At 38.7% G+C, this 72089-nt stretch overlaps 1 pseudogene; it reads right to left on the bottom strand.

The window, feature by feature from the left end:
* Positions 1 to 34064: 34064 nt before the first annotated feature.
* On the bottom strand, positions 34065 to 34793 carry LOC137202719 (small ribosomal subunit protein mS25 pseudogene; annotated as a pseudogene).
* Positions 34794 to 72089: the final 37296 nt, after the last annotated feature.

Below are 72089 nucleotides of genomic sequence, written 5' to 3'. Positions count from 1 at the left end.
GTAGTGGTTTGAAGGCAGAGAGCCAAATTCATCAAAAGGATAATGGCTAAATATATTTTGTTTTGTTTTCTGAATTTTAATGACTGAATGGAAGACTTATTCATTATTTATCTATTTTTGAATTTTATCAAATAGTTCTAGTGGTAATTACCCTATCTCTGTATTTATAGAAAAGTGGCACATTATCAAGATAATAGCCTGATTCCATATTTATGAAGTATCTGTTAAAATTATAAATATAGATACATGGAACTATGTGATTAATGCCAAAGAAAGCCACTTACAGGTTAAAAATGGGGGGAAAACTACAACTAGCTAGTACCTTTGATGAAATTAGTATTCTGTAGTCGAGTTCCATGTGGAAAAAATTATTTTTCTCCTTTAAAGTGTAATTTATTTTAAAGGGAAATGTTCACTTATCCTTATTAATCAATAATATAAAATTAAAAAAATAAAACAGGTATTTCATTTACTCTATATTGAAGATTAAATAACATTGGACCTCATATTTTTTTTTCTTTTGGTGTAAAAAACAATAAATTAAACTGTGGGTGTGGATGTCAGTGACTTCATATATCTAAACGTTTAGTTATCATATTCCTGAAAACTCATATTGATATTTATCCCTTTAAAGAGAAACACCAAAAGAACCCTATTTTTATTGAGAAGGAATTTGAAAATAAAAAAGAAATGAAGGCACATCAGCTTAAAGGAAATGTTTAAAAATAGGGAATAAAGAATAATAAATTTCTAAGGCATTTGAATTTTCTACATTGAAATAAAATTGTATAAAATTACTTTAAATTTGTAAATATTGGTAAATTGAAAATTGAGAAATTTCTATTGACATTTTTTAACTGAAATTTGACAGACTTTGGTAACTCAAGAATCTCTCAACTCTATTTTTCTTCTAAATATAGATAGTATGCATATATAAGTGAGTGCATTGTGATTTTTCCACTGATTAAAAGTAGACTGAATTAGAAGTTAGCTGATTTTTCTCCCAAAATGGATTGCACTTCACTTAAAATCCTAGAGTTTGCCACATAGGCTTTGTAAATGAGGCAGACGGGGCTTCCATCAAAATCAATGGCTCAAACCCCTGACAATAGTTTTCCCTATTCAGAGATCACCCTGTGAAGGCGTGTTTTACCTGTTGTTAACCATAAGAGCAAGGACCACTGAATCCCTGCAATTTGACATCTTCTAAACACAAGACTTCAAACTTTCACCAAAAGGATAAATTGAGAAGAATGAACTTCACTATTACATAAATTTGGAAGTTTATTTAACTGTATTTTCATAGTAACTTATACAGTAACTATAAATCCCTATCCATTAAGGTGTTAGAGAAACCCTCAGTTCTGAGTGCTGCTGGGATTCTGATGTAGGCCCTTTTCCTTTCTTTGCTTTGTTTATCCTCATTCTCTGATATGTTTCTGTGTCCTATGATACGGACATCCTAATCTAATGATAACCCTGTGTCAGATCTGACACAATTTACAAATTAGCAAATTGCAGAGGTGATTGTAATAAAAGATTTACTTTAAAATATATATATATATTTATAAATAAATATATATATATATATATATTTTTTTTTTTTTGCGGTACGCGGGCCTCTCACTGTTGTGGCCTCTCCCGTTGCGGAGCACAGGCTCCGGACGCACAGGCTCAGCGGCCATGGCTCACGGGGGCAGCCGCTCCGCGGCATGTGGGATCTTCCCGCACCGGGGCATGAACCCGCGTCCCCTGCATCGGCAGGCGGACTCTCAACCACTGTGCCACCAGGGAAGCCCTAGTTTAAAATATTTTATTGAATTTTGAAAGGCTCTCAAACTTACAAAAAGTTTCAAATATAGTGCAAAGATCATCTTTTTTTCCCAAAACCACTGAAGAGTAAGTTGTTGACCTAAGCCTCGTTTCTTTTAAATGCTTTAGTGTGTTATTTCCCCCCAAATAAGGGCATTCTCCTAAATAACCACAATACAACCATCAAAATCAGGAAGTTAACACTGATGCACTGTTGCCGTTTAATCCTCAGACCTCATTCAAGATTTGTCAGTTATCCCAATAACATATTTATAATGAAAGATTCAATCCAGAATCTCGGGTTGCATTTATTTGTCATTAGCTCCTTCATTCTGGCAGTTTCTTAGTCTTAACTTTAATGCCCTTGATACTTTAGAAGATAAAAGGCCAGATAGAATATCTCTTAAATTGAGTTTGTCTGATGTTCCTCATGATTAGAAATGGATTATGTATTTTTGACAAGAAAAATCACAAAAACGGTGCTATGTTTTTACTGCATCTTATAAAGTAGCACATAAATCTGATGGGTCCACTATTGATGTTGTTCATTTAGGCCACTTGTTTAAGGCAGTGCCTGCCCAGGTTTCTCTACCTTAAAGTTACTTGTTCCTTTTCTACTTAATAAGTACTTCTGTGGGTAGGTACTTGGAAGCTGTGCAAATAGCTTATTTTTCACTGAACTTTAAATTTATTCATTTATATCATTTTAATTTATCCACTCTTTTATACCTGCTTGGATTCATGATTTCCAATTTTATTCAATGAACTATGATTATTTACAAACATTACTTTTTTATAAATTTATTTATTTATTTATTTTTGGCTGCATTGGGTCTTCGTTGCTGCGCACAGCCTTTCTCTAGTTGCAGTGAGCAGGGGCTACTCTTTGTCGCAGTGCACAGGCTTCTCATTGCCGTGGCTTCTCTTGTGCAGCATGGGCTCTAGGCACGTGAGCTTCAGCAGGTGTGACTCGCGGGCTCTAGAGCACAGGCTCAGTAGTTGTGGCACACGAGCTTAGTTGCTCCGTGGCATGTGGAATCTTCCCGGACAAGGGATCGAACCTGTGTTCCCTGCATTGGCAGGTGGATTCTCAACCACTGTGCCACCAGGGAAGTCCCTACAAGCATTATTTATTTTGATGACAAACTGTCCCAGATTTGATCAATAGCAGCCCTTCAAGCTGTGCTCCATGTCCTTTTAACAGGTCTCAAAGAATGATGGAGACCTGTACTTCTTTGATTTCTGGTACAACAAGGTATTCCAGACTTATCTTGTGTTTCTTTTACCACAGCCCTGGAATAAACCATTTCTCCAAAGATCCTTTGTCCTTTTAGTGGAGAATGGTTTTTAGAAGCCAAGATCTGGGATATAAGTGTGTTTTCTGCTATTGAGATGTGCTGCTCCCAGATCCTCTCAGCAGAAAAACCTAGAGAATATATGTGAGTATATGTTTTTGTGGGTATACATACACTTTATCTATCTATCTATCTATCTATCTATCTATCTATCTATCTATCTATCTATTTATCTATCTATCTATCATCTCTATCCATCTATCTCCCCATCCTATATATTCACACAGATACTTCCAATTATAATCCCAACTACAAGGTTTATTGTAGTATTTTACTTTCAATACTTGTAACATCTTTTTTCAACAAAGAGAAACTTAATTCCATTGCCATTTACATCTTTTTTTTTTTTTTTTTGGTCAAGTCCCTGTAGGTAACCAATCTTTCTTCTCTGCCGCTAGTCCGCATCCAGCATGCATGCCCTCCTTATCCTGTGCCAAACCAGGGTGTGTGGACACCCTCCTCGTCTTACTTGGTCTCTGGAATACCATGCTAGGCCACTCCCAGGCATAAATGTTTCTTTGTGCTCAGTCCACTTTCCACTGCATGGAAGCCCTCTTCACTTCATTTGAGCTCCAACATTCCACTTTGGGCTACCATGGCTGCACACCTCTATTAACCCAGGTCATCTACCTTGTTCTGATACACCCAGTGGCTTTAGAGTTGACCAGTTCAGGAAGGAAAGAAAACATGAAGAGATATAATGAAAAACTAAACGCAGAGACCCTCTGCCTTGTATCATATAAACTTCAACATTATTTCGAACTTAAATAGGTTTTATTTGAGCCTGAACAAAGCAGTGTGGAGAAAGGCATTTTCTCCGATCTGAGTATGATCACCAAACAGCCTTTGTAAAATAGTTGGCTATTAAATACCTGCAAATTCCCTACAAGAATGAAGTAGAAGTTCTGTTGAGAAAGGACTCACTTCATATGAGAAATGCATAGCTTATGGCCTGAGGGCTGCCTAGAAAACTGCCCTCAATTATTCAAAAGTATTCCTTTTTAGATTGTTTCTTTTTTTAAAAAAAATTAATTTTTAGCTGTGCTGGGTCTTTGTTGCTGTGCATGGGCTTTCTCTAGTTGCAGCGAGCGGGGACTACTCTTTGTTGAGGTGCACGGGCTTCTTATTGTGGTGGCTTCTCTTATTGTGGAGCACGGGTTCTAGGGGCATGGGCTTCAGTAGTTGTGGCACGTGGGCTCAGTAGTTGTGGCTCGCAGGCTCTAGAGCACAGGCTCAGTAGTTGTTGTGCATGGGCTTAGTTGCTCCGCGGCATGTGGGGTCTTCCCAGACCAGGGCTCGAACTTGTTTCCCCTGCACTGGCAGGCAGATTCTTAACCACTGCACCACCAGGGAAGTCCCTAGATTGTTTCACATCTTTGCCTGTAGAAAGGCACCCTGGTTCAGCAGCTAAGCTTTAAAAAATGTGTGGTTTTACTGGATTTTCATAGTATTAAAGAGAGTTGGTTCTGTCAGAAAGACACTTGTATCCTTTCCTGTCTCTACCTCTTACTAGCTATGTGAACTTCCATGGTTTAATCTTTCCATAGCTCAGTTTACTTACTCATAAGATGGGGATGATCATATCCACCTTATAGGATTAAATGAGGTAATGCTTGCAAATTATTTAATGCCTTAAGAGTAAGGAACAAACAATGTTATTTATTATCAACATTAATATGGTAACTGTCACAATTCAAGTATTGATTAATCAACTTTTACCCTCTAATTAAGCAGGAACTAAGCATAATGAGTTCTCCCTTTTTGAACAAAGCTTGATTTATCTTAATGAAGAATTTCTCTTGATCATTCTATCACTGAACTGGAGCCACTCAGTTAGTTTCAAGGAGGGTGATTATTTGATGTGTATTACACCCAAAAGTTTAGAAATAGTAATAAAGAAGATTGCTCACAGTTAGAATAGAAATTCAAAAAAGCATTTAGATATGTTCTATGTCAAAGACTCACATTGGCCCAAGAGATTTCAGTTAGATTTACCCGAACAGTTACCCAAGGAGAATATCATCAACTCACTTCAGCCCACATCAGGGGTTCAGCATTTCTTGGAATGGAGTCCATATCGGGCAAGGTGATATTCAGCCCTTAGGTAAAGTAAGTGACTCTAGGAATTTAATTCACACGTGGACACATCAGTTGTGGCATCTTTAATTTCACATAGGCTAAAAGCAACTTAAAAATTGCTCATGTTCTCACTACTTTCTTTTACAACATACCCACTCAGTGGGCAAGCTGTAATAGTTGTATTCTAGAGAAACTTTAAAAAATTTTATTTACATAAAAGTATGGAACAATTCATTACAGGAAAAGAAATCCACTTTTAACACAAAGTCCATCTTATGCCCATATGGTTTTCCTTTTCTTTGAGTTTGAGGATTCCACCCACCAGTAGTCTTTGGAAGAAGGAAAGCATATATGTCATTTGTTACTTACTTTCTCTGAGGCATGTGAAAGTTACAGGGTAAATTTAGATAGTCATTTTGCCCACCTTGCAGTCTGTAAGCAAATCTGATTGTGAGCAATTCCAATGAAAGTATAGCATGCCCCTTGAGAAGAGGAGGGATTGTCTTTGGCTTTCAGAGATCCTGGACACTGCTTCAACTCCAAGAACAAAATTGGGGAAATAAAATAGATTGTAATTCACATGATGCCCACTCTCTTCTCAAGTTCCTGACCTTGGCTGACAAGGATAATATACTGGAGAATTGAAATAAATACCAGTAATACCAATATTATTATTTAGAAACTTTTTTAATGATTAAAATCAAATATAATCTCTAAGACAATAACAGAAACAAGAAAGAAAAATGGAAACTCTACTGAACAAAATAAAGAAATGTGCAGCAGTAATTGCATTCATCAAACACATTTTGAGAAATAATCAGTAACTCCTATGCTGAGGTAATAGGGCTTACTTTCCCAGTCTGCCTCCAATGGAGGGATTTTCCAGGATGTGGGACTTTCAGTGGTAAAACTAGGATGTGTTGATAGGTTAGGCAAACCAGGTTGGTTAATAGAGATAACATAGAGAACTTTGCTTAGTGTGGGATATGGATGGGTAAGATGCTGTCACACGCTCCTTCACCCCAATCACCCAACCTCTAAAGTATAACCTATTGGACAATCCAGGGCCCCTAGCACAGACTTGTTTGCTAGAATGAGTGGGCAAGAGTGAAATTAATCAACAGCTATCACATTAACTACAAGTACTATAGTTTCTTAATACACAAGTTGGAATATTAATTAATCAACTTCATTTTATGATCCCTAGAGTTTAAGGCACCATGCTCAGGCTACCCCCACCCCCCAGGTTGTCTCTGCAAAGGCAACTTTTTTTTTTTTTTTTTTTTGTGGTACGCGGGCCTCTCACTGTTGTGGCCTCTCCCGTTGTGGAACACAGGCTCCGGATGCGCAAGCTCAGCGGCCATGGCTCACGGGCCCAGCCGCTCCGCGGCATGTGGGATCTTCCCGGACCGGGGCACGAACCCGTGTCCCCTGCATCGGCAGGCGGACTCCCAACCACTGCGCCACCAGGGAAGCCCTGCAAAGGCAACTTTGTTTTGGAGACCTTTTACTCCCTCAGACAATCGCCGTGATCTCCACTGACCAGCTGGGTCCATATCTTCTTCTGGAAGACACATCCTTTTTTTCTAGTCATCCTTTGGCATCCCTGACTTTAGAAGAGAAAAATCTCAGAAATTTGTTTTTATTCACTCACTCGTTCATTCATCCATCTATTTAACAAATACTCATTAAGCATCTACTCTGTGCTGGTGATGTGCAAGGTGCTAAAGATACAATCATGGATGGTCTACATCATCTCTTGGTCATTGAGTTTTCCATCTAGTGAAGGATATAAACAATAAATAGGCTTAACCTGAATGACCCCAGATAACATCAGCCTGTGAGCACAAGTATGACTGTCTTAGCATTTAGAAATCAGATTTCCCATTGTCCCTGCTGACCCACTCTCCTTCCTCATCCGCCCTGCTCTCTGCCCTTGAGGTTGACCTTGGTGGAATAAATCCACAGTTTCCATGCCCTCTGCCTTCTGCTTCTCCTACACACACACCTCTGTAAATACTACCTCTGTGAATAAACACTCCATGCCCTCTCCTATTGAGTGTGCCATCTGTTTCCTGTTGGGACCTTGATGATCACACAAAGTAACACTTTTCTATTTCTGGGGCTCATAAAAGACAATGTCACAAGCCTTCAAGAACATATTCATGCCCTTTGGGTTACTGTTGTCCTAACAGGCTCCCTTTCCAATCACTAGTGTCCACTGTATTTGGAACATCTGCTTTCTCCCATAGATGTCCCACCATTTCTGTAACCACCCCTTCATCTGAGGCATTTGAGAGCTGCAGAACACTCTAGATGCCACACCAGCATTGCATGACCTTCAGTCAGGGCTGACTCATCAAGAAGGCACAGCACATAGGGCCTACAACATTTTCAAGGTCCATGAAAATTCTTTAATTTCTTTTAAAATCAGAAAAAAAGAACTATCAGGTTGAGGAAATGCTTTATTATGTAATATTAATATATTCATCTTTATGCCAACTTATTCAAATGTATTTCTGTGTGTGTGTGTGTGTGTGTGTGTGTGTGTGTGTGTGTGTGTGAAGGGGCCCATGAAGACAAAAGTGCCTAGAGCCCACAAAAGTCATAATGCAACCCTGCCTCAGAACTTATGCATGAATCCCATAGGGAACTGGATGCTATAATACACCTTCCTCTTAATATCCTGCTTTTATTCAAGCATTCACGCATCCTTCTTCTCTCATTCTTCAGCAGAAAATCACTCATGCTCAACTCATGCATAAATATGTCTTACAGGGCTACCAATGATATTACTTCATCTGATTTACCCAATTAAATCAAGTCAAGACTACGTTTACCACGTAGCAACTGCTACGTGGTAAAGGTATAGTGTGAAAGAAGCTGTATTGTTGAAAGTGTGAAAGAAGCTGTATTGTTGAAAAAGTTGATAGGCGTTTTGACATCACCTAACCCAAAGTCTGGGGGATGGGGAAGGGCTGGCAGAGGTAGGTGGCTTCTAAATTAAGACCTGTGATATGGGTAATAGGTCAGGGAAGAGAGCCCAGGTGGAGGGAAGGGTGTTTTAAAATCCCCACCATGAATTAGAGAAGGGCAGTAGAAGGGAGTGGGGTTGAATGGATATGGTCAACTCATTAAAGGTCTCAGAATTACTTTGGACTTTAACCTGAGTGCAAATTGAGGAACCAGTTAGTTTTGCAATTTAGGAAGATAACTCCAGCTACATTATAGGGAACTAGAGAACCAATAAGAATGAAGTTAAGAGTGGGGATGGGGAGAGTTGATTGCATGTTGCTGCAAGTAAAGGTAAGTTGGTTATCTGAACTCAGCCGTGGCAGAAGAATTACCTTATATTTGGTAGAGGAAATCAGTAGAAATTGTTAATGGATTAAAAGGAAGTTGGTGGAGCAAAAGGGGAAGGAGGATCACTTCAGTTCATCCAGACAACAGATTTCATACCCTGGGGCATGAACTCCCTCATTCAATAGGTATTTTTGAGTACCTACCTCTGGCATCCAGGATATAATAAAGAGTTAAGGCAGATAAGATTCCTTGCTCTTTGGAGCTTACAGTAGAGCAGGAGAGAGAAGCCTTAATCAAATGTAAAACATCCTCTGTTGTAAAAGCTGCACAAGATGTGTACGTGGCTCCATGACAATGTATTACAGGGGATTTGCAATAGCTAAGGCGGTGAGGGTAGCTTCCTTTAGTAAAGTGATGGTCGAGCTGACCTATGAAGAACACATATGTATTAGCAGGGCAAAGAGTAGATAAGTCTTTTCAAACCAGTGGAGCCTTACATGTAGACCATGATGTCCTCATGAAACTGAATGGCAGCCAGGGTGGCAGGCTTACGGAGGCTAGGGGAAACATGACACAGGATTCAGCTAGAGAAGTATACAGAAGCAAGCACAGGCAGAATCCAGACCAGTTAATTGAGGCATCCAAAGTCACAGTAAGGAGTTTTGTTCTCCCAAATTTTCCTTAAACACTGACAGTGGTGGAGGTATGCCAGTTTGTATTTTTAAAGCTCTCTCTGAGTGTTGGCTAAAGAATAAGCTTGAGGGCTGAAGAACTGACAGGGAATATCCATTAGTAGGCTATTACGGAGGTCCAGGCAAGAGATGATAATAGCTCGAACTGTGTGAGGCAGTGGAGATGGAGGAATTTTGACAGATTTGAGAAATGTTTAGGAAGCAAAATAAGCAGGGCTTGGAGATGGACTGGTTCTGGGTGGTGGGGGAGAGGAAGGTGTCAGTGCTGATATATGGGATTGATGGGAGGGCCAGGCATTGAGATAAGAACCTTATTGAGGTAAGGACCATGGGTACGTACGGGCCAGGTGGACATAGGTGGTGATGGGAGGATGGGAAACTGGGATGGGTAGGTTTGATTTTAGGCAGGTTGAGTTTGAGTTGAGGTTTAGAATCCAAGGGAAGGTGTATAGTTTGCTGCTAATTATGTACTTTTTATACAGCAATTGTAGCCTGGTCCTTCATCAGAGCATTACTCCTTTGAGGACATATTCCATGATTTTCTCAGTCATGAGGGAGTGATCTCATAACTTTTCAAACAGTTTAAACTATAGTTCTTGGCGACAAATAGAGTCAGTTTGCCCTGAAGAGACCTGCCAATAATTCTACTCTAAAAGGGTGAGTGACACACTCTTCCCTCCTCTGGGCTCTCCATCCCAGTGTTAGCTAAATTCATCTCTCATCCTGGATCCCCGAGGAAGAAAGCCTCTTGTTACTCCAAAGGTAATGTGCCGTCTGTTCCTGAAACTTACTTTCAACATTATTAAGTCTTCAATAGCTTCCCAATGCACTTCCAATAAAACTCAAACTCATTGTCTGCCCCTCAGTCCCTCTCTACATTCTAGTCCCCTTGCTCTGTTTTAGCAGTACGGCCCTATTTCAAAGTCCTTTCACAAGCTCATTGCCACTTTAAGATCTTCACTCATTCTTTTTCTCACTCTTTTCCTGGCTACTTCGTACCCATCCTTCAGATCCCTACTTAAATGTCACATGCTCAGAGATTTCTTCCCCATCCTTCCCCTCATCTAAATTAGCTCTTCCATCCCTTCCTTATTCTCTTTCTTGTCCTTTGTTCTTCTCTATCAAAGCACATACCACAGATAAGACTTGTATATTCATTTGTGTGTTTGTCTAGTGTCTCTCTCCCTGACTAAACTATAATCTATGATAGCAGGGACCATGTTTAATATGTTTTTCAATATTAAACCATCAATAACACCATGTTCATTCGACAAATGAATGAATAATGACTGAAGTGCTTTCTCTGTGCTAGGCACAATAGACAGAATGATGTATGAGCTATGACTTCCATGCTCGGTGCCTAGTGGTGAGGGAGAACTGCAGTGTGGTGTTTGCTCTAGTAGATATCTGGACAGGGTGGTACTGAAGCTTGCAGCAGCTATATACCAACTCTTTCTGTGAGTACTGGGAAAGGCTCCCAGGGAGGTAGCATTTAATTTGGGTCTTTAAAGACAAGCAGGAGGTCACTGGGAGGAGAAGGGGAGGAAGGTCATATAGACAGAGTAGAGTTTGTGTAGAGGTTGAGGTGTGAAAGAGTGTGATGCTTTTGGGGCAACAGTGAAATGTCTGGTCTGTGAGAAGGAGACAGAAAGGAAGGGATAGAGATAAGACTGGTGAGGGGTGCTGGAACAGACGGGAAAGCCCATGTTTTTTGTTTATAGACTTCATCCAACAGGGAATGGCAAATCTTTGCAGATTTCTAAGCCAGGGAATAAGTTGGTCAGGCTTATGTCTCAGTAAGATTACTTTGACAGCAGACGTGTATGTGTGTGCGTGTGTGTGTGTGTGTGTGTTTGTGTGATGCCTGGAAGTGGGCTAGGAATTGGTAGCCCACGTGGAAGATAAAACCACAGACACAGAGGTAGTGGCTGTGAAGAAAGACAGCAGAGGATGGATTTTGAGGTATCTGGAGGAGGAAGAATCATTAGAACTTGGACTGTATACTCTCTGAAGTCATTTTCAGCCTTGAAGTTCTATGACCAATATATTAACTCCTATTTGGGTCTCAGAATGTGGGTGAACTATGTTTCTGCTTTCCCAAAAATAAACTCAGGGAACTTACATCTCTTAGATGAAAACACAACTGAACTATGCATTATACAAAAGTATGGTTTCCCTGGGATGGAGTCAGAGATGTCATGAGAAAAGTGCTCTGACTGGGTCACCTTGCATGGGGTAGCAAAGTGGACAAGTTGTGTAGACCTGAGGCCAAAGCATCCTAATAAACCTTTGCTGCTCTCTCCTCGTGACATGGCCCTAGATGACTACACTGCAAGTTTAAAAAATGGTCCACACTTAATTTGGGGCAGTGGGAGGAACTGAGGTTTCCATATCCCTCCTTTTTCATGGTTACTAATGTGTATTTTTGACATATCAATTTTTAGGAGTTTAATAGCAATCAATAAATGAATTTTGATGTAGTAGACCTATGAATTGCCAGAAGGCTAGGATGGAGTAGGGGGTAACATAAACCAAATGGTAGTTGATATTAAGCCCGGATGAAATTGAGAACCACAGAAAGAGGGCAGATTTGAGGAACAGTAATCAAATTAACCCATCCTTGAGTGAAATGAGCACACGTGAACTTGAGGAAACTGTTCAGATCTGTGTATATGAGGTCTGTGTAAATTCCTTTCTTAATTGTCTTTAATGTATGCCATCAGGAAACACCGAAGACGGAAGAAATTCCTTGCCAGTCCCAAGGGATGATCCCTCCGTGTTACTGTCAAACAGCAGCCAGAAGACAAGAAGGGAGAGAGTGTGACCAGCCAAACTGTAACTATTCAGTGGCTTCAAAGAAAATTTCCTTATCCTTGCCAATGTGGTATTTTTCTTTCTGCAATGAAAATTAGTGGAAAAAAAATATCCAAAGCCATAGCAAGTCATTTGAAAAGCCTGAGGGAAGGGAATTATTCACATGCTTTAAATAGCAATTTGTTGATTTATTTCACTCTCAGGAGAAGAAACAGTTCCATGGATAGTTGTCCTTATTTCCAGAAAAGACTTTATATATACTTCAAGTGTCTGAAGGATCTTATCTTGTACCCCCAACACAAACATTGCATTAAAAATAGTTTCAAAACTATTTAGTTACTTCAAGTTTGTAGCACATGATCCTTCCCCAACATTTCTCATTTCTCTGCAGAGGTTTTAACTAAAATAGTTACAAAGTAACAGATTAATTCTGTTACTGAGAGTCTGACCTCAGAATGATGGCCTTCTGAATAATTTTAACCTGTGCCATATGTCCAGTTCCTTCAGCTAATTAATTATTAGCTACTTATTGCTAGCAGTTTCTACACTTGATTCAAGCACCAGCTCCCCTGAGTTGAGTCATTTTATATGAAGGTCTTAGTCTTCCTCACCCATAAAACAGAATTTGTTACAGCATCCATATAATTTGTTTTGTAAGAGTTAACTAAAAATAAAAATTATTTTTATTTTGTTTTCCAATGTGTGTGTGTGTGTGTGTGTGTGTTTGTGTGTCTGTGTGTGTGTGAGATAACAGTGCTGCAAATTATTTTTAAGATGGCCAACTTACCTTTTCCCTAAGCCATCCTTCCAGAGGAACACTACTACTGAAAAATTTGCTGATTTACAAATTATCTATCACTCAAACAGTTCAAGGGTGTATATTGTACTTTCAAAAAACCTTCAAGTTTTTGTAATCATTGCCTAACTTCAGATCTTTACATACTGTGGAAGCCAGGGGTCTTTATTCCTAGTATACTGTCACAGTTAAGACTTCTCCACTTACTAGTTCTGCATATGTCCTAGCAGGTTATAACCTAGTTGTGTCTTATTTTTCTCCTCTGAAAAATGGGGATAATCATAGTATATTTATCATAGCATTGTTATGACTCACTGATTGGTAGACATTATTGACAAGAAGTTTCAAGAATGATTTCCAGATTTCTGACAAGGATAACTGGGAGTACAGAGTGCCATCATTTGCAATATGGACTCTAGGGATAGGGGAACATATAAAAGGAAAGTCATGATTATGACATACTCAGTTTGAGCTGCCTGCCAAATCTGTTAGACATGAAAAAGGGTCAGTGTGGCTTTGAAAATAAGCCTAAGATTGTATGGGTTTTGGAGTCCATTTTCCTGAAATAGTATACTGTACTGTATTGAATGGCTCAGGGAACTTTGGACTATTAAAGGTACACTTGAATCTAGTGCAACCTCTTCATCTGACAGTTGAGGAAACAATTCTTTAGGTCACACTACTTGTGATAAAGTAGCTTGTTATATTGGTGGTCCCTCATGAACCACACCTCTTGATAGTCACACACTTGTGCTGTTCCCTCCTCTTGAAGCTACGATTCCCTATAATGAATAGAATTCAACAAAAGTGATACTGTGCTACTTTCAAGTCTAAGGTTTAAGATGACTTGGGCACTTCTGCTTCCGTGCTCTTGGAATCCCTAAGTTCCACTGAGAAGTCCGGCTATTCTGTAGGAGCGGTGACATGGAGAGTGAGATGACCTAAGACATCGGGGAGAGAGAAAGTCCAGCTGACCCAGTGTCCCAATCCCGGGTGACCTCCCCCTCTCCCCAACCCCAGCTGAATGCAGCAATGGGTGATCACCCTCAAGACTCAAGACTGTGTTTTACTGAGTCCAGAAAACCCATAGAATCATAAGAGAGATAATTGTTTAAGTCACTAAGTTTTAGGGTGATATATTACATATCAATAGCTAATCAAAAAAACTACAGAAGGACGACAAGAATCTAGGTCTTCAGAGTTCTAGAACTAAGGTCATCTAGGGCAAGAAATTCATGCTATTAGATTTTCTAACTTTCCCAAAAGCTTAATAAAGAATGCAGGGTGAATAACTCTACTTCTTTGTGCCCAGTTTGCTCAAGCACAAAATGTGTATAATAATGAACTTCTTGACTAAAACATACTATATATCCTGAGATTACTGAAAGTTACCTGTTATTTAACCATGAGATGGATCTATCTTGCCATCAGTCCTTTTGTCCATCTGTCCATCCACCCATTCATCAATTTATTCTTGATTAATCTATATCAGAGAACTAGAACTATATCAAACATTTATTTTACTCTGTGGCTTTCTGAGCCACCAGGAAATACAGGAGAGGTGGAATGAAAATGGCAAAATTTGGTCTTTCTGGTCACCTCAATTTTAAGTCTTTGTAATTCTCATTAGGAGGATATCAATGGCAGCAGTTTTGACTTTGACTGTTGAATGTTTAAAACTTTTATTGAATTTTAACTCTTCATAAAATATGGTTGATTAAGAAAAATCATCAGAACTTCAAGACAATAGTCACAATCTTCTGAAAATAAACTGCTCTCCAAGTAAGTGACGTTTAGAAGATGATAATGTCATCTCTCAAGGAGGCAACATAATCTGGCATGCATCTTTAAAGGAAAGGAAATCACTTTCTCCTTTTTACTTTTATTTTTTTAGCATGCAGTCCTGTAGTTTGTGGGTTCAATATTAGATAACACAGTGGAACAGCAGGAATCCTATTCGTTTCTATATTAGAATTATATTTGTTTGGGAACTGCTCAGAAGTCTGTCTCACAGCATCTGACAGCTTGACAAGGCTTGTTGCCATGGAAAACGTTTGTGATGTTATATAAATATATTCCTAGGTCATGAGTTGCCATGTATTTTTTGGACACTGATGCTAAGAGGGAAATGACTGAACATCTTTTTTAGAAAGGAAGAATAACATAGTAAACAAACAATAACAGCAAGTAATAAATATGTGTATCTAGTAAACTGGGCTTCTATTTTCTTAAGAATTAGAGCTACGTTCTCACAAGCATTTTAGCTATAAAAGTTCATTTATAGCCAAATCTTTCCCCCCTTAAAATATTCTTATTACCAGTCATTTTGCAATATTAATGGTTCCACTATTAATAGACTGAGAGACAAGGGAGCCATTATTCTTGCTCTCTATCTGTTATTCCATTAAGTAAGACTGCCAACCTCTGACTGCTAGCAGCTCTATAATGAACCGTGTGCTCAAGCCGCAGCGTATATCCTAAGTAAAGTTGTCCTCACATGTTGTTTTTGGTGCATATTATGGCTAGACAGGAAAAAAGTACAACAACAAGATGTGGGGGGGGGAACACTCCATTCAGGTTAAGATTTAAAATAGTCGTTTTCTTTGGAATTGATGGGAGGTGAAAAAGGGTTGGGGAAATGATGTGGAAAGTCATGGGTGAATGTCTCTGTCATTTGTCCTCTTCTTATGACTGCTGCCCTTTGTGAGAGCTCCAATGGTACCTACAGTTGGACATACACAAGCCTGTTATCCATCCTTGCCTTCTCTAACACACTATAATTTATTCAACCAGTAATGAGACCTGCCAGATTCTTACGCTTGGGTAAACACTGCCTACCTTAGGAGTGACTGTTAGCTGTGTGTGGGGATGCTGCCTTCACTGTTGTAACTGTGGCCTCTGCTGCTGTTCACCCCTTGAGTCAATGATCGATGTTCCAAATACCACCTCTTTGGGCCACAACAGAGAGGGTGGATGGCCCTCTGATCTGTAAGCATGCCACCTTTCTCTTAAATTAATGTAAATGTAGATTTCTACCAGAGTCTGAATCCCTTGATGGGCTGTAATCTATTGTGAGTTATGCCACTAATGCTTTACAAGTCCATATATTTGAAAAGTACTTAGTTTTTAGTATGAATTTACAGGAATTCAGTTTGTTCTGTAATAATATCACTCCTTTTCACTTGACTTATGTTGTGCTTCCTTGACAATGGAATGTAATAGAATGCAGCTATCTATGACCCTGAGCACTGGGCCTTGTACTTAGATTGCGCCACGCAAAGCAACATCATCCCTTTTGTACAGAAAGAAAAATAAACATCGGTTGAGGGCAGATTGGTGGAGAAGAGATAATCAGACATTTATTTGATTTTTCCCTCTGCAGATCACTTTTACAAACACCATATCTTTTTTTTTTTTTTTTTTGTGGTACGCGGGCCTCTCACTGTTGTGGCTTCTCCCGCTGCGGAGCACAGGCTCCGGACGCACAGGCTCAGCGGCCATGGCTCACGGGCCCAGTTGCTCCACAGCATGTGGGATCTTCCTGGACCGGGGTACGAACCCATATCCCCTGCATCGGCAGGTGGACTCTCAACCACTGTGCCATCAGGGAAGCCCTAAACACCATATCTTTTGATTCTCTCTTCAACCCTGCAAAGTATACAGGCAAGTGATATCTAACCATTTCACAGGTGAGGAAATGGAGATGTGGACAGCTTTAGGCATTTGCTCAAGCTGCACATTATGTAGGCGACAGAGGTGTGCTTCTCACGAAATAGAATCACCTTGCTAACAATGTATACAAGACTTACTAAGCACAGAATTTGCATCGGCGTGCTTTCTTCACCCTAAGCTGAGAACTCTTCTTCATTAACAAGTCTTCAACTCAGAATGGAGACAGGAGAGGAATGAGTGGGTGGAGATGAACTTCTCCATGGCTCCTCTGGCTTCCTTCACCTGCTGTGAGGGTCGCTCTCTTTGGGTGAAATGCCCTGTTGTTTTGCTCTCTACATGCTTGGAGCTTTCTTTGCACTGAAAATTGAAGACACAGAAATGGGAGGACTCTGATGCCATCCAAACTAAGGAAAGCAACTCATTTTATTTTTAAACACTGCACCTCTGATTACTTTTGCTGTAATTTATCCAGGTAATTCTGTCTACAGGAAAATGAAGGAAAAGTAATATTTGCTTGAATGATCAGATTCTCTAATATTTTTCATAGATACAAACACAGCTCATAAGGAAATAGGTCCCCATATACAGGTAAATTTGAGAAAAAAGTTTTTCAGTTATTTATTTAATGTTAACATTCTTAATTTTTAAATAAAAGTTTTATACTTTATAAATTTAAAAATGTACCTTAATTTTAAAAAGTGAATCTGTTTTGTGCTTTTGGATAGCCTCAAGCATCCTCATAGTCTTTGTGCATAAGAATCTTGTAAAATTATTATAAAATCTGAAGTTACCATGTGATTAAGCCTATTAAGGTATTCTATGTCATATGGTACCATTCTTATAATATTCAGTTTCTTTTTCTTTTACTATAAAAATAAATATGAACAAAATATAGTCATTGGTTAAGCATATTGTATACCAAGCATTTTCAAATAAATAATTTTATTTATTCTAGGGAGCAATAGTATTATTTATAAGTAATCTAGTTTTTGGTGAGAATGTAAATTGGTGCAGCCACTATAGAAAACAGTATGGAGGTTCCTCAGAAAACTAAAAATAGAATTGCCATAGCATCCAGCAATCCCACTCCTGGGCATATACCTGGATACAACTATAATCCAAAAAGATACACACGCCCCTATGTTCATGGCCACACTATTCACAATAGCCAAAACATGGCAACAACCTAAATGTCCATTGAAGATGAATGAATAAAGGAAATGTGGTACATATACACAATGGAATACTACTCAGCCATAAAAAGAACAAAATAATGCCATTTGCAACAACATGGATGCAACTAGAGGTTATCATACTAAGTGAAGTAAATCAGAAAGAGAAAGACAAATACCATATGATATCACTTATATGTGGAATCTAAAATACGGCACAGAACAGAAACAGACTCACAGACCTAGAGATCAGACTTGTGGGGGGAGGGTGGGCAGGAGAGGGATGGACTGGGAATTTGGGGTTGGTAGATGCAAACTATTATATTTAGAATGGATAAACAAAAAGGTCCCTAGCACAGGGAACTATATCCAATCTCCTGGGATAAACCATAATGGAAAAGAACATTTTAAAAAGAATGTAAATATGTGTAAAACTGAGTCACTTTGCTGTTTGGCAGAGATTGCCACAACATTGTAAATCAACTCTACTTCAATTAAAAAGAAAGAGAGAGAGAAAAAAAATATAGTCATTGACTAAGCATATTGTATTCCAATCATTTTCAAATAATTAATTTTATTTGTTCTAGAGAACAAATAAAATTTATATTTATAAGTAATGTAGTTTATAAGTAATGTAGTTTTTATTTATAAGTAATATAGTTTTTCTCCTTTCAGGCATATGGTAGGATTGCACTTCCCCACTTCTTTGAAGCTAGATATAGCCACGTGACTCGCTTTAACTAATGAAATCCAATCAGAAGTAACATATATCATTTCCATGAAAAAACAATTGATGAAGTAATTTTTCTTCTCTTGTAGCAATCATGAGAGCACAAAAATATGGCCTCCATAAGCCTGAGTCTTTGAGTGACTACCATAAAGAATCACTACATTTTGGTGATTATTTGTTACTGTAGCATAGCCTAGCCTAGCCTGACTGATAGAGCATTTGACAGATGAGGAAACAAAAACTAGGAGAAATGAAGAGACTTGCTCAAATTGGCATAACAAAGTTACAAACCAGCTTTTCTGGTTCTTCTCTTCTAGACTTGCAACTTCAATCCAGGCTCAAATAATATGTTCTCCAAGAACCTCAAAATTAAGCAGCACCTGATTTAACACACATGTATTAGATGTGACATACAAACTAACTGGTTCTTTTGATTGAATTGTAAAATTAGTTAAAGGAATAGTGGTATTGGAGGTTTAAGTGAACAAAGATTAAATCTGCTAACAAGGCATTTTATGGATAAACAAAACTGCTGTAGTGTGGTTTTTAAAATATCTAGAAAATGAAAGTCTCTGAGCTACTTAAACCTTCAAGCATTTTTATTCAGGCAATCAATAGGTGACTCCCAAATAGCTACTTCAACCTACTTATTAAAAGAGATTGAGAGGGGGAAAGCAAGAAGACAGTTCCTAGAATACTCTGACTAGATGAGATTTCTAACATAATTGCAAGAAGCTTAGACAATTCACTTGCCATTTACATTAATACCCATGGATCCCTGTCATATGAACATGCTGATCTACATTCAAGTGAAAATGCACTTTGCAAACAGGCTTTTGGTTGAAATATATTTTTGCAAGATTTTATGACTTGGCAGCACAATTTCTTCTTTTATACTAAAGAGATTTTTGAATAATGAATTGACTATCTTGGCCACTTCAAAGTCACACAAATTTCACACTCAGTTTTCACTGTGTGTTCGCTCTTACTGGTGATATTTTAATATCCCTGTTTAACTACTTTTTATGTCATTTATTTTTTGTATTTTTGGCAACCGGTGTCCCATTTCCTTTAAACTTTAAGCAATGCCAATTACTTTCTTTCTTTACCTGATGTTTTGCTCATTTCCTCCCTAAGCTAATCTTTCAGGATTTAGAGAGATATAGGATTTCTTACTCAAAATAGTCTTAGGAGAAATAGTACACAAATGTCACAGGAAATAGGAAACACTTTTTAAAATAATATTCAATCTAGGGAGCACCTTCAAGATGGCAGAGGAGTAAGACGTGATCACCTTCCTCCCCACAAATACAACAACACTACACCTACGTGTGGAACAACTCCTACAGAACACCCACCGAATGCTGGCAGAAGACCTCAGACTTCCCAAAAGACCCCCTCAGGCAACCTACATGCAGAGGCGGGGCCAAATCCAAAGCTGAGCCCCAGGAGCTGTGCAAACAAAGAAGAGAAAGGGAAATTTCTCCCAGCAGCCTCAGGAGCAGCAGATTAAATCCCCACAATCAACTTGATGTACCCTGCATCTGTGGAATACCTGAAGAGACAACGAATCATCCCAAAATAGAGGCAGTGGAGCAACTGTAGACTTGGGGCTTGCTTTCTGCATCTAATTTGTTTCTGGTTTTATGTTTATCTTAGTTTAGTATTTAGAGCTTATTATCAATGGTAGATTTGTTTATTGATTTTGTTGCTCTCTTCCTTTTTTAATTTTATATATATATATTTTGTTTCCATTTTCTGTTTTTGTGAGTGTGTATGTGTATGCTTCTTGGTGTGATTTTGTCTGTATAGCTTTGTTTTTGCCATTTATCCTAGGGCTCTGACTGTCCATTTTTTTGTTTGTCTTTTGTATAGATTTTAACACTTGTTATCATTGGTAGATATTTTTTTATTTTTTTGGATTGGCTGCTCTCTTCTTTCTTTCTCTCTTTTTTTTATTAATTTAAAATTTTTTATTTTTAATAATTTTTTTCTATTTTAATAACTTTATTTTATATTATTTAGTTACTTTTTCTTTCTTTCTTTCTTTTTCTCCCTTTTCTTGAAAGCAGTGTGGCTGACAGGGTCTTGGTGCTCTGGCCAGGTGTCAGGCCTGAGACTCTGAGGTGGGAGAGCTGAGTTCAGGACATTGGTCCACCAGCAACCTTCTGGCCCCACGTAATATCAAATGGCAAAAGCTCTCCCAGAGATCTCCATCTCAACACTAAGACCCAGATCCACTCAAAGACAGCAAGCTACAGTGCTGGACACCCTACGCCAAACAACTAGCAAGACAGGAACACAAACCTGCCCATTAGCAAAGAGGCTGCCTAAAATCATACTAAGGTCACAGACACCCCAAAACACACCACTGGACGTGGCCCTGCCCACCAGAAAGACAAGATCCAGCCACATCCACCAGAACACAGGCACCAGTCTCTTCCACCAGGAAAACTACACAACCCACTGAAGCAAACTTGCCCACTGCAGGTAGATGCCAAAAACAATGGGAACTATGAACCTGCAGCCTGTGAACAGGAGACCCAAAATGCAGTAACTTAAGCAAAATGAGAAGATGGAGAAATACACAACAGATGAAGGAGCAAGGTAAAAACCCACCAGACCAAACAAATGAAGAGGAAATAGGCAGTCTACCTGAAAAAGAATTCAGAGTAATGATAGTAAAGATGGTCCAAAATCTTGGAAATACAATGGAGAAAATGTAAGAAACGTTTAACAAAGACCAAGAAGAACTAAAGACCAAACAAACAGTGATGAACAACACAATAAATGAAATTTAAAATTCTCTAGAAGGAATCAATAGCAGAATAACTGAGGCAGAAGAATAGATAAGCGACCTGGAAGATAAAATAGTGGAAATAACTACCACACAGCAGAATAAAGAAAAAAGAATGAAAAGAATTGAGGACAATCTCAGAGACCTCTGGGACAACATTAAACGCACCAACATTCGAATTCTAGGGGTCTCAGAAGAAGAACAGAAAAAGAAAGGGACAGAGAAAATATTTGAAGAGATTATAGTTGAAAACTATATGGGAAAGGAAATAGTCAGTCAAGTCCAGGAAGTGCAGAGAGTCCCATACAGGACAAATCCAAGGAGAAACACACCAAGACACACATTAATCAAACTATCACAAATTAACTATAAAGAAAAAATATTAAAAACAATAATGGAAAGCAACAATTAACATACAAGAGAATCCCCATAAGGTTAACAGCTGATCTTTCAGCAGAAATTCTGCAAGCCAGAAGGGTGTGGCAGGACATATTTAAAGTGATGAAAGGGAAAAACCTACAACAAAGATTACACTACCCAGCAAGGATCTAAATCAGATTCAATGGAGAAATTAAAACCTTTACAGACAAGCAAAAGCTAAGAGAATTCAGCACCACCAAACCAGCTCTACAACAAATACTAAAGGAACTTCTCTAAGCAGGAAACACAAGGGAAGGAAAAGACCTACAATAACAAACCCAAAACAATTAAGAAAATGGTAATAGGCACATACATATCTATGATTACCTTAAATGTAAAAGGATTAAAGCTCCAACCAAAAGACATAGACTGGCTGAATGGATACATAAACAAGACCCGTATGTATGCTGTCTACAAGAGACCCACTTCAGACCTAGGGACACATACAGACTGAAAGTGAAGGGATGGAAAAAGATATTCCATGCAAATGAAAATCAAAAGAAAGCTGGAGTAGCAATCCTCATATCAGATGAAATACACTTTAAAATAAAGACTATTACAACACACAAAGAAGGACACTACATAATGATCAAGGGATCAATCCAAGAAGAAGATATAACAACTGTAAATATTTATGCACCCAACATAGGAGCACCTCAATACATAAGGCAAATGCTAACAGCCATAGAAGGGGACATAGACAGTAACACAATCATAGTAGGGGACTTTAACACCCCACTTTCACCAATATTCACCACTTTCACCAATTTCACCACTTTCACCCACTTTCACCAATGTATCATTTAAAGCTTGTGTCTCCTTATTTATTTTCATCTGAAATGAAAATAAATAAGGAGACACAAGCTTTAAATGATACATTAAAAAAGATGGACTTAAATGATATTTATCGGACATTCCACCCACAAACTTCAGAATACACTTTCTTCTCAAGTGCTTATGGAACATTCTCCAGGATAGATCATACCTTGGGTCACAAATCAAGCCTTGTTAAATTTAAGAAAATTGAAATCATATCAAATATCTTTTCTGACCACAGCACTATGAGACTAGATATCAATTACAGGAAAAAAATCTGTAAAACATACAAACACATGGAGGCTAAAAAATACACCACTAAATAACCAAGAGATCACTGAAGAAATCAAAGAGGAAATAAAAACATACCTAGAAACAAATGACAATGAAAACACAACAACCCAAAACCTATGGGATGCAACAAAAGCAGTTCTAAGAGGCAAGTTTATAGCAATACAATCCTACCTCAAGAAACAAGAAACATCTCAAATTAACAACTTAACCTTATACCTAAAGAAATTAGAGAAAGAAGAACAAAAAACCCCCAAAGTTAGCAGAAGGAAAGAAATCATAAAGATCAGATCAGAAATAAATGAAAAAGAAATGAAGGAAATGATAGCAAAGATCAATAAACTAAAAGCTGGTTCTTTGAGAAGATAAACAAAATTGATATACAATTAGCCAGAGTCATCAATAAAAAAAGGGAGAAGGCAAACCAATAGAATTAGAAATGAAAAAGAAGTAACAACTGACACTGCAGAAATACAAAGATCATGAGAGATTACTACAGGCAACTCTATGCCAATAAAATGGACAACCTGGAAGAAATGGACAAATTCTTAGAAAAGTACAACCTTCCGAGACTGAACCAGGAAGAAATAGAAAATATAAACAGATGAAACACAAACACTGAAATTGAAACTTTGATTAAAATCCTTCCAACAAACAAAATCCCAGGACCAGATGGCTTCACAGGTAAATTCTATCAAACATTTAGAGAAGAGCTAACACCTATGCTTCTCAAACTCTTCCAAATTAGAGCAGAGGGAGGAACACTCCCAAACTCATTCTATGAGGCCACCAACACCCTGATACCAAAACCAGACAAAGATGCCACAAAGAAAGAAAACTACAGGCCAATATCAATAATGAACATGGATGCAAAAATCCTCAACAAAATACTAGCAAACAGAATCCAACAGCACATTAAAAGGATCTTACACCATGATCAAGGGGGGTGTATCCAAGGGATGCAAGGATTCTTCAATATATGCTAATCAATCAATCTGATAAACCATATTAACAAATTGAAGGAAAAAAACCATCTCATCTCAATAGACGCAGAAAAAGCTTTTGACAAAATTCAACACACATTTATGATAAAAACCCTCTGGAAAGTAGGCATAGAGGGAAGTTACATCAACATAATAAAGCCCATATATGACAAACCCACAGCCAACATTGTTCTCAGTGGTGAAAAACTGAAATCATTTCCACTAAGATCAGGAACAAGACAAGGTTGCCCACACTCACCACTATTATTCAACATGGTTTTGGAAGTTTTAGCCACAGTAATCAGAGAAGAAAAAGAAATAAAAGGAATACAAATTAGAAAAGAAGAAATAAAACTGTCACTGTTTGCAGATGACATGATATTATACATAGAGAATCCTAATGATGCTACGAGAAAACTACTAGAGCTAATCAATGAATTTGGTAAAGTTTCAGGATACAAAATTAATGCACAGAAATCTCTTGCATTCCTATACACTAACGACGAAAAATCTGAAAGAGAAATTAAGGAAACACTCCCATTTACCACTGCAACAAAAAGAATAAAATACCTAGGAATAAACCTACCTAAGGAGACAAAAGACCTGTATGCAGAAAACTATAGGACACTGATGAAAGAAATTAAAGATGATACAAACAGATGGAGAGATATACCATGTTCTTGGATTGGAAGAATGAACATTGTGAAAATGACTATGCTACCCAAAGCAATCTACAGATTCAATGCAATCCCTATCAAATTCCATGGCATTTTTCACAGAACTAGAAGAAAAATTTCACAATTTGTATGGAAACACAATAGATCCCGAATAGCCAAAGCTACTGAGAAAGAAAAATGGAGCAGAGGAATCAGGCTCCCTGACTTCAGACTATACTACAAAGCTACAGTAATTAAGACAGTATGGTACTGGCACAAAAACAGAAATATAGATCAATGGAACAGGATAGAAAGCCCAGAGATAATCCCACGCACATACGATCACCTTATTTTGATAAAGGACGCAAGAATATACAATGGAGAAAAGACAGTCTCTTCAATAAGTGATGCTGGGAAAACTGGACAGCTACATGTAAAAGAATGAAATTAGAACACTCCCAAACACCATACACAAAAATAAACTCAAAATGGATTAAAGACCTAAATATAAGACCAGACACTATACAGCTCTTACAGGAAAACATAGGCAGAACACCCCATGATATAAATCACAGCAAGATCCTTTTTGACCCACCTCTTAGAGAAATGAAAATAAAAACAAAAATAATCAGATGGGACCTAATGAAACTTAGAAGCTTTTGCACAGCAAAGGAAACCATAAGCAAGATGAAAAGACACCCCTCAGTATGGGAGAAAATATTCAGAAATGAAGCAATTGACAAAGGATTAATCTCCAAAATATACAAGCAGCTCATGCAGCTCAATATCAAAAAAAAAAAAAAACCCCAAAACAACCCAACCCAAAAATGGGCAGAAGACCTAAATAGACATTTCTCCAAAGAAGATATACAGATTGCCAACAAACACATGAAAGGATGCACAGCATCATTAATCATTAGAGAAAAGCAAATCAAAATAGAATGTGGTATCACCTCACATTGGTCAGAATGGCCATCATCAAAAAATCTACACACAATAAATGCTAGAGATGGTGTGGAGAACAGGGAACCCTCTTGCACTGTTGGTGTGAATGTAGATTGATATAGGCACTATGGAGAACAGTATGGAGGTTCCTCAAAAAAACTAAAAATAGAACTACTATACACCCCAGCAATCCCACTACTGGGCATAAACCCCGAGAAGACCATAATTCAAAAAGAGTCATGTACCACAATATTCATTGCAGCTCTATTTACAATAGCCAGGACATGGAAGCCACCTAAGTGTCCATCGACAGATGAATGGATAAAGAAGATGTGGCACATATATACAATGGAATATTACTCAGCCAGAAAAAGAAACAAATTGAGTTATTTGTAGTGAGGTGGATGGACCTCGAGACTGTCATACAGAGTCAGAAAGAGAAAAACAAATACTGTATGCTAACACATATATATGGAATGTAAAAAAAAAATCGTTCTGAAGAGCCTAGCAGCAGGACAGGAATAAAGATGCAGACATAGAGAATGGACCTGAGGACCCGGGGAAGGGGAAGGGTAAGCTGGGACGAAGTGAGAGAATGGTATGGACATATATATACTACCAAATGTAAAATAGATAGCTAGTGGGAAGCAGCCGCTTAGCACAGGTAGGTCAACTGGGTGCTTTGTGTCCACCTAGAGGGGTGGGATAGGGAGGGTGTGAGGGAGACACAAGAGGGAGGAGATATGAATATGTATGTATATGTATAGCTGATTCACTTTGTTACACAGCAGAAACTAACACACCATTGTAAAGCAATTATACTCCAATAAAGATGTTAAAAAAATAATATTCATTCTACTTTTAAGTGTCAGAGTGGTCTTTCACAACTCACTCAAACCTTCAATTCCTTAGTTTCCCCATCTACTAAATATGAATAACTTCCATCTTCCTCATTTTAAACTCAAAGAGTATGTTGAGAAAAATGAATCTATGTTCCTAAAACTTTCCCAATCTTGTACAAAAAGTAGATATATTTAAAATATATGAATCAAACCTGTCTACATTTGGGACAATGGCATTTTAAAACAATTATGCTATAACCTTTGGAATGAGCTAGTGTGTTCAAAGTGCAACAGAATTGGAGTTTCCAAGTATCAAAATAAATCACAAGTTGATTTCACAAAGGGTTTATCAGACTCGCACTCATTTTAGACATCAACGTCTGATACAATATAACATTTCAAATAGTCAGAGAAAAAGGAGCTTGATTACCTGAATTAAGCATCATGTTATTTGTCATTTCTGGAAGTGTTCTTGGTGTTAGTAAAAATAGCTAACAGTTCTAACAGTGCTTTCTGTGTTTCCATTCCTATGTGGGTGTTTATTACTTTACCTCATTTGTTGTAATTCTCTCACAACAGCCAAATGAGCTACGTGTTTTTCTTACCGTCCCCATTTTACAAACTCAGAAAGTGCCTTAAGAAGTTAATAAACTGGTTCAAGGTTACAAAGCTAGTAATCAGCAGTGCTCAGATTTCAAGATAGGAAGTTTAATTCCTGAGACACATTTTAACTACTACCATACAACGTTTTGTGATTACTGATCAAATTATTTTAGGAAACTTATGGTAAGATTACAGATTAATAGACAAAATAAGGAAGCAATATGGAAGATTCTCTACCTCAGAACTTTCATCAATAACATCTCGCCAGAGTAGAGGAGTGTGGAGGTACCTGCATTGAAACAGAGAAGCAAATGACTAGAATGTTGGAAAATCTCTGAATCACATCAAATGACGCAGATTTTCTTAAGACTCAATGGATTTAGCTTCATAGAGAGAAGATTAGTAGGAACATTACAATTGAGTTAAAACTTTTTTTTTGTTTTACGCGGGCCTCTCACTGTTGTGGCCCCTTCTGGACGTGCAGCCTCAGCGGCCATGGCTCACGGGCCCAGCCGCTCCGCGGCATGTGGGATCTTCCCTGACCGGGGTACGAACCCGTGTCCCCTGCATCGGCAGGCGGACTCTCAACCACTGCGCCACCAGGGAAGCCCTGAGTTAAAACTTTTTAAGAGCTGTCATGTGATAAAGGAAGGAGGCTGACTCTGGGTTGATCCAAAGACGTAAATAACGGCCCGTCAATAAAAGTTACAGTGTGGAGACAGATTTGGAGTTAATTTGTTAATCAGCCATCATTCTGTGAATGTTCTATCATGCATAGCTTCTCTGGAATGAAGTTCACAAACAGAGCACCAGATGAAAACCTATATCAGAAGTCCCTTTAATTTACTTTCATTGACATTGAACATTTCAATGTGCATCTGTAGTTGTTGTTGGGGGAACTCTTAAAGGGGTAAGAGCAGCACTGGCAGTGGGAAGAAGCCGGAACTTGTGAAATCTATCAGGGAGATGTCCACGGAACCTTAGCACACACAGCATCCTTAGCATGCATATGTAGGAAAAGTTCTTAACCAAGTGTCACTCGCTCTAATTCAAGTAGTAACATTATTTGGAGTGTTCTGGATTACCAGAGCATGAGTAAGTTTGACCAGTTGTTTAAAATAAGAAAGCCCACATCAGGCTTCTGTCAGGTTTACTGAAACAAATAGGCATAAAATTGCTTTGGAGATTGCACACATATACAACTTCTTTCCCCCAAATCATCTAATCATCTGGAAATTGAAAGCGTTTAGACTGGAAATCCCACGCAGTCAGGGATTCTGTGTTCGTTGCTGAATTCTCAATACTCAGCACAGAAACTTGCACCTAGCAGGTCCTCAATAAATAAATAGTCATTGAGTGAAGCACAGTAAATGCGATAGGTAATCATTCCCAGGAATTGCATAAACATGATGATCAGGAGTGAATTGAGATTTAAGTTACAGAACTTCTGGAAATATTTTAAATCTTTCCTGTTGCTTTATGCTTTGACTCCAAAGTCTTGAGTTCAGAATTTAAGAAAATTGGAGATAAATGGTCCAGACAGTTCCTGTTAAAACAGCGCAGCAGCTCATCTATTCCAAAGAGTCTTTCGTTTGCAGTTAGACCTGAGCTTAGTCATGTTTCCAGAAAGCCCTACTTTCATAAAAAGTGGTTTGGATCCACTGCAACTTAAACAGAAGATGGCAATACTAGTGAGCAGACTTCTAGATTTAACAGCTTTCTTAAAAATTAAGAACACACAACCAGACAGCCTGCAGGATACCCCTGAGAAAAGTTTCATTATATTTAAACAATTGAATGTCAGTGCTAATAACCGATTCCTGCTGGGTTGAATTCTTTCCCAACAAAAAGGAAACCATTTAGTCACACTAGCATGTGTCCTCCACGTGAAACATTTGAAGTTGTCTTAATGTGTTGCAGGTGATATTGTCAAGAAAGGGTTGTGACCCTGGAACCACTACTGAACAACTTGGGAGTTGGTTATCCTGCATTTATTCTCTTCCTTTCCTGGAACACTTGATGTGCTCCTAGCCTCTGAATAAAGTATGTACACAGTAGAATCAAACCAAGTGCAATAAAGGGAACTGAAAAGCTGCAGTTGGTGGTATAACCGCTAATGGTGAGACTGGCCTACAGTCAGAAAATTGCTTTTTCTGTGATTTTTCTCTCCTCCATCTGATTTTCGAACAAGTTACATTTTAGAAAATGAAATGTTATATATCTCATTCATTTGAAAGCAGGATGACTATAAATGAGAATATTCTTTAACTCATATTATTCCTGCTTTGGATGTTATAAATAAGAAAATGCTGAACTCCCTGCACTCTCCCCCACCCCTCCCCCACCCCAGAGCATCTAATACTGCCTTGTATGTTCTTAGGTTGATTGCAAACTTTTCCATAATTATACGTTGACCCACTAAAGGGTAAAAAATTAAAAGAAAAATTCAGGCGAAGTGACTAGATCAATTTAGACCCCCTATGGCTTACCTCCCATTTGTGAAAGGGATAGAATATCCTCATGAAATCTCAAAGTACCCCATTCCATTTCTTTGAGGATTAATCAGTCAACAACTAATTATTGTATTATCTACCAGACACATAGAGGCACAGCATTACGCCAAATCTAGGCAAGCCATGCCAAGATAAATACCTTCGTTTGTTTTAAAATTAACCCCGCTGCTCTAACAAGGTAACTACAGAACACGTAAACCCAAATCAGTGATCGATTTTCCAGCAAGTGAATTTGAAAGCTTTGATTGAAAATGTTCTAAACATTTTTAATCTCTCTTTCTTCCTACCCATAACAGTAAAACTGAAAATAAGCACTTATACAACCTGGCCAAATATTTAAAGAATGAGTTTGTAACCAGCAATATCTTAAAATGTGTTTGAGTTATTCTATATGCTACTTAAATAGTTAAACTGTCAGCCTGGGATTTTGTATATATTCCTCATTAGGTTGCCTCTAAGACCCCAAGGTTGGTATATCTGCATTCTAAAATTTTGTATTTTTCCATGGTTTATATACCCCATAAAATGCCTTGAGAACTTTATGAGGGATGTTACATTAATATGTGTTATTATAAATATGATTTAAATATCTAAAGCATTACAGAGTGATTACTGTTCAATAAGGCAGCATGCATAAAATGGTTATCTCCACACTGTGCTTAGGTTTCTACAATATAATATAATGAATTGTTCGATATAGTTTGCATGCTATTTGTCTCTGTTTCTTCCTGGGCTCGAGGGAAGCTGATGTGCAATCCTTTAACAAGATGATCATAAATTGCAGAACAATAAACAGCCCTTGAGATTTTTAGGTAGTATGTTGTTAGCATGCAATCCATCTTGGGAAACTTGATTTAATACTTCAAAGGAACATCTCTGACAAGGCTCAACATTGTTTTAAACTGCTGCTAAATCAATTAGTACATTGGAGAATCCTAATGTCTCTGCCTCTTTCCTAGCCCATCCCAAGAACATTGGCTGGTTATTTTGTAAAGCAAAAGATTTAGGGAGCCCCTGCATGGATGCACTTGGGTTCCCCTGGAAAACATTAAAGGTGATCCTGCATGAAAGGAAGGATCAGCCAGCCTCCCTAAATCATCAAGATCAGTGAGGGTGTCATCTTCAAAATTCATTTCAATTTTTCTAAATTACCCTTCTTGTGGCCAAGAAGGATAAATTTAGATAAAAGGTAACTATTATTCTAAAGTCAAGACTATAAGTCAAATACGCTTCCCCTCCAAAATGTATATATATTTGCTTTTATTTACACATTTCTTTTGGTGTATATAATGTATCTTGTAACTATGTATATTCGTATTATATTGGAGAATCTCAAGACATTTATAGATATTGTCTAATCCTCACACATCTATTATCTCATAAAGTAGAAACAAACGTTAAAAAACCAACAAAAACAAAACCCACCCTGTGGAAAAAGAGATAATGTCAACAATTTCTTAGTTCATGATAGATCATTCATTTCTTTTTTCTACTGCATGAAATGTAATAATTAAAGTAACAATTGCTATGCAAGGAGGATCATGACCTCCCCTTAAATTTTATGGTATTTCCTGCTTTTCTTAAATGGTGTCCTTTTATTTTTCTACATTAATTTACTGAAGACAATTCTCGGGCAATTCCTCATCTTTCTTTCTATCTTTTGTTATGCTGCAATACTCTTGCTTTTTCAATATCTCCCAGACCCAGCTGGCCCCTGTTGCCTGCAGGGTGAAATCACAGATTGTGTTGAGGGGAGACACCCAGCTGTACCCCTCAACCATGCTTTCCAGGACAAGTTCACTCCACTTATGCATCTGGGACTAACTGGCTAGATTAAGAAACAAAGCGAAATAAACAAAGCAGTTAATCAGTCCAACTAAAAGAAACTTTTCGTTTTCCCTTAAACAACAAGGCCAAGTACCTGTTTTACCTGACTTATAAAAAAAAAAAAAAAAAAAAAAAAGCAGCAGCCTGTTCTGGCGATGTGTAAACACAGTCAATGTTTTCCTCAGCCCAAGGTTAGTTTCCTCTGACAAACGGATAATTTCAACATTTTATGTCTGTTCTTTCCTTTAAAGATGCATAGGGTATGCTTTTCTGGAAGCCGTCTAAACTTCATATTAACTCCCATACATAATGGGAATCCTCACCTTATTTGCTCCCCTATGTAATGGAAAGCCAAAAGGTAAAAGCTTTCTTCTCCCCTCTCCAAATAATTGAATGAGTATTTAAGTAGCCTGGTTCATAATTTAGAGTCAGGACGAAGCTCATTTTTCTCATCCATAAGAACTACAAACAGTGTTATATTTTGCTTTCTTTATAATGTTATTTCTAGACAAAGTGAGAAACAATCAATTTCTAAATTACATCTCTTGCTTCGCTCTATTGCTCCTTTTTGGGGCCGTTAGTACAGTTAAATAATACATTACAATATAACTGACAATAATTGCTCATGTGTTTTAAAAATTTATCAGTCCCACGTGTATATTTGTTCGGTCTCACTACAATACTATAATGCAATTTGGCAGATTTTCCTCATTTTATGTAAGGAAAAATGGAGGCATAAAGTGGAAAAGCAACCAGAGGAACAGGAAAGAGCCAAGGCCAAAGTCAGGTAATTTAAATATTTTAATACTTTTGTAGGGTTTTGATTGGAAAAGAGGCTTAGCGTAAAAATGGAGAGAATGTTTTGGTATGAGGTGTCTTTTAAAAATTAGCCAAGAGTTCATTCTCACACTTTTTCTCTTTGTCCTCTGAGGTATCAATGAAACTTTATTACATACTGGTGCTTGCCAAATTCAGCTGTATTTAGCTCAGTAGTCCTTAATAAAAGAAGTGATTCTGATCGCAGAATTGGTTTCAATAAATCCTATTCCCGCGTTATCTTTCATGGAACCTAAATGACATCTTCCTCATAGTCAAACCTTTCAATGATTTCAAAACCAAACAGGACTTGCCACACAGCAGGGGCTCCAAGGTTAGTACCTGTTTCATTGATTGTTATAGAAACCACTCTTGTTCAAAACATGAACTCCCAAGATATAAGGGGGAAAAATGACATGGTAGAGCTTCTTTCTTGTCATTTCCTTTCTGTCCTGGTCCTATTCAAGTGTCTTTTCTACAATTTTCTCCTTTCACCTCATTCAGATGTATCTCTGTAGAACAGTCCGACCCCATTTTTAAGTAATCAGAGGCTCATGGCTCAGTGTGTAGGTTATTCTGGTCCACTATTATCATTACTTCCTGAAGCTTTTGGATGCCCTAGTACCATTCCTTTTCTTGTTAGTGTCTTTATCAGAAAGTGAAAACAAAAAGGCACTGAATTGAAACCAGTTTGTTTTGTGAATTTCTACTTCTATAGAGCCTTCCCAAAATGAATGGTTGAAAGATTTATTCTCTTCACTGGAGTAATCCAAACTTTATATACCATGAACACAGACAGTTAATAGTTAGGTTTTTAAAAAATAATCATATCTTCAAAAATGCTTTCTATCTACCCATTTCCAAGTCCCTGTTATTCAACAAACATTTCTTGGTCATTTTGTTTTATTAGTTGCTGTACATAAAAATTTTTAAAGTGGAGACAACACAAAATGCTCTAATACAAGGTAGTGTATTATATTAGTATAAAAGTATATTAATTAAATGCTACATATTACATTAATTAATTTATCTATGCCAAAGTGGGCATAGAAAATTAATTCTCTGGGAGAATCTAGGAAGATTTTATAGGAGAGGTGGGTTTTGAGTTTGGTGTTGAACGATGGAATTAGATTGTAGACTTGAATACTAAGCTAAGACATTGATTTTATTCTATTGTAAAAGAAAGGATTGACTTAACCTTTGGAACTTTAATATCTCCATCTGTATTACCAAATTGAACATAAAACATGAAATGATATTGACCTGTTAAATGGTAGGAAGACATACCTGGCCTGGGGCAATGACTAGACTCTGAACACAAGCACTCTCTCCACAAGGATGACAGCACCCGAAGGACAAGACTTGCTCCGCAAATTACATGCAAGTTGGAAAAAGTAAAAAAAAAAAAAAAAAAAGAAAAAGAAAGGCGTCACCGGTGATTTTTAAAGGTAGAGAATAAGAGGATCCCACGACTTAATTCATAACATTTAAGTTATTCTCTAATTGCTTTCTATTCTTAAATTTCCTCCAGCCTTTTGATATTTAGATTACCTTTTACTTAGATTATCTTTTATTATCCTGTAATAGAACATGTCTGATTCTTTGACTTATCTCTCAAGTAAAAACTGGAACTTGCAAGTCAGAGTAACCGGATGATGCTTTTAAAAAGCAATGCCATCAAAAGCATTTGAAATTAGTCCCATTTACTTTAAATATAGGATTTTTACAAATGGATCTTAATAAACAGTCTGAAGGTAATAGATATGTTAAACTGCAGAATCCTAGTCATCATCATTGACTCTCCACACAGAGACCCTTTACCAATTCAAATGCCTTTCTCAGACGCTTGCAACGCCTCTCACGATGAGTTACTATATTAATTACTTTACTCTTACCCCCAATTTTTCTGAATATATATTAGTTTCCAAGTACTCTGCCAGGAAGTGAGGACAGGAGGATAGGAAGTGCCTAACCCATCTTCAACGATCATAAGTTTTTCTTTCTGTGTGTGATTCTGAAGCATTTATTGCCCTGATGGTGCAGGGTGTTCACTGGGCAGCGTGGCTGCAGCCCACCTCCTCCCTTCCCCCCCCCACGTGCTTTTACACAGGTGTGTAAAGGGGACCCTTTTATTGCAAAGAGATTTTCAGTCTCTCAGGGAATAGAACCAGGGGCTTTTCTCCGGCCTCAGTCTCGGGCACTGGCTTTCAGAGACAGTTTGTACTTCCCTGTCATCTCCTTGGGCAACGGCACGAGGCCCGGGCAGGGCACCTGCCCCTTCATCTCACAGATGCACTCCCACTTTCAGGGCCCAGAGTGGGCTGGGTGAGAAAGCTGAGTTTTCTCCTGTTCCTCTTTCCTGAGGGTTTCCTCATTCTTCCCCAGAATCTTTTTGATGTGCTCCACGATCTGCTTATTGCTCTTGGTCTCCACGCCCATGAGGACTTGCTCCCCAGAATCCCAGTAGAACCGCAGGAAGGGTGTCAGCGTCATGTGCTTAAACATCATGATCTGCACCCAGGGGTCCTTGTACTGGATCGGAGGTACGTTGAAAACCACGAATTCCCTGGCGCCTTCGCCCAGCTCCCCGTGCGTGTTGTAGTTCACCGTCATGACCTTCACCGAGTCCTTGAACACCACGTCTCCCTGGCGCAGGTACTGCAGGGTGCAGCGGATGGGGAAGCAGCCCGTCACAGGCACGGGTGCGACGGAGGGGCCGGACCCCCTGCCGCGAGCCCAGCAGCGCGAAGAGACGAGCGCAGCCGATGCCTCCAGGGCGGGCCTCGCGCAGCTTCTCCAATGATCATAATTTTTAAATGAGATTTTTCTGAAATGAAAATACTTGAAGGCAAGAAACATGTCATATATATACATCTGTATATCCCCAATAGCTATGAGTACTAGCAAGTTACCTAATTTCTCTGGATCTCATGTTGATTTTTCAGAGGGTTATCTTGGGAATTAAATGAGTTAGTGTATCTAAAACTCATCATAAACACTCACATATTATACAGGCATACCTCGTTTTACTGTGCTTCGCTTTACCGTGCCTCACAGATACTGCGTATTTTACAAATTGAAGGTTTGTGGCACCCCCGAGTCGAGCAAGTCTACCGGCGCCATTTTTACTAAAGCATTTGCTCACTTCATGTCTTTGCGTCGCATTGTGGTAATTCTCTCAGTATTTCAACTTTTTCATTTTTATTATATTTGTTATGGTGATCTGTGGTCAATTATCTTTGATGTTACTACTGTGACTCACTGAAGGCTCAGATGATGGGCAGCATTTTTTAGTAGTAAAGTATTTTTTAATGAAGGTGTATGTACATTGTTTTTTAAGACATAATGCTATTGCACAATTAGTAGACTACAGTATAGTGTAAATGTAACTTATGTATGCACTGGGAAACCAAAAAAAATGTGTGACGCGCTTTATTGTCATGGGTATGAAACAGAACCCACAATATCTTTGAGGTATGCCTGTATTTATTGTGCAGAGTAGATGTTCTATTGAGGTTTAGTGAAATGAATGACTAATTTAATTGGGCCCTCTCTTCTTTGCAGTTTCTAGATTGAGAATTAACTTCTCACTTACCAAACGAACTTATTTTTTAATTAAAGGCTACTTGCTAATATCACATTTCATTGACACTGAAATGCAGATATGTTGCTGTCATTACAGAAGTTGACTTGGCTTCAAAGCAGTTCTGTTGTCTTCATGAAATTGTACTCTGTGACTTTCTCTCTGCATGTCACTTCTAAACTCCAGCAAGAAAATAATGATGGGCAACATAACAATAAAAGCGACTGTCTCTTCTATTCCTTATCTTCTCTTCTAGAATCCTCCTTGCAACAGGGATTCAATGCCATATGGAGGTACGCTTCCGTGCTGTCAGGATGTGGACCTGTGGTGCGGTACAAAACTCCCTTTTCCTCATTAAAGGCATGCAAAAGTCTAAAAATAAATCTTCTGCTCGTTCATCCTTCACTTTTTAGCAAACCTCTGGGGACAACTGCCAGCCAGGCAGTTCAGGGGAGGAAAGTGAAGCTGAAGTATTCAGAGGGCGAAGCAGGGAGGCAGAGACTCATGATACAGGATTGGAATTAAAGCCAGGGGGAGGTCGAGAACTTGCTAGTAAGATGTTGCCCATCATGTTTTACATTAAGTTAGTCCTGGAGGACCTTCGTCCCCTAAACTCTAAGAGGGAAAAGATAGCTGGTGAGTCAACTGGGCTGTTGCTGTTGTGTAAGGACTTAGAATTACAGCAAAAGCAATAGGCTGGAAGAGGTGAAGACTGGCATTCTTGCTCGTCCTCAAGGCCCAGCATCTGTGCAAAAACTGTGACTCCTTGCAAAGGTGGTCTTCTTTATTGTTCTGATTTTATAGCCCCTGAAACTCTTGCCCCCCAAATACCCCCTCACTTGTTTTGCCATCATGCCTAAAATCTCCATGCTACTTATCCTCTTATTGTAATGGACAGGTTATCTGGGAAGAACATCAGGAAAAATCGTTTCCAGCCACTCAAATTTTAAATCCAGTTAATTTTATCAGTTTAGTTTTGTTTTCCAGTAAAACTCTAAGGGATTTAGACATGAAGTGGGCAACTTTCAAAGGGGGACGCTCTCCTTGAGGAAGGTAAGAGCAAAATCTTGATCACTGGACTGCCCAGGAAGAGTCCTCTGATAGTACTGGTACTCCAATAGGGCTAACAGGGAAGTGTGCACACAGAAAGTGATGGAGGGTGCTGAAGACCACCTTCACCTCAGTAAAGTGCCCAGAGGCTTCCTCTACTCTCTTTCCTTACTCCCTGGTGGCACAGTATCATTTCAGGACTAAGGCTTAGAGCATTTAATAGACAGCAAATAAATTGTGGGATTCTTAAGAGATGGCTCATCTTTGTTCCTACCCAGATAAAAAGAGTGAATTCCAAAACAGTAATATTGGATATCTATCTCTTAAAATGATATTCAGTTAAGAATATCTTTTGCTTTCCCCCCAGTTGTGTTCCATACAACCTAAGGAATATTCTAAAAAAAAAAAGATGATGACCCTATCTTCAACTTAAACCCTCAGATTCTTGAAATTCTCAACACTGTTTTATTCATTTTCTTTATTTTGGATTCTTAGAAGTCCTGGTTTCTTCCTCATTAAAACAAATCAGAATATTCTGGAAGTGGTGAGACTTTATTAAGGAAAATTCTGCCTGCATTCTCATTAGGCTCTGGTAGACTTGATAAAAGCAAATGTTATTGCAGAAGAAAATCATAGCTGAACTTTGAAAATTTTTAAACTTACCTCCTTTTGGACCAAGTTTTATCAAATGAAGAACTGAGCTGTAGGATTACTCGAGAATAATATTTATATCTGAGCTTGGATTTGTATAGGAGAGTCTACAGATACTGTGAATTAAATCAATTAATTTAACTGCATACAACCTGGGTATTCTATTTGCTAGAGTTCCAGAGCACTTTTTCTGTACTCTTCCCTTTAGAGATCTATATAGTCATGATCTCAAGAAATATAGATGGATAGACAGACATAGATATAATTTTCCCTACATATATACTTTTTCTTTCCAAAATGTCTATTGCTTGATCTGATTTAACTGGTATTGAGAGAGGGCTGAGATCCCTGGACAGATGTGGAGTATTTTTTTTAATGTTTTGTTAGGTTTGAAATATTTCTGTGTTTTCACTGTTTCTTTTAGACTGTTCTTTCAACAATATCAAACATCTTGCTAGTTTTAAGATTTTAGCAAGTGCTTTTTCCTCTTTCATTTTTAAACTAACACGAATCCATTTATTCAAGGGAATTTTACTGAACGCAGAAGTTGAAAAGAATACTTATAAAACAGCATCATGAAATAAGAGCAGGCACATTGAATTGTTAACTTTATTGATTGACTATGTAAAGCATTCTAAACTCACTCAGAGAGAAGCACTGAGGGGCTAAGTTCACTGCAGGGCAATTCAACAGAAATTCCATGCAATGTGAACTCAGCTTTCAACACAAAATTAAAGGGCTTCAGAAATCATACATTGCAGCTTGCACTAGACATATGAGACATAAATATATGCATCTGCAAAGATGGGAAAAAAAGCAATGCTTTTAAATTGTCTTAATATATCACTTAGAATTTCATGTTTCAGGTCTCAAGAACAAATTACACCTTTCACAAACATAAAATACAGGTGTATATAATCACCACTTTATGGTCTCCTGCATAAAGACATATTGCAAAATCTTCTATTAATTACCAAAATGATTACTCAGTTTCCTGGTTTGTAGGAAAGAAGTTGATAACAAACTTACAAAACAAACAAACAAAAACTCTCCTTAAACTAGACACATAGAAAACAATCAACATGCCAAGTCGTTTCTGTTAACTCACATGTGCATACACCAACAAGTGATGACAAACATGTCACTATAGGCACAGAAGGAGTCTAATAACATAGGATATAGGACATAGAAATATAACAAGATTCTCTGTCTCGGTAAGAACTTGAAGTATTATTGCAAAGACAAGGCATATCCATGGAACATTGAGATAACCTGTGCAAGGGTTAAATTAACGACTAAGCTCATGGATGGGGTGGAAACTGCATTCCCACCATAAACACCCCATTACAGAGCATTCTTCTCCTCTGACTTGTACCTAGCTGCTGCCTATTCTCCTGTATTTTTTCCTCTCCTTGTAGCTTTTCTTACTTTACGTATGTAGGGGGTTATACTCTCCCTCCTCCCGTCTCCCTTTTGGTTACATGTGGTATCTGCAGATGCAGCCCACACAGTTCTCTCTATGAACATCCACTGATAGACAGGTGCAGAGATTGATCACGGCTCGGTAACAGTGCTGGAAATGGCCGCCAGTTGTGAAGAAGAATAACAGCTGGCAGCCATTCTGATTGGTGCTGGCACCGAGGCTTTCTTATGAGATCCAAATGCCTTGAGAACCAAATGTTCCTGGGATTCAGGCTTTCTGCAGCCAACAAAGCTTAGGTCAAAAAGCTAATTGGCTACTTGAAACTTTACTTAGATATCTTCAAGAGAAACAAAAAGGGTTGTTTCTGTTCACTCACGTATGCATATACCAAGGAGCGATGGCTAAACAGATAGACAAGAAAAAGCCAAATGCTTCTTTGAAAGAGCTCTTCTTTCAAGGTAAGATGAGGAAAGGTTTTGAAATAACGATGCAAAATACCTTTTCTATAGAAGCCAAACTGTTATTTCGTACATTCACCATGTAATTATGTCTTTGGTGATATAAAATCTTCTCCATTGCAATTGTTGAAAGCTGAACAAGTCTAGAAAGAGAAAGAAAAGAAAGAAAGAAAGAAAGAAAGAAAGAAAGAAAGAAAGAAAGAAAGAAAGAAAGAAAGAAAGAAAGAAAGAAAGAAAGAAAAAGAAAGAAAGAGAAAGAAAGAGAGACCCTTTACAGAAGAGAGTTTGGTGCAATTCAAACAGAAATCACAACGCCACACCAATAAAACACTACTTCCTAAACTTTCCCTATCATTGCCTATGTGAAACATTGTTGTTCTTTCTCCTTTGCCCCATACTCAAATGCCAGGGCCACAGTAGGGCATGACACAAAGAGTGAAACAGTCCTGTGGCATTCTGATTAGACTCTAACAAAAGCACTTTCCAAAATGCTGTTTCACTAGTGGACAGTTCAATAAAAGAGGGAAGTGGGAGGGCAGAACCTCCTGGACACTGCCATTAATGAACATCCAGTCCGCACTGACCTCTGCACATTGCGGGGCCAGACACCATACAGAGCAGGGCACAGACACGCTCCCTGCTACTCTTTAAAGTTTACAATTGAGAACAGATGACAATAGGCTGAGACAACTGATAACACTGTAAGATCATGTACTGAAATTAAAGCATCAAGCAAACAGAAAGAAAAAAATTGAGCTGTAATGTACAATAGATTAGGATATAAAAAGGCACTCTATGTCATCCATTGAGAGGGAGCTTCATTTTTAGTTAATGAGGAAAAGTCTTACCAGGGAGGTGGAGCTTGAAGAGGTCTTTATGTAAAGAAATCAGATGAGGAATTTGGCAAACTAGGGGGAGGGCAGTGCGCCAGAGGTGGGGATCATAGGCTGACAAGGTCAAGCATTGGGTAAGGGCAGGAGACAGATTGACACTGGCCAAGCGGAGAGCATGGACTGAAGCCCAGGGCGAGAAAAGAGATTGTAGCTAGATAGCACTTGATACAAAATTAAAGCTCAATCTTTGTTTGCTCTAGAATTTCATTATACCATAACATGAATGAATGCATCTACAGCACGTGCGTTACTTCCCACCTTGAAGTAGGCAGCTGTCTGCTGCCTATTTGCCATTCCGCCTCAGGTGGCATAGGTAAGGGAGAAGAGTGCGGCCCGGGTGGGTGTCTGGACTGAATGTGACCACTTCCTTTGATGGTACTTCAGCGGTAGCTCTGAGGAGAGAGAGATCTTGAGTGAGAAGCAAAGAATACAAAAACCACAGAGGAAAGAAAGAACATTCATTCATTTTGCTTCTTCTTCCACTTTTATTATTAGAGTTAGTTGTGGGTTTAATTTGGTGCTTGGTTTCTGTGTATGAATGTAGAAAGTATCTCATGAACTCATTTCTATTTATTTGCAGCATTACCTCCTTTGAGCTAATGTGAATTTTTATTTTCTAAAGGGGATCTTCTTCCCCAGGTAATGTGATCTATTAACCAACCATCACGAATGTTATTCCGCCCATTTGAAGCTAGTTCAATTTGACCAGCAAGGTAACACTCTTGAATAAACAAAACTCAAATGTATAATTGTGGGAAGCTACTTGCCTTATTAATATTGTCCTGAGCTTTTTCATAGTCCAGTGTCACGGTTTTGTAAAAGCCTAAGTTTCCAAACCATGAGAGCCTATGAAGGTTGAAGTGGTCTAGACAAGAACAATCAAAGAAAGGTTAAAGGGACTCTGGAGAAAGGTTATAGGAATTGGCACTATGTCACCCGGGAGAGAGAAAATGAAAGAGCAAAGACCAGCCTTATGTAATTGGGAAAACGTGGTTGATTTGTATATGTAAACACTTCGGTTAGACTAAAGGAAGAACTCTTAAAGTAGGAATGCACAACTGAGACTCTGGAACTGTAACAATGGTGATCTTTAAGACTGGGATGGACACACGTGTCCAGTGCAGAAACTCACCTGTCTGGGGACACCTCGGGCTTGATTCAGACCATCTCTTCCAAACCTGTCATTTGATGTTACTTCCTGCCTAGTTCGTATGTAAGATGATATGAAAAGATGAGGTGTTGCTGTAAATCTTTATTTGTGACCTCACATTCATTGTTAGAAAGAATCAGAAGGGTCAGTGTCATCTCCTTTTGACTCAAATCTGAGATTGTTCTCTCCTCTTCTACCACAAATTCAGATTTGCTTTCTTTTCAGCAGAATTTTCTTGGGAAAATTCAAGGATAATAAAGAACTGTGTATTTGGTTCACTACTCATATATTTTCTCATTATTGTGCTTCTTTCACTCGGTTAGTAGAGGGTTTTTTTAATCAATATAAACAGTATCTTTTCTTTTTTAAGATTTCCATTTTCATAGTGTCATTACTGACACTGACAGCTGCCTAACAGTCATGTGAAATGTATAATTGCCTAAGGAAGAACATCCCATGACCGATTCTTTCTCTTTCATATTAAAAAGATAGACAGGCTTGCTAAGCCCCAGGCCTCAGAACTTTATGTCAGCTCAGGATTATTTTCCAGATATTATATTCATATATTTTTCTACATGTATCAAATGATTTTCTCTGGAATAAGTTTAGTAATATAGGTCTTCCCTGCTTTGTCCCAGGGATTGCCTTTTTGCACTTGTTCTAGATCTTCGTCTAGAGCACCACTCCCAGGTCCGAAAAGGCAGAGATAATTCATGCCCTTAATTACTATGTCTCTAGTAACAGTATAACCATCACCCCAAATTTCAAATATTATCTAAACTGCTTTCTAAATTTTGAGTTTGAATTTAACGTAGATTTTTAATTTTTTTAAAGGGAATGTCAGCACATATACATTTTTTTTTTCCTGATGGTGCTTTGATTATTTTTTCACTGTTTGCCGGAAGAACCATCCTTCAGGGACACCCCCGACTGCATTAACATTCTTTCACTTCCCCTCTCTCTACCCCTTTTACCTTATCAAAAACTCTCATTCAGGACTAAAAAGGAAATACCTGAACTTTTTATGAAGTTTTTATCTTTTCTCAAGGACACATCATTCTGATTCCCTTAACATTTTCTAATTGCTCATTTTAATAGCCCTGATCATTTTTGTTATGATCTTTTGGACCCTCTCCAAGTAATCCGTAAGTATGACATTCCTTTTTGGGTTTTTTTTTGCAAACTGGTAGGGAAAAGTTGATATTATATCATGGCAGAGAGTGATTCCCAAGGAATAAAATCTTCAGGGCAGTTAGAGAATTGAGGGCTGAGAAATTAATGTAGACTGTGCAATTTATGTCAGACTGCGTCTTGGTGGTAGACTTCAGGCTACTGTCATTTTAAGTTACTTTCTTTATGTCTTTGTACATTTCCCTCTAGCCACAGCCCACTTGGAGTAAAAATGAGGTAGATAGGAGTATTTCCTTGTCTCTTTCTTATCACCCTCCGAACACTACAGTTCTTTAAAGCCCTGCTCTGTATCTTCCCCGTTTATTTTTGGGGTCCTAGGAAGATGTCTCATGTATACTCATGAACAAATTCACATGGCTATTCTTCATTTTCTCCACTATCAATAGTACATGTGCCTATTTCCATTCTTGCCATAGCTGGTTCCTGTTATCAAGAGAAACAAGGCCACTTCAGAGTACCAAAGCTGCCATTCTGTCCAGATTTTTATGAGGTACTGTTCTGAGGTCCCCTGACGTGGCCACGCCATTGCCACCATGGTTAGTGCCGCTGCTTTACCGGAGCGTGTGACGGCTCCAGAATCTCTGTGTAAGAGGTGTCTGGGCACAGCAGGTGGGTGGGGAGCAGGGAGAGGTAGCTTGGCAGAATTTGTTCGGAGGCTTTGTTTGTATTATTTACTTAGACCTTGGGTTTCCTAGTGTACCTTTAAAGGTTAAGGCGTTGATGGATATTAGCTACCGCAGGAGCCTTCATCGGAGTGTGACCGAGGCTGTGGGGATGTCTCAGGACTAATTCAGGGTGGCAGTCAACTCCAGGGGACAGTTTTTTAGGGTTTGGGATTAGCTCCTGACACTAAGTCATTGCTCAGGGCTCCTTTCAAACATTCACTCCTCAAAACTCACTACATTCCTACAAACTCAAGATGGTAAAGAAGATGAGGGCATAGAAGCATCCGTGGTAGCAAATTCTTCTTGGAAGTGACACTCTGATTTGTCTACCGAGGGGCACCTTAGGAAGGAGTTGTTTTTTCTGCTCCATCCTCTTTACTTTTGCATGGAATCCCAAGGCTGGTGGGGATTCCAGGGAGATGACAAACATGGTGGCCATGTTGGGATGCCCAATTTGAAGAGAAACGTTGTTTTTCCAGACATGTCTGTGCCAACTGGAGAATCAATGTGACAAACTCCTTGTGCATCTGGGTCTAGCAAGAACCCTGGAAAGGACGGGAGATACACGTAATGGTAAGAGCGAGCACAGTGGTCTTTTCCCCATCACGGCATTGTCAATCAAGGGGAAACATTATGACTCGGGCTGGAGAACAAGGAGGAATTATCGAAAGGGGCTCTGAGGGCTGAAAACAAACTTTTGCTTTTTAAAATACTGTACTTCTCAATTTATTTGTTTATTCCCCATCTTTTAGTTGGTAATTTCATTTTTCTTTTATTATTATTTCAATTTTGGATTATTGTTCATGTGTATCCTTTTATATCTTGTTGCAAGATTTTATAGTTTGACTTTGCTCTGGAAGAGAATTTTATGTTTTTACACTTTTGCTATTTTTTTCCAGTTCGTTTTATTCCTCAACTTTTAAAAATGTTAACTACTTTTCTAATTATTTTACTTTTATTCCATAAGTTACCTTTCTTTTATCTTGGGGGGGGGTCCACTTTGTTTAATCATCTTTATTTCTTTATTTTACTGAGTTTATTCCTTTTTCATTAGGTACTTCTCTTTTAAAATTGTTTTTACGTCTTCTTTATAGAAGTCAGGAAGGAGGCATGGTCATGGAGGCAGAGAAAGTCACCAAAAACAGGGAAGCCTTGAGAATAGCAACACTTCTGTGCTCCCTTAATAGTTCCCAAATCCCTTTTAATGTTGAATCTGCTAAAACTTTAGCTTGAGGGACTCAGGAGACCACCAAGTTTCAAATTTCCTCCCAGGATAATGCTAATATTACCTGCACTAACAGCACATTCGAACTGCCCAAATGGTGGTGTTTTCTCAGTTCCCTTATGAAGGGAAACATTATTTAAAATCCACAGTCTCTGCCGTATATGACTGTAGACATTGGGCAGAGCTCCAGGTCAGAGCTGGGCAAAGTCACACAAAACAGAGGGAGGTAAGAGATTCCTTTCAGGCAAACATTAACAAAATATCCCTAGTTTGACTTCAAGGACTTAGGCTGTCTTTACATTTTCACTAAGACACTCTGAAAGGTGACATTGGAGAGGCTTCTTGATGGGTCTATCACAAGGAGTTATGAAGGGTAAACCAAAGCTAAATGCATTTTGATTTTTTGGGTACTATGGACTGTCGAGGAAGAAGAGAGCATCTTTTCTTCCAAAGAAGAGATCTACAGGGTTTTGTTGTAAAGGTCTGAATGTTAAAAACAGAAACAAACAAAAACAACCAAAATAACTCCAAATTAATTAAATTTTAAGAAGAAAATCCTCAAGGAGGGGAAGTTGGAAGACGTGGAAATGCCTTGAGCAGGAGGCATCATGGACACTGAGCCTCAGGAAATGGCAAGCGTCGAAGGGGTCTTCAAAGGTGGTGAGATCCGTGCCTCACTGCCCCGACTCTTTTATGGGCTGTGAAATGCTTGGGAAAAATAGCCTTCAATGCTGAAATCTTGAAAGCAGAAGCAACTGGTCACTCACATCGTATTCAAAATCCAAGAGGGAGCAGGAAGCCATTTTTATAGGCATGAATCCTATGAATTTATGTAACTTGCTGGGTTGTATTTAAAAGATTATCTTGATTTGTCTTCATGGCTTTAATCATCATTATGACTTACTAAATTCAATGGTGCTCATCCCTCCTTAAGTCCCTTAATTTCCTCTTATTTGAGAGAGAAAATAATTCCTTTAGTGGTGCTGACAGCATTCCGCCCCACATTTAATCCTGTATTAGGATACTGTCCTAAATCTTTTCCCTACTAGAGACCTATATTCCCAGATTTCCCCTTTCAATCTAGAAGAGAAAAAATTTATCTGAAGTTATTAAAACATTAACTTTAACAACAACAAATTCAAAGCAAGCTAAAGTCTAGTGCTAGGAGGATGATTATATAAATTACAAAACAATGGCATTATGGAATATTATATGACCAAATTATAATAACAAACCATGTAATGAAAGGAATATTATTATTGAGGTAAAAAGAAACATGTAAAACTTCGTGTGTTTTGCAGAAAACTCATTAACTAGCCACAAGGCCTCCCTATTTGGGAACTAAAAAGCACATTTATAAACCACTTCAGGATTAAAAAGAAAACCTAAATAGAAATGATAAACACTTACAACTAAATGCCCATGAAAACACCATATATCAAACTTCTTAATAAATGAGAAAGAATAAAAATAAATAAGTGTTCAGCTCAAGAAACTGTCAGAAGGAAAGTAAAATAAATTCAAATAAAATGGAAGGAAGTAAATATAAAACAGAAATAATGAAATCGAATACTAAAACCAATGGTAATAATCAACAAATCCAAAAGATCCTTCTTTAAAAGCCTAACAAAGTAGATAAGACCCTGGAAAATTAATTAAGAGAGAAAGTAAAAATAACAGGAATAAGAAAGAGGAAATAACTACAGAGAAGTAGAGATATTAAAATCCATAAGCGACTATTATAAATAAATTTACTTAATAAAAATTTGGAAGTCTAGATAAAATGAAAATGAAAAAAATTAGAGAGCTATAAATTAATGAAAAATGTTTTGAATGGACCAATTACAGTAAGAGAAACTAAAATGGTGGTAAAGATATCCTTCTTCAAAAGACATCAGACAAAGATGATTTTATAGGAGAGATCTACTAAACCATCAAGGAACAGATCATATTCCTATCTTTCATAATTTGTTTTACAATATGAAATATGATGGTAATTATGCGACTAACTTTTTTTTTTTTGCAGTACCCGGGCCTCTTACTGTTGCGGAGCACAGACTCCAGACACGCAGGCCCAGCGGCCATGGCTCACGGGCCCAGCCGCTCTGCGGCATGTGGGATCTTCCCGGACCGGGACACGAACCCGTGTCCCCTGCATCGGCAGGTGGACTCTCAACCACTGTGCCACCAGGGAAGCCCATGCAACTAACTTTTTGAGGTTGGTAATTTTTAATACAAAACCGGGCAAAAACTTCACAGAAAAATCAATTGGTGGATAATTTCATTATGGAGGTAGATACAAAATTATGTAAGTTAAATTAATACAGCAGTCCATCCCAATAACAATGCATCATAACCAAATTTGGTCATCTCTGGAATGCAAAGGAAGTTCAATATCAGAAAACCTAGCAGTGTAAAACATTGTAATTCATTTTTAACAGATCTGGGGTAAAAAAATATATATATTGAGGTATAGGATTTGCCCTGAAATAAATGAAAAATTTCCATGATCATCTGGAACAAAAACTGAGGTGAACTTCCATTTTCTGGGACCAAAAGAGAATCTGGGGGGGGGCCTGCACTTTGTTGCTTGGGGATAACCTCCTGATGGGAGGAGGGCGGTAACTCCGCCATTTAAAGGTCTGCCGGTGGTAATGGTAGTGAATTTTGCTTAGACTATGGGAGTCCTAAGACGAGACAGCTTAAAGTGATATAAGCTATTTGGTGTGTCTCTTTTCTCAAGCTTTCAGCAAGTCTTGTTTACTTTCTCCCTGTTGTCTGAGTTATATTACGGCAGGTTGAAAGATCAGTGTTCCTTCTTCATGGCCGGAGTGGCTTCATCAGATACGGAGGAGACTGGTGCCCAGCAGAGCATCCATCCCATGAAGGTCAGAAGCAATGGCCACAATGTGACATTGAGACAATAAGCCTGCAGCGATATAAACTGAGGGGTACAGTTTGGGGGTGATGGTTATAACAAATATATCAGTGGGGAAGTATATCATAATCAACCTATGTATTAAAAGGATGGGGAATCTCATTCTTTAGCCGCAGTCTGAAAAGTCCAGGAGGTAGGCATTTTTCATTTCCTCCTAAACTCTAATATATCCTAAGGTTTTTTATTTTCTAGAATTTCTTCTTTTTTCCATTGATTTTGTATTTTTTTCCAGTTTCATTATTAGAAATATAATATGATAATGTCTACCATTTATGCAAATTCAGACTCAGTAAATAATAATTCATTATTTCATTTAATTCTCACACTGCAGGGAGATATTATTTTCTACATGTTAGAGCTGAGGACACTGGAGTTTAGAAAAAGACTTGCCACGGTGAGTAGAAGAGCCATGATTTGAACCATTATTTACCTGGATCTGAAACCTTTGCCCTGTCACTAAACTATATTGCCTGTTCTCTATCCTTTTGATTTTAAAAATTACAAATGATAGCTTTCTCATTCACCCCTACTTCCAGCTCTCCTTAGCAATGTTTGGTTATAATCAGACTTTAAAATTATTGTCTTTAAGAGGGCTGTGAAATGGGTATGACTCTGTTTTAAATAGATCTTTTTGGAGTATAATTGCTTCACAATAATTGCTTTATTGGAGTATAATAGTTTCTGTTGTACAACAAAGTGAATCAGCCATATGCATACATATATCCCCATATTCCCTCCCTCTTGAGCCTCCCTCCCATCCTCCCTATCCCACCCCTCTAGGTCATAGCCAATCACCGAGCTGATCTCCCTGTGCTATGCTGTTGCTTCCCATTAGCTAACTATTTTACATTTGGTAGTGTATATATGTCAATGCTACTCTCACTTCACCCCAGCTACCCCCTCCCTCGCCCACCCCTTGTTCTCAAGTCAGTTCTCTATGTCTACGTCTTTATGCACACACCCAACATCATACACAAAAATAAACGGGTAAACCTTTAATGAACATTTGTCGTATCAAGCAACGTTTGGTGCAGGAAAAGTAAAACAACTTTCTACATATACTGAGAATGGAGAGATTAATAGAGAATTTGGGAATTTACAAAATTATTGGAAGAGTTGGGGAAGTAGCCTTTAGGCTTGTCTGAGGTTACTTCTGGAAATCGTGAGTTGAAATCACACACTCCATTGCTGCCAATCAGTGACTAGAATGTCCCTTCTACTGCTGGATGGGCTGCAAATACTCACGATCCAGGCAGCTAGAGAATGGACACCGGTAGCCTGGTGCAGACATTTCCTTCCACTCTGCGTGCCTGCCAAAACTGTCGAAAGGGACAGGGAAAAATGGCCCCCTCTTATCTCTGCCTTTTGAATCTCCCCTGAGTACACCTAACAGACAGGACTTAACTTCCATCTGGAATCCTCACAGCTAGAGAGTCTAGAAATGTATTTTTAGCTTTCTCCACTTTCCAAATAAGACAGGAAGCATGGAACCCACACTCCCCACCGCGCCGGATGAATCCTGAAGTTGAGGACCTTCCAAGTGTTTGTTGGGCCCATGAATTTTTTTCTCCTATGAACTGAATGTTCACATCCATTGCTGATTTTTCTTTTCAGCTGGTTGCCTTTTCCTTATAATTTATAGGCATTTATTTATTAACTTATTCTGAACATCAATCATCCATTGGTTGTATGCACTACAGATACCTTTTTTTAGTCTGTGTGGGTTTTTTGTCATAAAAGAAACTTTTATTATAACGTCATCAAATTTATCAGTGATTTTCTTTATGATTTGTGCTTCTTGTGCATTTTTCCAAAGTTATTCTCTAAACTGAGGTCATAAGTCAAGTCTGTACATTTTCTTCTAAATGTTTTAAAGTTTTACTCTTCACATTTAGGTTTCTATCCATCTGGAATGTGTTTTTGAGAACTGTAAGGGAGAGAAGTGTAATTTTTATTTCATATTATAACAAACAAATAACTGCACAATTTCACCATTTATTATTTCATCCTTTCCTTTACTGATACGTAATGCCCTTCCTATCATGAACTCTGTTCCCTTTTGTACTTGGGACTCTTCCACAGCTCTTTAATTTGTTCCAATTATCTTTTTGTCTATTTCTATTGCAATACCACAGTTTTAATTACCATAATTTTATAATATATTTTTATGACTCAGAGTTAGTGTTAAGTTCTTATTCTTTTTCTTTTAAATTACTAGCACTTCTTGACCCTTTACCGTCACATAAGGATTTTAAAATCAGTAAGTTCTCATTAAAAGAAGTTGGGGTTTTGTCTAGATTTGTATGATATTTATAGATTAACTTGGAGATAACGTACACTCGATGTTCAAATATCGAGTATTCATACCCTCATGCATGATCCACTTTATTTGGGTGAATCTTCTTTGATGTCTTTCAATACATTTTCTAAATGTCTTCATATTAATAGGTACATTACTGATTTTTGAATGGAAACATTTTATCTTGCTAGTTTTTATTTTTGTTTGTTGATGGTATATAGAAACACCATTAATCCTACAACCTAGCTAAACTTGAATTTGTTCTTACAGATTCATCTGGATTTTTTTTTCTTATAGCTAATCGTAGTGTCTGAGAATACCGACAATTTTGTTTTTCCCTTTCCAGTCCTTACACCTCCTATTTCTTGTACATGTGCTAAGAAGTCCAGCACAACTTTGAATAGCTAATACACTCGGAGTGAGGGACACGTGGATTAGGGGCCAGCTGGTTCTCACCAGGGGTGCTAATCTGTAAAGGGCGCTAAAACTTCAGCGGAATAAATCAAATATATGGTGCCAAAAAACTCAGGTTTCCACAAGCAATTCCTTATAATTTTGTCAAAATGAATATTGGTCCTGCTCCTACCAAAGTGGAGATGGCCTGAATGGAAATTTGTTAAAAAAACTACCCCTTGCCAGCCAACTCTGAAGCTAGCTTGTAGACAGTCACCTGAACTTGGCAGCTAAAGTTCTGAAACAAAAAATGATTGCATAGTGCTATTTACTGGAAACAAGTGATTTTCCTTATTACCTAAATTTTAATCACTTTACTATGATGCTTCCCAAATGCACCTGGTTCAGAAAAAAAAAAAAGGAAGGTGGAATGTAAACCTTAAGAATTGGAAAACATTTTGCCTTCAGTCACTGGAAGCAAATCACTAAGCAAATTTATATGTGAATATAATATTTGTTAATAGAAAATTGGTGTCTCTCCATCTTCACTAAATCCGTTTAAATGAAAATTGCTTAACGATTATTTTCAAAGGGGACCAAATTATTAGCTTGTTCAAGTTAAGTCCTGTGAAAAAAGGATCTGAGTGTGATACATCTTTTTGTGTGTGTGTGTGATACATCTTTGAGAATGTTTTGATTACCTAAGTTCACCACTGTGTCAGAAAGTGAAGCATAATTGTGTGCACACACACACACACAGACACACTCAAATATCTAAATTTAGATCAGAGGTTATGGGCATTTGTCCACCTGCCTTTTGGGGAGAAAGGGCCCTTTGATATACATTTGACATATCCTTGATTTTCCTTCCTCCTTTAATTCACAGAGAAACATGTATATTATTTCGGGCTTTGTTTTCGGACAATTTTTTGGATCTAGGCCAACATCTCATAATTCAGTCCTGCCACTCACTCATTTCACTTCTGCTTGAAGTTTTTCTTTTTCCTTTTTTCTATCTCCATGTCATACTTTCTTTTGATCTCTGCTAGTTTTTTAATCTTTTTTCTTTTTCCTGTCACTCACTCTGTTGCAGCTCAGAAGCTCTGTAAGAGTGAGGAGAAAGATACTAACCAAGGCTGGTGTGTGTGTGTGCGTGTGTGTGTGTGTGTGCGTGTGTGTGTGTGTGTGTGTGTGTGGAGAGAGAGAGAGAGAGAGAGAGAGAGAGGGAGGGAGGGAGGGAGGGAGGGAGGGAGGGAGAGAGAGAGCGAGAGATCTGAAGAACAAAAAGAGACTTAGGGCTTCCCTGGTGGCGCAGTGGTTGAGAGCCCGCCTGCCGATGCAGGGGACACAGGTTCGCGCCCCGGTCCGGGAAGATCCCACATGCCGCGGAGCGGCTGGGCCCGTGAGCCATGGCCACTGAGCCTGCGCGTCCGGAACCTGTGCTCTGCAACGGGAGAGGGCACAACAGTGAGAGGCCCGCGTACCATAAAAAAAAAAAAAAAAAAAAAAAGGAGACCTAGCCAAGGATAAACAAAACTTGTGTAGATCAGCTACCAAGTAGGTCTGAGATGTATATACATACAATGGGTTACACATTTAGGACAAGCTACTGTGCGGGCTGCCAAGTAACAAGTATACTTTTTCAATTACAGACACAGAAAGGTTTAAAAACACACACAGTGTGTTTATTAAAGATGAAAGTAAAGTAATAGCAATTAGAATAAGTATGAATTTGATGAGAACTAAACAAATAGCAGAGGAAATTCCCAGTTGAGCATAATATATACAGAGCACCATTATATTCCTAAGAGAGCAAATATTTATCATCTGAGTCCACTTCAAAGTTTATTTGAATACCTGACACAGGCCCCTACCTCCCGTGATGTTTAGAGATAGATATTTGTCAGAGGACCTTCCTGGAAGACGCCCAGCTGCTGTTGAATATTCACGCTACAAGTGATCACTTCCAAATGGTCCTGCCTTTTTCCATTGAAATCGTCAGAAGCAGAAACAGAAGTGCTACCAACTGTACTGCTTTTCCAGAGGAGCCTGCTTTCTAGTGGAGAGACGCAGATGTAAAAACAAGCCAGTGCAGTACAGTTATCGTGCTTGAGAGTAAAACTGTAAAGAAAGCAGTGGAGCATGGAAGAGAGAGCGGGCAGTCCCACTGGAGAAGGAGGACAGTCACGAAGAGCTTCTAGTGGAGGGATCACCCAGAGCAGGAGGTCTGGGAGGCTGGGCGATTTCAAAATCCCATGAGACATTAGCGCTATTCTGTACACTAGGGTTTGTGGGTGGTGGGCTGCACACTAGGAAATGAGTATAGACAGGCAAGTGGCATTCACTGAGCATCCTTATGACTTGCTATGGCATTTGGAATTTTTCCTGAGTGAAATGCGGAAGGAAGGGAGGAGTCATGAGGCTAAGATTCTAGTACTGATTGCCATCATTGAACTGGATGACGGTAGATAAATTATATAACTTGGTGAGTTTCAGTTTCACACCTATGTGAAAAGAGGAGGCAGAGAAAATCTCTGGGGTCCTTACTTATTTTGATCCATACTATTGATAAGAGCTATCATTTCTGAATGTTTATGATGTACCAGACACTTCATTTGCTTTGTCTCACTTAATCCTTGCATTCGCCGTGAGATAGATATGACCACTCCCCCATTTACTACTAAGAGGTTGAGTTATATTAACACAACCAATAAGAACCTAGACTTGAATCTATACGTATTTTCCCAAAACCAATGAGGTTTTTATTTTTTGGTGGTGAAAAGATATTCAAATTTATTTCTCAGTTCTTTTTTCTGAAAATGAAAACTTTGTATAACCACTTAACACCAAAGCCAATGAGGTTCTTTTTTTTTTTTTTTTTTTTTTGGTTGTGCTGGGTCTTTGTTGCTACGTGCAGGGTGCTACTTTTTGTTGCAGTGCGCGGGCTTCTCATTGTGGTGGCTTGCCTTGTTGCAGAGCACGGGCTTCAGGTGGCGGACTTCAGTAGTTGCAGTGCGTGGGCTCAGTGGTTGTGGCTCATGGGCTGTAGAGCACAGACTCAATATTTGTGGCACACGGGCTTTGTTGCTCCGCGGCATGTGGGATCTTCCCAGACCAGGGCTCAAACCTGTGTCCCCTGTATTGGCAGGCAGATTCTTAAGCACTGTGCCACTGGGGAAGTCCACCAATGAGGTTTTAACAGGACATTTTTTGGTGCTTAATTCTAAAAATTTTAATATTTTAATAAAAAAATTTAAAAGTATTAAAATTGTTTTAAATTTTAATTAAAAATTTAGTAAAATGAGGTGTACTACAGATCTTATTTGAAAGATGGTGGCCAGTCTCTATATTCTATGAAGATAGAATAAAAAGAAATGGGTTGCAAATGCAGTATCTCAATTGATTCCATTTAAGGGTAAGGAGCATTTTTAGGTAGTGGAGGCTATTAGCCATAGTTGTGGTTATATACATGTTTTCTCTAGAGGTTTTTAATTAATGACAGTTTTGCCTGTCTGAATTATTTAAAGTGTTGTTCTGACCAGATGTAAGTGGCTGAACAGGACAGGTACTCATGCTTCTCTTTGATTCATGGTCTAATCTGGAAACATCACCTAATAACCAGATGGGTTCCCTCACTGGAAAGGATAGAAATTGTCTGCCATATTCTTAAATTATCATCATATCATAACATACTATAGGAAATGTTTTATGAAAATGGAGAGGTCAGTTGTTTTAATTTAATTTAAAAAATTTTCTCTCAATTATTGTGATCAAATTATGTGTCTATGCATACATGTATATCTTATGCATACATACACTTGAAGGAAAAAAGGACCTGTGGAAATTCAAACTTACAATATTCATAAATTAAGAAGTAACTTATTTAAATCAGTGTTTCTGAACTTTTAAAGATATTTGTCCCTTTAGATAAAACAGAGAATTCCATACACACACCTCCCAGTATTCTGATCTAAGAGCGTTTCCTTTGTGAGAGATTCTTAATATCTCCTAAGTGGGCTTCCTGCTCAGTAAGGTATTGCTAAGCTTTATTCTATATAGTTTCTCTTACAAAAAGAGTGTTTTTTCTCTTGCATTGGCAGGTGGATTCTTAACCACTGCACCACCAGGAAAGTCTGAAACCATCTTATCTTGGATTTTTCTTCATGGGAAATTTTTTTTTCTAAGTTACTAATTCCATCTGTATACTTGTTTTAGGTGTATTCAGGCTTTCTATTTCTTCTTGGTCTACTTCAGTAGTCTGTATCTTTTCAGGAATTTGTCCATTTCACCTAAGTTATCTAGTTTGTTGGTATACAGTTATTCATAGTATTCTCTTATAATCCTTTATTATTTCTGTTGAGATTATAGTGATGTCCTCTTTGTAATCCTTGAGTTTACTAATTCAAATCTTCTCTCTTTTTTCTTGGTCAGTATAGCTAAAAAATTTTCAATTTTGTTGATCTTTTTAAAAAAACAACTTTTGGTTTTGCTATTCACTGTTAGTTTTCCATCCTCTATTTCATTTATTTTCACTCTACCCTTTATTATTTGTTTCTTAAGGTATGATCTTGATTTAAGACCTTTCTTATTTTATTATAGACATTAGCAGCTTTCAGTTTTTTTCTAAGCACTGCTTTAGCTGCATTCCATAGATTTTCGAATAGATACCATGTTCTCATTTTTATTCATATCAAAGTATTTTCTAGTTTATTTTCAATTCTTCTTTGACCCATTTGTTATTTAGGATTGTGTTAATTTCCACATATTTGTAAATTTTCCAAATTTCCTTCTATTGATTTTAATTGTATTCTATTCTGATTAAAGAGCATCCTGTGTATGATTTCAATCCTTTTACATTTATTGAGGCTTGCTTTATAGCCTACCATATGGTCTATCTTGGAGAATATTCCACGTGCAATTAAGAAGAATATGTGATCTGCTGTTGGTAGGTGGAGTGTTCTATAGATGTCTGGTATATCTAGTTGGTTTATAGTTGTTCAAGTCTAAAATATTCCTGTTGATCTTCTGTGTAGTTGTTCTATCCATTATTGAAAGTGAGGTGTTGAAGTTCCCAACTGTTATTGTTGAATTCTCTATTTTTCCCTTCAATCCTGTTAGTTTTTGCTTTATGTATTTGTAGCTCTGTTGTTAAGTACATGTGTGTTTATATACTTGCTATATCTTCCTAATGGATTAATACTTTTGTCTTTGTGAATTGGCCCTATTTATTTCTAGTAACATTTTTTTAGTTTCAAATCTATGGTCACCCCTGTCATTATGAATCACTAATATGTTAAAGCTCATGCTTAAGTTCCCTTTCCCAGTTAGATTTTAACTCTTTACTGTGAAAATATATATGGCTTAGAAGTCCCTAGCACAGATCAGGGAGTTTACTTTTCATTTTGCTCCATGTTCAGTTAGGGACTAGTAGCTTAGAGGTTTGTTCTCTGGTCTTTTTTTGAGAGAGTGCTGCCTTGAGTGTTCACATAGTCTTACAGACTGCCAGGGAGAGTGTGATTTTATTTTTAAGCCTGGATTTCTAGGAGTCATCCCTTGGCCACAGTAGCTTATTGTTAAGTTAGTGTTTTGTCAGAGATTGTGCTTAAGCTATTTGTGCCAGTGAGGCTTCTACCCTGTATTAATGAGGCTGAGTGTGGCTTGGGAAAAACTTACATGTCTGCTCCATGTTCTGCTCTGACTGATTCTGAATGAATATAGCCTAATGTATGTGCATAACCTTCTCAACCCCCAGAGTTGACTATGATCCCAAGAGGACTCTTGTTTGTTTCTTTCTCCAGTTCTTTCTATTAAACTTTTGGTTACTCATCTGTTTTACTAGAATCATGGAGCTACCAGCCTCTCTTAATTGCTCTCTACCAAGATATCCATTGTTATACAATGCCTTTAGACATGGAATCTCCTTGCTCTGTTCCAAATACAGTTGGTTCTTTCAGGTAGAGCTCTAGAATCCTTAGTCTGATGGCCTGCCTTTGCCACTTGGGGGAAGAATCATGTTTTTACTGGAGTGACACTCCTACTCTATGAATGGGCACTGGGATGGTGGTTTGCCCTTAGTTTTTTTGGCTTGCTCCTCCTGGCATTGAACTGGAGGCAGATCAGGTAAGGGCAAATATGGACTGAGTATTTTCAACCTGCCACACCTGGAGAATTACTTCCATCTTATGAGTGGCGAATGGGTGAAGAAAAGGAGACCCAGTCTTCTACTACACTTGCCTTGAACAGACTTCCTACAACATGAGACTGGGGGTGGGAGTTGGGGGACAAAGAATGCTGTTGGCCTGACCCTTCTATGGTAAAACTGTGGCTCCAGACTTGACGATGGGAGGACAGGGAGCCCCATCTTTTTGGCTGCTCCTGTTTGGAGTAAATGCCTGGCAGAGTGCTTCTCTAGCACAAAACTGGGGAGAGTTGTTAAGGGAAAGGCCATGACTCAAATGCCACAGACTCTTGCTTTTCTCATTGAGAGCTAGTAGAGTGTAGTGAATGATTTTTTCTCTATTCATTGTATGCTCTTACAACAATCTTCAGAAGCTCTTAATGGGATTTTTGAAAAAAAAATTTATCAGTTAAATTGTTATTTTTCTGAAGAGAGGCTCTGAAGAAGTTTTGCCTCCTCTCCCTCTTTCTCCACCAGTATTTCTTATCTCATTAAGTGGCTCCATCATCCTTGCCTTCAGCAGATTTAAAAGCAGACTCAGATTTCCACCACCACCTTTACCTAAAGCGAGTCATTAGCTTTCTTAAATATTGCAATGGTTTCTTTACTAGTAATAGTAGAAGATTAAACTATTGCAATAAAGAAATCCTCAAATGCAATCCACCAGAGAATGTAATTCTGCTATCTTTTTCTCTTATTCTTTCTTTGGCTGTGTTGAGTCTACTTATGGGCTCATTGAAGGAAATCTTCATCTCTGTTATTGTAAATATTTTTCATTTATAGCATTTTCATTTGATTCTTTTTTATAGTTTCTATCTCTATGCTGAAATAATTTATCTTATTTTGTGTTCTATCTTTCCCACTAGAGCATTTAAAATATTAACTACAGTTATTTAAAATTCCCTGTCTTGATATTTCCACCTGTGTCATGTCTGAGTCTGGTTCAAATCAAAGAGATTGCTTTGTCTTTTGCCACTGTGCTGTTTTTCTTGATTTTTTTTTTATGACTTACAGTTTTAGTTTTTTTTTTTTTTTTTTTGGTTGTTGAAATTTGAACATTATATTTAGGATAGCAGAGGCTGAGATTTTATGGCTGGAATTAGGCATGCCTTTTCTTGTTCTAGGCTGTTACTGTGAGATTCAGAGTCTGTTTTTCCAGAGTTGAGCAGGATTTGGTATTTGTTACTGCTATGGTTATTATAAGTGCACCACTGACTTCAAATTCCTCTAGCATTACTTTGTGCTTAAGATGGGAGCTGGTTTGCCAGGAAGTTTCCCTCAATATCTGTTCCAATCTTAGTTGTAGTCTCTTTGTTTTATCATGTGTAATCTCCTTTGTTTTATCATTCAGAGAGGGTCTCTCTATGTGCTCCTGTCTCTCTTACATCAGTATACTGCTGCTACTTGTTCCTCTAAACCTGTTAGAATGGTGGTAGGAGGAAGTATGGAGTTCTCTGTTTTCCTGATTAAGCCCCAGTCATAGGAAGCACTGTGTTGCTGGACTTAGGTTATGTGGCCTTCTTGGTGCCCCTGCCCTTTTCCCAGCTTTACTTCTTGACACAGTACATATTCCTGCCACCCCATTAGTAGAGGATTTTTTTTTTTCCTGTTGCCCTCCACCTGCTGCAATGAGTTGTTTTTAAAGCTTATGAATAGTCAGCTTTTTTTTTTGCGGTACGCGGGCCTCTCACTGTTGTGGCCTCTCCCGTTGTGGAGCACAGGCTCCGGACGTGCAGGCTCAGCGGCCATGGCTCACGGGCCCAGCCGCTCCGCGGCATGTGGGATCTTCCCGGACTGGGGCACGAACCCGTGTCCCCTGCATCGGCAGGCAGACTCTCAACCACTGCACCACCAGGGAAGCCTGTCAGCTTGTATTTTTAAAGCATGTTTCTACAAGTCATAGATAGTTCATTTTAACTAGAAATCCATTATAATCACATATCTGGTCTCTCATATTTCCACCAAGAATAAAAATACAACCTAGTCAACTCAATATTGGAATGAATTTTTAACAGTGCCCTAAGCGGAGGGGTATTGTTTGTTGTCCTCCTTACAGTATAAGGACTTTATTCAATAAAGAAGATAGTGCCTGCTGTTTCCATCTTGCCACAGTACTACCTACAAGTAATGTTACCTCTGGACTCTTTTTTTCCCCATATACCTGCACCCCTAGGAGTTCTTTCCTCGTGTTAGCCCACACTCAGCTTTTACCAGTTTCTTAAAAATTTCTAGTTGAATCATTTTTACCATTGCTCTGTGGAATCTGTCTCAAATAATGTAGTGTTAGAATCACATCTCTCTTTTCAGGGACCTGTCTTCCTTGGATTTCACGTGTTGCTTGTCCTGTGACCTTTGCTCTATAAGTAGTTCAAGAAAACAGGTGAATTTGTAGATTGTCCAGTGTTTTCATTTTTGTAAGGATGGGAGTGATTTTCTTTCCAGTTTTCTCTATCCTAAGCAGAAAAGGGAAATCTACAATGTGTGAAATAGTTTTAAAGTTGCAGTGTAGAGAATAAATATGGCATGACCCAAAAATGGATGCAAGAGAACCAAGGAGTAGGTCGTTAGTAGTTCAGAAGTAAGCTGATGATTGCTTAGACTAAGTAGTGATGGTGGAGGTACAGAGAAATTAACCTACTGAAGAGACAGGCAAGAAGTAAAATTAGCATGTTTGATTACACATTGGGTAAGGTAGAGGAGGAAGATGGAGATAATTGTCCAAAATGGAGCCTAATTTCTGGTCTTTAAGATAAGATAATGAAAAGACAGGGAACATTAGAAGAGGATAATTTTCAGGGGAAGTTAATAGTCTGACTTTTTATATATGGAATTTGAAGTGCCTTGGAGGCAGTCAGTTGGAGACCTTGAGTGGACTGTAGTATATAACTATGTAGAGTTCAGAAGAGACGTCTCAGCTACAGAAATAAAATTGTAAACCATTTTCTTGTAGATCATAATAAAAGTCATGGTCCATTGAAGCCATAGACATAGTGTAAAATGAAAAGAGGGCTTAAGACAGCAATGTAAGGAACCTCTTTAAGAAACACCCTCGTTGCTCTCAATGCTCCAATCATATTAACGCTCTTAGTTCACGGACCGCAGTATGCTTTTCCTCACCTCCAGGTCTTTGCACATGTTTTCTCTGCTGGGATTTTCGTTCTTAATCTCCATCAACTCTCCTTTCTCAGGCCTAGATATCTGTACTAGCTCCTTTTTTTAAAAAAAATTTGTGTATTTATTATTTTTATTTGGTCGGGCTTGGTCTTAGTTGTGGCAGGCAGGCTCCTTAGTAGCAGCTCGCCAGCTCTTTTGTTGAGGCATGCAAGCCCCTTAGTTGTGGCATGGTAATTCTTAGTTGTGGCATGCATGTGGAATCTAGTTCCCTGACCAGGGATCAAACCCGGGACCCCTGCATTGGGAGCACAGAGTCTTAACCACTGAGCCAGCAAGGAAGTCCCTGTACTAACTTCTATAAGGCTTTGTGATTAATTTAAAATTGTCTTCTACGAGGATGCCTGTCTTCACTTTATCTAAATCAGTTTGTCCTATTCCAGAATAGTCTAGATCTCATTACATGCTTCCACCCTATACGTCTTCTTTATGAGATTTTCACCTTAATTTCTTAATCAGCATCTATCTCCTCCCAGACTATTAGCTCCATGATTGCATGGATTTATTTATATCTCTCTTTCTCACCAATAAATGTGTTGTCCCAGACCAGAGTCTGGCCCATAATGAGCATTCAATAAATATTGAATAAATGAGTTACTGTATGACCAGGTTTTACCTGCTTATTGATCACCTGAATTTGAGGACTAGGACTCATCTGAAATTGATATAGTAATACTGAATAATTCCTGAACTACTATAGAGAAGTATGAGATGGCATCTTTTAACAACTAATTTTTAACTCACTGAAATGTGAAAGAAAGAAGAACTGAAAATTGGGAGATGGAGGGGACCACATGCATGGTATACATTCTTTTTTTTTTAATTTAATTAATTTATTTATTTAATTTTGCTGTGTTGGGTCTTCGTTTCTGTGCGAGGGCTTTCTCTAGTTGTGGCAAGCGGGGGCCACTCTTCATCGCGGTGCGCGGGCCTCTCACTATCGCAACCTCTCTTGTTGCGGAGCACAGGCTCGAGATGCGCAGGCTCAGTAGTTGTGGCTCACGGGCCTAGTTGCTCTGCGGCATGTGGGATCTTCCCAGAACAGGGCTCGAACCCGTATCCCCTGCATTGGCAGGCAGATTCTCAACCACTGCGCCACCAGGGAAGCCCGGTATACATTCTTTTTATAACCTGCTTGGGTGAAAACCAGAATTTGGATAGTGAGAAAGTTAGGTATGGGGTAAAAATGAAGTCCTTCTTGTGATTCCTCTCTCTCTCTCTCTTCTTTTCTTAACTCTTTCCTATTGAAAGTGTCTGTATCCTGGAGAAGAAGGAGAAAGAAATCTGGAGGGACTTGGATATATTACCTGTACTTTTTTCATTAGTTTAATCTAATTATCTTAATCATAATTAGTGCTTCTGTTTGGAGCCAGGAATTATTAAAGATTCATTCCTGTCAATACATGCTGTTAGTCCTGTGTCACATCCCATCCTCTTGCTAAAAAGGTAACAGAGAAGAGTGTACAGTACTAAAGTCATAAGGTATAACAAGGTGTGTAATTACTGTACAATAACCTTCTCTCAGGAAGCAAAAAAAAAAAAAAATTGAACAAAGGGCAAGATGCTTGGAAGTCCTTGCTGTGCAGTTATTATAATTGAGCTATGCAGCAGTTATATCACTTTTGTGAAGATTTTAAAAAGTTATAATGTAAATTGTTTTAAAAAAAAGAAAGAAAAACATTGGGAAGAATTGTAAAGAAAATGCCAATTTATGAAATAAGTTTTACTATTTTTAACTTCATTTCAGTTAATGTTGCAGTAGATGATAATTTCCTTGCCTGTTGGAGACTAGTTTCTTAAAACTGTCTTCCAAAGTTAGGTGAAATGTTATAACAGAACTTACTTTTCTTGAGCAAAGAGTTGAAATGATGGTTTATGAAAAGCGCTTATTAAACAAAATAGAAATACAAAGTTTAAAATTTCAAGCTCTTAGAGACACCAGCGTTCAATTTTTCAGGCAGAAACTGAACAGTTCATGAGGCTGTCAACATGGAACATAAAGAACCCCAAATTAAACTAAATATGACTTCATAGCGTAATATCTATGAGGGGAGGCAGTCTATTGGCGCTGGAGTATCTTTAGGCTAATATTGTCTTTCGCTACCCTAAAGAGTATTATTCCAACCATGGGTCTTTTCAGCATTCCCTTCAGATTCAAACATTTTAGAGGCATGGGAGAAGGCTTTACTAAATGAATGATGAAAATTTGTATAACTGCCAATGCTCTAAAGCTAGGACTTTGTCTCATGCATCTTTCTATTCCCTTAATCCTAACGAAATACTATATAAATTGTAAGAGCTCAAAAAATACGTGTTCAATCAACTAAATATACTGAGATAAAATTAATTGGAGAAGTCAGTCTTTTTAATTGAGATAATGTTGATCTACTATACTATATGTTTCAGGTGTATGGCATCGTGATTCACAATTTTAAAGGTTATATTCCATTTATAGTTATTATAAAATATTGGCTATATTCCCTGTGCAGTACAATATATCCTTGTATATCATTTATTTCATACATAGTAGTTTGTACCTCTTAATCCCCTACCCCTATTTTTCCCCTCTGCTCTTTTTCCTTTCCCCCCGGTAATCAGTAGTTGATTGTTCAATTGTTCTCTGTATCTGTGAGTCTGTTTCTTTTTTGTTATATTCACTAGTTGTATTTTTTAGAGTCCACATGTAAGTGATAACATACAGTAGTTGTCTTTCTCTAACTTATTTCACTTAGAATAATACCCTCCAAATCCATCCATGTTGTTGCAAATGGCAAACAATTCTTTTCTGTGGCTGAATTGTATTCCATTGTACAGATATGTACGTCTTCTTTATCCATTCATCTGTTAATGGACACTTAGGCTGCTTCCATATCTTGACATGTTGCTATGAACATTTTGGTGCATATATCTTTTCAAATTAGTGTCTTCTTCTTTTATTGGAGAAGTTAGTTTTTAATGTAGTATGTCGTGACAAAAAAGCAAATTTGGAAAGGTACCTAGATAAAATTAAGATAAGCTAGACACAATGAGATCAGATATTGAAAGTTATTGAGAATTTAGGGCATTGGTAGCTTCTATAAGACATATTGAATAGCTATTTTGATCACAAATTTGCTGTGAAAATAATGACTGATCTATAAAAGTTAGATTCTTAAAGGCAGTATAATTAAGATATATAAGGAAAAAAATTGGGGAAATTACACGGAGATATTTTTGAGAAATATGTCATCCTGGATATTCTATAAGGCTAACATTGTCTTGGAGAAGGCACCCATGGTAAAATTACTAAACCTCATGATTATCAGGTCTTACTTGATTTGAAGCTGTATTATATTGTTTACCTTGTAAAAAGTATAAAAAACATTAAGTCCTCTGAAGATATTACTAGCAGATATAAAACAAGAAAGGAGAGTAAAAACAAAACCTTAAATAAGTTGTCTAATCCAATGAATACAAGTCACTTCCTACTCCCTGTGTTATGTTGCCTTCCATAATTATGTTTTCAACCTGATAAGCCTATCATCTGGTAACTAACGGGTCCTTACAACACAGTTCCATAATGGAGTGGTCCCTGCTACTGGGAAAATAGGCATTCTGTATTGGCAGTTACCAGGTCAGTTTTAGTTAATGTTATGGACTGAGTGTTTGTGTCCTCTCAAAATTTGAGTTGAGGCCTAATATGCAATTTGGTTGTGTTTTGAGGCAGAACTTTTGGGAGGTAATTGGATTTGCAGGTCATGGTAGTGGAGCCTCCAGGATGGAACAGGTTCTCATACAAGGAGATGAAGAGACCATACTGCTCTCTCGGCTATTTGAAGATAAGCTGAGAAGGAGGCTGTCTATAAGCCAGGAAGCCAGCTCTCACCAGGACCTGACCTTGCTGACACCCTGCTCTTGGCCTTCCAGCCTCCAGAACTGTCAGAAATAAATGTTGTTGAAGCCACACAGTCTATGGTATTTTGTTACACTAACCTGGGCAAACTAAGATGGTTAAAAAAGTACAGATTGTTTGTTCTGTAATAGCCTCTATCCCTCTCACCATGGCCCCCTTGTTCATTAACCTATTGATCAAACCGTGAGGTAACTAGAAAAGTTCTTCCATAGAAGTACAATCATTTACAGAGTAGACCATCCTGATAATAATAATGCCTGATTATTAAGAATATCTTCTTTGATAGAGGTCTTTTGTTGAATAATCACATGGCATATGACTATTCCCATGCTCTGGTCCTATTTTTAGAACATCTTCTACATATGGACTGAAGACTCAGCCAGACTATTAGTCATTAGCCAGGAATCACTGTAGAACCTGACCTTGATTTATCCTTCCTTCCTTTCTAAGTGAAGAAGTCCTCTCCACTGGGCAGATTTCAAGATCATGCTGAATGGGGCTGTATACCACAGCAGCCCACTTCAACTTGTGTTAACATATCAAGAAAATCTAACAAACTAGGCTTGAAGTTTCTTCACTCCCAGCCAGCTGATCATAGGAAACGCTCCAGAAAGCCATACCAATTAATGAAGAGGAAACAACATAGCACTAGAAAAGCTAAGGGTGTAAGTAATTGGCTTATGCAACTAACTTTTACCTTCTGGGTCAGCTTATCCCGTTTCCATGGACACTATTTTCATTTGACTGCTGCTGCACGTGTTCAACCTCATAGCCAGAAGGAGTACCCAGCTCATGATGGTGGCTTGTCAATAACTATGAAGGATCTAAGGGTTTACCCTGCTTGTGGGTGAGAAATGAGTTTGCCACAGTTCCATATAGATGCTGGCAGAAGACTCCTGGGTCAGGACTTGATCACTCATGGCAATGCAGGTGACCACGAGTTTGTACTGGTTCCATGGGGAAGATGTGGCGGTCAACTGAAATGGGTGCTGCATACACAGTGGATTTGTATTCAAGGAGGTAAGCAAATAAAAGTCTGGCTTCCACAGAAGAAGCACAGTCCTGAGGTTACACGTGGTGTTCCTTGAAGGAAAGAGTTTACAAGTGTTGAGGCATTCAGCGAAACTTACATCAGTTGGTGGCACAAGTAGACAGTGCCTCCCAAACGCCCTTTTGAATGGCTACTGGGTTTTGCGATTCTAGTTCATTTTGAACAGCCGGGTCCAGTACCTATTGGAGGGACTACCTGAGGGGTGTCAGTCCAATCTGTCCTATTTGTCCGTGACACCAGCTAATCTACCACATGAAATGACAGAGCATGGGGATGGGGACATCTGGAGATAGGTGTTTTGTGTGAGTGGCACAGGGGCTCAGGCCACGTCCTGCTGCCTCTGATAGACTTCACAGTAAGACTGAAGGAAATGGTGATCAAATCATGGTCAAAGCCACCTGGCAAGGAATGGCAGACCAGCAGTCAGATCATTTTAAGGCACTTGCAACAGTTTGGGGGAGCTCTATCAGGATGCAGGCCTTCTGGAGGAAGATGCCAGGATTGTCAATGTCTTTCCTTGTCCCACATGTCTCAGGGTATAAGGTGGCCCCTCTCCCACAATAAAATCAGTGTGTCCCATTTGGGGCATGACTTCACCTTTCTCCCAGCCATACTTTACTTGTACCCAGTCTCTTCACCTGGAAGGATCATGTGCCACATAATCAAGGTCACTTTTATAAAACTTAACCAGAATTAAGCTTGATTCCTGTAGGCCCCCTTCTGGCTGGGCTCCCTCCTGGAGGATGTATCGACCAGGCTAGCCCGGGATTACTGTTAGGAAAAAGAAAGATGCATCATCCCCAATAATATTCAAAAGGGAATCCTCAATTTTTCAAATAAATCCCTTTGACCTCCCCAACCATTTTCATCCTGAAAATCACCTGGGAACAGGTGACAGAGGGTTATCACTTTCTGGAGACTGTTGCGTTCAATGACCAAATTGCATTGCTAAGGTATGCGGCCTAGGGGAAGGGGAACTAGAAGAGGTAGTTTTTGTGATAAAAGGTGCATCATTATCAGATGGCAAATGTTCTGGAAAGGCAAAGGCATGACATAGATTAGTTTCAAGGGCTAGTGTGGAGTCATGATCAGTATCCCAAAAAAGTGCCAACATTGGTGAAACAGGCCCAGGCATTTGGGAGAATCTCTGAGCATCAGGGTCCCCAGTGAGCCGGGAGCTTAATTTCCTGTGGGCGAGTAAGGGATAAAGTTTCCCCCAGAAGGATAGATGCCAATTTTTTTTTACATCTTTATTAGAATATAATTGCTTTACAATGTTGTATTGGTTTCTGCTGTACAACAAACTGAATCAGCTCTACGTATACATATATCCCCATATAGCTACCAATTTTTATATAAAACTGAGATGCCACTGGGGTCAGGCAGGGTACTTCCTTGACTATATCATTTCCATTTGACAAACAATGCTTTTTGATCCCTTCCCACTGCTAGTCATTGAATCCAAATTAGACCACCTAAAAATGGAATGTCAAGTCAGGACTCCACGGACCAGATATTAAGTTTTGACAAGAACTCAGTAGCAAGCTAGTGGCTGATTTTCTAAAGGTGTATGCCTGGTAGCATGTCAGGGAGGACACAAGTTTAAAACCCCAAGGGCTGCTTCCGGGTAGAGGCTGCGTCCCTTTGTTAGAGGCTCCTATTGGCAAAAGCATAAGTTCCAGAGTCTTGTACAATCTCCAATACCCGATGTGTCAAATAAGGTGCTGGACCTCCTTTTTGGTAAAGACACAGCAGTTGTTTTCTGGCTGCTGGATGGACTGAGCATTGTGAATCCATCCTTATAGTTCCAAGAAGATTTACTTGGCAAATATGAGCTTTCTCAAGATTGATCAGCTACCCCTGTTGGCAGAAATATGATAACTCATCAGGGCTCGTCAGGGTTACTGAGACTGAAATTTCTAATTTGCCAAACAAAAAAGCATCATCTCTATAATGAAAGCTTTAGATATCAGAGGGAAGAATAACACTCATATTCAATCCTGAAGCCCCTCTGGTGGCAAGTGGCAGTGGAGGTTGTCCCACTAGCACTTCTCTCTATCCAGATTGGGATAATCTCCTTGGGTACTTATATGACAAGGAAGTACAAGCGTATAACACATCAATTTGTAAAACATCAAAAGTAATACTTTGAACTGACCAAAAGACCCCACTCAACAGGTCTTGTTAGCTTTTCTCCCCCATTTGATCCCTGATCAAAAACCTGTCAGTGAGATCCAGGCACCTCTTCTCTGCTGGGTCTCTGTAGGATGGAGACTGGGCTCTCATGTCTAACAGAACCATATAAGACAGAATCCTTCCCTCTCCAATATTCTCCAGCATACTGAGGAAGTAGCTGAGGTTGGGGTCTGGTGCAAATGAGGGAACAGGGTTGGAGAGAGAGAGACTCCAGGGCAGTAAGCAAGGCACATCTGGTTTTGAGTGAGTTATCATGACTCAACCAAATGAACTTCTAATGCCGTTCCACGCAAAGCGCTATATTAGATCTACAGCCTGCTTAACTCTTCCTCTTCCTGCCTGGAGGAAAGTGAGCAACAAGACACACACCACTGAGGCAGCCTGTTTCTACCCTACATCCTGGCGCTCAGCCTCATTGAAACGTAAGACAGGAAGAGACCTTTACTCTCCAATATCACCCACCACTCGAGTGAGAGCATTTGCTACTGGATCCTGGGAAGGCTCCTCAGGTCGCCTAACCTAGTCCACGAAGAGCCCTTGTTCTTTCCTTTTCCAGAAAGCCTTGTATGTCTCTGTCAGCGTCCCATCCTTGTCACCAAAGCTCATGAACTTGGAAGGGTCTGAGATTTTACTCTTCTGGCAAGCTAACAAGTTAGGCTGCTACAGTTTCAGAGCTGCTGGCAGAAGATACACAATTCCTGGGTTAGACACAAAGGACTTTATTACTCATGGCAGAGTGAAAAAAAGACAAAGCTTCATGTTTGCATCAGTTCCTTTGTCCCCCAAATCCCACAGGGCCCAGGTGGGTGCTGCACACATAATTCGTTGTGTCACAGCTGAGGAACCCTGCACTTAGGAAACCCCAGGCTTTTAAAGGGGCTCTTAGCAAAACTGCCCAAACTTTGTACTGAAGGGACACATCACACAGACCTGAAAATGAGATGTGCAGAAACATGAAAGACCCATGGAGAGCTGTCTTCCAATACATTTTCACCTGATATTCCATCGTTAAAGAGTCAGTCTCCATCAAAGTTCACTAGCAAGTCAAACAATTAGCTATTTCCCCAAAGGAGAAAAAATATCTGACAAAGATGAAATGGCTTCATTTCAAAACTCTGAAGAATTCTGCTATGATTCTTTTATACGGGCTTATTACAAGCCCCATATAACCTGCCTTAGACCCTGTGGTAGGCAGAATAATCTGCCCCCCCAAAAGACGTGTACATCCTAATCCCTAGAACCTGTGAATTTTTAACCTTACATGGCAAAGGGGAATTAAGATTGCTCATCAGCTGAATTCTACACTCACGTTTCCTGCTTCTTCCATATTTGATGTATCCTGGGTATTGTGATATAAAAGAAAAATATATGGGCTTTGGATCAGATAAACTAGGGTTTAGAATTCTGATTTTACAGTTTGGACAGGTTATTTCACCTGAGTATCAATTCAATCATGTGTATATTAAGGATGAGAAGACCTATGTTATAGAAATGTGACATTTAAATGAGATAATATTACCAGAGATGTGCAAGAGATGTTAATTTCCAACTTCTTATCCTTATGTTTAAGGACAACTAGATAATAGATGTACATCCTCACTCAAACTCTGTGTTAGTTTTCTAGGTTCGACATGATAAAGTACCACAAACTGAGTGGTGTAGTGTAAACAACAGAAATGTATTGTCTCACGATTCTAGAGGCTAGAAGTCCAACAGCAAGTTGTTAGCAGAATTGATTCCTTCTGAGGGCTGTGTAGAGAATCTGTTGCCTGCCTCTTGCCTAGCTTCTGGTGATTTTCTATAAATCTTTGACATTCCTCGGCTTGTAAAAGCATCGCCCCCATCTCTGCCTTCATTTTCAGATGAAGTTCTCCCTATGTGTATCCAAATTTCCCTTATTTAAAAGGACATCAGGGGCTTCCCTGGTGGCGCAGTTGTTGGGAGTCTGCCTGCCAATGCAGGGGACACGGGTTCGTGCCCTGGTCTGGGAAGATCCCACATGCCACGGAGAGGCTGGGCCTGTGAGCCATGGCCGCTGAGCCTGCGCGTCCGGAGCCTGTGCTCCGCAACGGGAGAGGCCACAACAGTGACAGGCCTGTGTACCACAAAAAAAAAAAAAAAAAGGACATCCGTTATATCACATTAGGGGCCCACCCTACTCCAGTATGACTTCATATTAACTAAGTACATCTGCTGTGACCCTATTTCCAAATAAGGTCACATTATGAGATACTGGGGGTTAGAACGCCAATGTATAAGTTTTGAGGGGACATAATTCAATCCATAATGGTATTCTAAGCTATCTTCACTAGCAACAGCTTTTTGTAAAACTAGGCATTTAATGTTATTAATTGTCAATCCAATATCATTTTCTTCCACTAAAGAGTGCAGGTTTGTCAGATTGTCAGGTAATAATGTCTGATATAATAATCTACATGAAATGTTTAATGAAAGCAATTACTGAAACATTTCTTTAGCTAAACATCCTATAATTGTCTTCCCACAACATGGAAGTATAACCAGAGAAGTTCAAACCCTTATCAATGAAAGAAACTCTGTAATTCAGGGAGCTTTAGTACTTATTATTATCAGACTAAGTCAAGCAATATTGTTTGATTTTTGTATTCTAATACCATGTTTCTTATGGCCTCTGATGAATAGTGATAAACAGTACATGTACTGAGTACCATTTTATGTATTGAGTACCATTTTTGAAGTGGCTTTGTAAGCAGGCTTGCTTTAAGATTAGTATTGCAGAGAGTTCAGCCATGTGTTTAAAGAGAGCTCTAGCAATAACGGTGTCCAGGGGAACCCTGCAGAAGACGGAAGATCCATTTAATTCTGTCTCTTTCATACTTTTCTTTTTCCCTGACCATTTGTTTAAAAAAACCTGTTGAGAAGGTACTATGTGTAAAACACAACATGGTACTAGGTGCTAGAAATGAAAGCCCTGCTATTAAGGACCTCGCAGTTTAGCAAGGGGAAATACAGTCATAAGTTAGTAGTGGTAAAATAATGTGGTATTTCCGCTTCTGATCCAGATGAAGTAACAGAATTTAGCCTCCTGCTGAAACAACTTAAAAAAGGACAAAATCTATAAATCAATGATTCTTAAGACAGTGAACATCAGGCAACAAAGGAAGTGATTACTGAGAGATGAGAAATTAATTAGGTGAGCCTTAAGACAGCCCCAGCTTACTGTCTGCAGAGAGTTTCCAGGCCACCATGCCAGGAGGACGAACCCAGTCAGAGCTCAGTGGATTCTTTGAGTTGAGGAGTTGGAGCTGAGAGTTCTAGGAGATCAAGCAGCTGGAGTTCTCATGGTAGATGGTAGACTGCAGGAGAAAAGAGCACTGCACAGAGAGCCTTGGAGGCCCAAGCCTTGGAGACCCCTCTAATCTTCCATAGGGTACTGAGAGCACAGTTGCCGAGGGAACTAACCAAGGTCAAGTGAAGAACCATCTGAATGAATTGAAGAAATAATACTTGGTGCTCACTTAGAACTGAGGATAATTTGTTTTCCCACCAGCCAGAGTGGAAAACCTCATAGCTCACAGAGCATCACTCAGTAGTGGGCCCAAATTAGCGCTAGACTAAAGGCTGCTCTTTTCCAGTTTAACAAAGCTTAAAACCATGACCCCAAGGAGTCAAACTCTTTTCAAGTAACTTAAATGTGTCTCAGAGCAAAGCCATACAAAAATATCCATATCTAACAAGGCTAAATTTACAATGTCTGGCATCTAATCAAATATTATCAGGCACACAAAGAAGCTGGAAAGTATGACCCATATGAGAAAAATAATATAATGTGAGTTATAATATTAGGGATATTCATAAGCGATGATGGGAGTACAGAAGAAAGGACAATGAACTCTGTTTGGTCAGCATGCCTGAGGCAGGTATTCAAAGAAGGCTTCCTGGAGGAGGAGAGAGCTGATGTGAAAATTAATGAATGAGTAGGTGTTAGCCAGCTGAAGATAAGAGAAAAGGCATTTGTGACAGAGATCACAGGCTGTGCCACACATAGGGGCATGGAATTATAGATTCTCTATGACTAAACAACATACAAGTGGTCAGTATGGCTGAAGGTAAGGAGGGGCAAGAGAAGACCCGGGAGAGCTGTGTGTGAGTCAGGACCTGAAGCATATCCTGCTTGGCAAATGTTTTCTGTCAAGGTCCAGAGAGTAAATATTTTAGACTTTACAGACCACAATCAGCCTGTTGCACACTCTTTGTGTGTGTGTGTGTGTGTGTGTGTGTGTGTGTGTGTGGCCCTTGGACCATAGATTGCAGACCTTGCATAGGTGATGAGGCATGATTGAGTGCTTTTCAAAAGGGAAAGACCTGTTAGGTTTGCATTTTAGGGTCATTTTGCCAAATGCGTGGAGGATGCATTTGAGGGCATCAGGCAGGGAGACTGTTTAGAGAACTATTGTGTTAGCTCAATTGAGAGAGAAGGGGGGGCCTGGCTTTATGAGTCTGAAACACTAAAGAGAAGGGTTTATTACACAGTTGCATCATAGATTTGGGGATTATCAGCAAATGTCTCAGTTTAAACCTCAAGCATGGGTAAGATGATGGAGGGAGAACAGGCTGAGGGAGAAGAGTCTTGATTGAAAGACTGCTAGGTACTAGTACATTTACTTGGAGAGCATTCATCCTTAGTATAACCCTGTATAGACAAATTCCATGACCCCCGTTTTACAGATGGGGAACCCAAATCTCTGAGAGGTTAAGCAGCTTACCCAGAACCACCAGTTAGAAAGACAGACTTGGAATGAAAACCAGTCCGTTGGTTCTGAAAGCTCTCATTCTATTTCTCCATGGATAGTGCCCTCAACTCTCCTTAAGACATGGAGCTGGTGGCCTTCAGCCACCAGTGTGGCCTCTGTCCACAGCGCTCTCCTCCTGACCACATGGGACTCACAGCACTTTGCTTTCAGCTACATGCCAGTGGTCCAGAGACACAAGACCTGGCCAAGCTGCTCACAAAGGAAAGAGACCTGTGCTGCTGCCCATCGCGTATTCTGCCACCATTTCCAAAGGGTACAACGTCCTTCTTTGCAACCTATTTTGCCTCCTACTCCTCGAATTTCAACCAGCCCCACTGCCCCCCTTCCAAACTTAAAAATTCATACAGTTCATACGCACAAAACTCACAAGATCCTTGAGACACTCTACTGTAGTGAGGAATTTCTAAAAGTCAGTCCTAGCACTGCAACTGTTCGCAAAGAGAAACTGGCCAATATTCAGAATTCTACAAACATATGGTAAGGCAGAGCATATTTTAAATATCAAGAACATTCACTCGAGACCTTCCCAAATGGTTTCAAAATTTTATTTGGGGTTTGGACACATATCAAAACATGTAGTTACCTGAGAGGTCATGGCCTGCCTAAACCTTTAGGGTGCACACATTTTTCACTGAATACACAAATTAATTAGGTTAATTAAAATTTGCATCCAGTTTTGCACCAAAACTGGGAATGGCTTTGATAGATAGGCAGTACTTCACTAAAGTAACTCGAATATCCTTCTCTTAACACTAGTTTCCCCTTTTTATTTGTTCAGCACGAAAAACAAACACTGAACATATGGAAGGATAACAGGGAGTGCTGAAAACTTTGAAAAATATTTTATGTAAGTTTAATTTTGGTTACACAGGATTTAATGTTTTGAAGGATTTAGTGCAAATTTTTCTTCAATCCTAGGGAATTTGCTGATATGAGAAAAATAGGATTGTGTTTG

This window comes from Pseudorca crassidens, chromosome 11, assembly GCF_039906515.1.
Source record: "Pseudorca crassidens isolate mPseCra1 chromosome 11, mPseCra1.hap1, whole genome shotgun sequence".
NCBI lineage: Eukaryota > Metazoa > Chordata > Mammalia > Artiodactyla > Delphinidae > Pseudorca > Pseudorca crassidens.
Note: the sequence above shows the minus strand (reverse complement) of the source record. Positions and strands in the feature narration are given on the sequence as shown.